At 42.7% G+C, this 72,089-nt stretch overlaps 1 protein-coding gene across 1 annotated transcript; it reads right to left on the minus strand.

Moving 5' to 3' along the window:
* Window positions 1–32,972: 32,972 nt before the first annotated feature.
* Window positions 32,973–53,080, minus strand: LOC147434667 (protein transport protein SEC16B homolog). The gene is made up of 13 exons (XM_086491116.1): window positions 50,582–53,080; window positions 50,149–50,463; window positions 49,942–50,070; window positions 49,679–49,801; window positions 49,413–49,586; window positions 35,744–35,869; window positions 35,529–35,663; window positions 35,325–35,452; window positions 35,092–35,200; window positions 34,720–35,013; window positions 34,500–34,646; window positions 34,144–34,418; window positions 32,973–34,046 (listed from the first exon to the last, which is right to left on the minus strand). Exons 1-13 carry the CDS (start codon window positions 52,805–52,807, stop codon window positions 33,395–33,397), a joined length of 4,833 nt encoding a protein of 1,610 aa, XP_086347242.1. The 5' UTR covers window positions 52,808–53,080; the 3' UTR covers window positions 32,973–33,394.
* Between the last annotated feature and the right edge of the window lie 19,009 nt (window positions 53,081–72,089).

Genomic DNA, 72,089 nt, shown 5'->3' on the forward strand with positions numbered 1-72,089 from the left:
CGCTTGTCCTCAAGCACTTCACGAATGAAGTGACACTTCACATCCACATGCTTTGTCTTTGCATGAAACACTGGATTCTTTGCCAATTGTATAGCACTTTGGCTATCACAATGTAACACAGGCATCTCAACATTGATTCCCAAGTCTCCCACCAGCCGGCCAAACCATATAGCTTCCTTGCAAGATTCTGAAGCTGCAACATATTCAACCTCTGTAGTAGACAAGGTAACACAATCTTGCAAACGAGATGGACATGAAACTGCACCTCCAGTGAATTCAAAAACATAGCCTGAAGTAGACCTTCTCTTGTCCAAGTCTCCTGCATAATCTGCATCTGTGTAACCAATTACACATGCTTTCTTTCTTCCAAAGCAAATGCACATGTCTTTTGTACCATTCAAATATCGCATAGCCCCTTTCACTGCCTCCCAATGTTTCTTGCCTGGATTTGACATATATCTGCTAACATCTCCCACTGCAAAAGCAATATCAGGACGTGTAGCAATCATAGCATACATCAGACTCCTAACTGCAGATGAATAAGGCACTTGTGCCATTTCAGCCTTTTCCTCTTCAGACTTAGGGCAATCATTTTTAGAAAGTTTCACATATGGAGGGAAATGGAGTACTTGATGCCTTCCCCTTCTCCATATTGAAACGCTTGAGCACTTTAGCAATGTACTCAGATTGAGACAAATAGACCAATTTATTGCATCTATCTTGCTTAATGCGCATGCCAAGGATATGGCTTGCTTCACCCATGTCTTTCATATCAAAGTTTGCATGTAACTCTGACTTCAAGGCTGAAATCTCATCCCTGCATTTTCGGGCAATGAACATATCATCCACATAAAGGACCAAAATCAGAAAACTACCATCATTAGCTCGCTTAGTGTACAGGCAATGGTCCATATTGCTACGTTTGTAGCCTTGAGAGAGCATGAACGAGTACAATTTACGATACCACTCCCTTGATATTGTTTTAGACCATAAAGAGTCTTTTCTAACTGACACACCAAGTCTTCATTGCCCTTCTCAACAAAACCTTATGGCTGCTGCATATAAACTTCTTCTTGAAGATCACCATGCAAGAACGTCGTCTTGACATCCATCTGGTCAAGTTCCATGTCGTCGTTAGCAACCAACGCAAGTACACAGTACAGAGTAGTCATCTTGACAACCGGAGAAAAGATCTCATCAAAGTCAATATCCTGTTGCTGCTTAAATCCTTTAGCAACAAGTCGTGCCTTGTACTCGGGTTTATTATCATGAGGTGTATTTTTTTGCTTGTACACCCATTCGCATGGTAATGCCTTTTTACCTTTAGGCACCCGAACCAATTTCCAAGTTTCATTCTTATGCAACGAGTCCATTTTTTATTGCATAGCCTTCTCCCACTGTTGTGGCGGTTACGCCGCTAGCGGATGTTGTAATAGCGAGAAATCAACCAACAAACAAGAATGTCAGACGAGGACGGAGCTTGACCCGCAGGCGTATGGAAACAAATAGGTGGGTGTCAAATCACCTACTCGACCTTCTAATGACAATCACTACCAAGGAAATCAAACCTAAGTTCTCAAATACGCAAATGACTAAAATCCGTACTACGAACAAATGCTATTCGAAACATGATCTAAAGTCATCGAATCAGCCTCAAATTCAAAGGGGGTTCTCTACACTAGGTAAGGACAATACCCTATGAATCTACAATACAATCTCAACCTGCAACCACTCCAGGCGGTAAACGTGTATGAAGATAGGTTGAAAAATACAGGTGACCGAATCCCGACTCCAATGGTACTTATGTGTAGCCCTACTCGCTACGGTTCTATAGATATATGGCACGCTCAATTCCGACACACAGGTAGGGAGAAAACTCACATGGAATCTCGTGAGAGCTCACCTCGCGTAGAAGCCGAATGTGCGCACACTTGGTATCAGTGCGTAGCTCTCGCCGTTGCTAACACAATGGCAGTGTCGCTTCTCCAATGGTGTCTCCATAGCTCGCATAGCAAGAGGATAAGACTCTCTCTCACACACACACTCTCTCAGACACAGTCACGGTGCTCAAAAACTCAACTTTTGATTAATGATAAGTCCCCCTTAAGTTTACAAAAATTGGCTCTTATACCTCAGCCTTGGAGATGTGAAAACATCTCTAATCTAATTACATAAGCAGGTGAAACTACTTGGGGAATACAAACTGGAAACTCAATTGAGTCCCGCTAATTACAATGAATAGGCTCCGTGAAGAAAATGAAATGTCAGAAAGATATTTATTACAATAAGTGTTTACAACAATATGAGTGTGAGCAAAAAATGTATAGGTGTGGTCCTCCCCCCCCCCCCCCCCCCCCCCCCCCCCCCCCCCCCCCCCCCCCCCCCCCCCCCCGCGTTCATGTCGTCCCTGACATGACATCCTTGCTTTGTCTTTAGTGGAGTCCCGTCAATTTCAGCATCTGAAGATGTGACTCGTATCTCAGGTTTCCAATGGTCAATGTAGGGCCGAGTATCTTACTTTCATGAGTAAAGAAACAAGTGTAGAATGCCTCCTCAAAGGCCTGCATGTGGAAACTAGGCATAAACATGATTCTCTGGTAAAATAGGTGTAATACTTTTGGTGATGGCTGCAAGGCTAAATCATACATCATATATGTGACTGTGTCGGCCGTTGACAACAATGTTGAGCTGGTAGCTTTATGCGGCACGAACACTTCAATGCAAGCCAATAATGTTCTGTAAATCTTTTTGAGCATTTGGCACGAAAGGTCAGGAGAGCCAGTAAAGAGCTTAAGGTGCCCGTTAGGGTTTTCAGCATGTAGGCCTTACTTATTCTCTCTCCCACCTTCAATCCTGGCTGTTGAGATGTCGAGCTCTACACCTTGAGCTGGCATCCACTACAGGTCTTGGCCGCTTACGGCATTTACTCACTGGCGCGTTAGGTGACCGACACGGAGGATCTCTGCCAGTGATTCTACAGCTGGACTACACTTATAGTGCTAGCTTAGTACGCTTCTAGCGAGTTCACACTTAGTGACCGCATATACATATGTGCTACTTTTCATCTTTAGCACTTAGTCATTTTGTACTCTCTTTTCTGTGAAGAAGAAGAAGAAGAAGCTTTCCATCTCTGTGTGCTTTGTGCTTGTCTTGTGTATCTCTCTTGCATCCTCATTCTTTACATGGTATCAGAGCCTGGTGCAGGCAAGAGAGGCTAAGAGAGCAAGAGCATCACAATCCCTTCGTTCGCACAAGTTTCTGAACGGGTCTCCGAAGTGCAGTATACAGAGATTTACTGTACAAGTACAGTGGTTGTATGTACGCTTGATTGTGGACACTCGTTGAGTGTAGAAAGTGTTACAGGTACCACGATAGCAGGTTCAGCAGATTTGCAGGTTTTTGCAGATTGCAGCTATTTTGTCTTAGTGCTTCAAGATGTCTAACGGTTTCAGTCAAATTGTTACTGAGAAGCTTGAGAAAAATAACTACCCTGCATGGAAGTTCAAAATAACAAATTTCCTAAAAGGAAAAGGTTATTGGGACTATGTATAAGGAGACAATGAAACGGAACCAGAGATTCCCGAGGCAAATGCTACAGCAGAACAAAGGAAAGCTTTGAGGGACTAGCAACAAGGCCAGAGCAAAGTGATGTATTGGCTTTCTATGAGCATCACAGATGGCATGATGGGCTATCTACAGGATGTTGAAACCCCCGCCATTGCATGGAGAAACTTAGGCAGAGTGTTCGAGGTGAACACTAAGGCCAGGAAGCTTCAACTAAAGTCGGAGCTAAATCAGGTTAAGAGGAACAACCTCTCAATCAATGATTATGCCTTGAAGATCAAGAGTATCATTGAGGCTCTTGGATCTATTAAAGTCTCAGTGGAAGACGATGACATTGTCCGTGCATGCTTGGATGGTTTAGGAGATGAGTATGTACATTTTAGGTCTTCCATGAATACAAGAGACGACATCCCCGTGTTCCAAGATTTGATTTCTATGCTTATTCTTGAGGAGAAGAACCTTGACACATCTTCTTCTCATGGCAGAAATAATTTTGAACAGGCCTTCTATTCTAACTCCAATAGAGGTAGAGGTAGAGGTCGTGGTCGAGGCCCAAGGGGTTGCAGGGGCCAATTTCTGGAAGGTCAATCAAATCAAAACAATACAGGTGGCAGGAGAAACCAGTCTCAAGGCAGGGGGAGTCAAAGAGGTCGTGGTGCAGGATCAAGCAGGCAGCAACATACTCCAGATAGCAGAGAATGTTGGACTTGTGGTGAAACAGGTCACATGTCACGTGACTGTCCAAAGGGAAAAGCAAGTGGAAAGAGAGAACAGGGCAACTATGCATCTACTAGCAGAGATGCAGATGACAGCAAAAATGAGTGCATGTTTGTTATGCAGCATGTAATGAATACAATGACTGCAGAGAATTCCACCCAAGATGATGTTTGGTATGTGGATTCAGGTGCCTCTAATCACATGACGTCTCGTGGAGAGTGGTTTAGAGATATGCGCAAACCAAATGTGTCAGGCTATGTGCAGACAGGAGATGACATAGCTCACCCCATTTCTCATGTAGGGGACATACCCCTAAATACGGAGAGTGGGAAATCAAAGTACTCAGCAGATGTACTTCATGTCCCAAACATTACAAAGAATCTTGTTTCTATTGGACAAATGGTTGAGCAAGGTTTGCAGGTTCGCTTCAATCCAAATGGCTGTTATGTAGAAGATTTCCAGAATGTCTATAAGCTGATCATAGAGGGCAAATGTGTGGGCAGAATGTTTACGCTGAATGTAGACATGCCTGAGGTAAAAGCTGCATTATTTGCACAGGGCACAGGTGTTGTGGCTGATGTTGACATTTGGCACAAACGCATTGGCCATGTCAATGAGCAGAGATTGCGCAGCATGCAATCAAAACAGATTGTAAAAGGTTTGCCCAAATTCAAGGTGGATGGTATGCATAAAGTGTGTGCAGCCTGCCAGTTTGGAAAACAGTCAAAGGGCTCATTTCCACATGAGCGCAATGTATGTAAAAAGCCACTTGAGGTGGTACACATAGATGTTTGGGGTCCAACCAATACTGCAAGTATACATGGTTGCAGGTATTATATCTCTTTCATTGATGACCATACAAGGAAAGTATGGGTCTACTTCATGCGTAACAAAAGTGAAGTGTTTGGTCACTTTCAAGACTTCAAAGTCATGATTGAGAAGGAGACAGATATGCAAATCAAGACATTGAGGTCAGATGGAGGGGGAGAGTACTTCTCCAATGATTTTTCATATTTTCTTCGAATGCATGGTATACGCAGGCAGTTTACATGCAGATATACTCCACAACAGAATGGGGTCGCAGAAAGGAAAAACAAGCACATTGCAGAGGTTGCACGTGCATTGATGAATGAGAAGAACATGCCTCATCATTTCTGGGCTGAAGCTGTAAATACAGCTGTGTACATTATGAACAGGACACCTACAGTTGCGGTGCATGATGTAACACCTGAGGAAAAGTTTACAGGTACAAAGCCTGATTTGGCCCACTTGAAAGTGTTTGGCTGCATAGCTTACGTGCATGTACCAGATGAGTTGCGTAGGAAATTGGATCCTAAAGCAGAGAAATGTATTCTTGTGGGATATTCCCTTGAACAAAAGGGGTACAGGTGCTACAATCCTACTACACGAGAATTACGAGTGAGCAGAGATGTAGTCTTTGATGAGATGAGCAGCTGGTACAGTAATGCACATGGCACTATTGGGGCTGATGTAAAAGATGATGTGGTTGTACAAAATGTGAGGCCACAGTCACAGGTTTTGAGTGGACCACAAGGGTCCTCTTCTCGTGGCTCTGTTGAGAAACCATGGAATGGTAGACTACGTACGCAGGTTACTCCACCAACAGGTACAGGGAATGTATCACGAAAAGAAAAGAAAAAGGTTGATGAACCTCCCTTTATGGCTGATGCATCATCGGGGTTTTCACATGTAGACATGGATTCAGATGGTTCTGAACAAAGTCTTGATGAGGAATTTGGAATTCCAGCTGTCAGGACACCTGGTGTAAGGAAAGTACAAGAAGATGCTACAGGGCAAAGGAGTGACCCAGGACCGCGCAGATCTAATAGAGTCAGAAATCCATATCAAAAATTGACTTATGATGGGTATCTAGCGCATCACCAAGCCTACATGGCTAAGGTGATACAGGATGTGGAGCCCACATGTTTTGAGGATGCAGTTGGAAATGTGCATTGGGATGATGCAATGAATGAAGAGATGGCTGCATTGGAAGCAAATGACACATGGGAGTTGGTGTCATTGCCAAGCGGCAAGAAAGCTATTGGCTGTAAATGGGTGTATAAAACCAAGCATAAGGCTGATGGTAACATTGAGAGTCACAAGGCAAGGCTGGTCGCAAAGGGTTATGCACAGACGTATGGCATAAACTATGAGGAGACCTTTGCTCCAGTGGCAAAGATGACGACTGTGAGAGCTATCATAGCAGTGGCTGCATCTAGAGGATGGATTATGCATCAAATGGATGTAAAGAATGCCTTCTTGAATGGTGAGTTGCAAGAGGAAGTGTATATGGATCATCCACCTGGTTATGTCAATCCAGGTTACCTAGATTATGTATGCAGACTTCTCAAAGCTTTGTATGGTTTGCAGCAGGGCTCTAGAGCATGGTATGATAGGATTGCCAAGTATCTTGTCAGTATTGGTTTTAGGAGAGCTCATGCTCATCATTCACTATATGTACGTGAGAGTGATGTGGGGATTGTGGTCATTACCATATATGTAGATGACCTTATTATTGTTGGTGACAATGCTACGGAGATTGACCATGTGAAGGGTCTTCTCAAACAGGAGTTTGAAATGAAAGATTTAGGCGAGTTGCGCTACTTTCTTGGCATTGAGGTGATTAGGACTCCAAAGGGTGTATGTCTATCACAGAGACAGTATGCTTTGGCCATGTTGTCAAAGTATGGTATGGCTGATTGTAAGCCAATTTCTATTCCCTTGGATGTGAATGCAAAGCTGAGTGCAGAGAAGGGTGATGTTGTTGAGGATGTCAATATGTACAGGAAGATGGTGGGTAGTCTAATCTACTTGACTATCACGAGGCCAGACTTGAGCTACATAGTAGGCTTGGAGAGTCAGTTCATGCAGCTTCCGAGGAAGCCACATTTGGATGGAGTACGACGCACACTTAGGTATGTGCAAGGGACTCTTGACTATGCATTGTTCTATGCAGCAGATGCACCATTAGCATTGTATGGGTATACAGATGCAGATTGGGCAGGTAGCATTGTTGATAGGAGATCTACGAGTGGCTTCATGTTCTCTTTTGGGAGTGCTGCTGTTACTTGGAGCAGCAAAAAGCAGCCTACGGTTGCTTTATCGAGCACAGAGGCCGAGTACAGAGGTGCAGCAGTTGCGGCGTGCGAGGTAGCTTGGCTACGCACATTACTTGAGGACTTGGGAGTGCAGGTGGACCAGCAGATTTTCATTCATTGTGACAACCTCACCAGCATGCAGTTGGCTAGAAACCCAGTTTTCCATGCCAGGACCAAACACATAGAGGTCCATTACCACTACGTTCGAGAGCGAGTGTTGGCGGGCGACATCGACTTGGTCTACGTCAGCACAAAGGAGCAGATAGCGGATATCTTTACCAAGGCCCTCGGAGTTGAGAAGCTTTGACGTTTTCGGACTATGCTTGGACTCTGCGACATGCAAAGCTCGAGGGGGAGTGTTGAGATGTCGAGCTCTACACCTTGAGCTGGCATCCACTACGGGTCTTGGCCGCTTACGGCATTTACTCACTGGTGCGTTAGGTGACCGACACGGAGGATCTCTGCCAGTGATTCTACAGCTGGACTACACTTATAGTGCCAGCCTAGTACGCTTCTAGCGAGTTCACACTTAGTGACCGCATGTACATATGTGCTACTTTTCAGCTTTAGCACTTAGTCATTTTGTACTCTCTTTTCTGTGAAGAAGAAGAAGAAGAAGCTTTCCATCTCTGTGTGCTTTGTGCTTGTCTTGTGTATCTCTCTTGCATCCTCATTCTTTACACTGGCATCTTGGGGTAATTAAGCCAATTCGGCTTCTTTGCTATGATTCTATCATGTTCTTGCCAGCTCCTGACTCGTGGCACTGGATAGAATGTTGCATCTTCTCTAACTTCCTTGGGTGCCTCCACCAAATAGAGTAGGTAGGTGGGGTACTTTGTCGACCACCCTTTCCTCCATCTTGGCTGGGAGTCTACTATCTTCTTTGATTCCTCCTCTTTTGTGATGTCGCCTTCGTATAGCGCAACATACTGCTCTTCTTCTATCCTTTTCTTTGTTTTAAGCACTTCAAACTTCAGTAGAGGAAGGGGCAATGTAGGTTGCATCCACTGTTCTTGCAGCACCTTAGTATCTAACCCTTGAAGTCCAATGGAGAACAGGAGTCTTCTTTCCCACTCCATGGCCACCTTTGCACTCTCCTCTGTTGCCTTCTCTATCTACTCGTGCAATCATTTTTCCTCCTCCTCGGTAAGTCTTGATGTTGTGGCCTCTTCTTGTGCTGGGGCTGGATCTTCACTAGTTGTGGCTTCCCCAATCTCAGGAAGCTCCACGGCTTCCCCGCCTGTTTCTTCTTGTTGATCTTCTATATCTTTTATCACTTTGTCTTGCAGATCTTGGAGTTGCTTTCGGAGGGCCTCATTCTCCTCTCTCAGTGCTTGGGTCTCTGATGTAAGTCGTTCTTCTGCAGCCAATGAGCCCTCCGTAATGTGCAATCTCTGCACTTGCTCTAGCCGCAATTCTCTTTGCAAACTCCGGATTTGATCTTCCAGACCGGGACTATTGATCCTTTTGGATCTACTCCTGCTCTACTAGCTCTTGGTGTGGATCTAAGCCTTAGGATTGTTCTCTCCTGCAACTCCATCCCTTCTCGTAGCTCAATGAGCTCGTCCTTTGTAGCTTCCAATTCATCATTAATTGTTTCTTTGGCTTGTGCACTGGCCACCTCTCTTGAAGCATCAGCAAGTTGGAGGATTAGTCCATCTATTTCATTTTTTGCTTCCACGAGAGATTCCTTGAGGTACTCTGATTCTTTTAGTGCACTCTCATATTTTGTTTCTAGCTCATCTTCTCTCTTTTCAACTTCTTCTTTGCTGTCCCTTATTGTCTTTGATCGGGCTTTGATCTGCTGCAATAGTTGATGCACTTTCTAGATATCTCTTTCATCCTCATCTTCAAGCTCATCCTCCTCTTCAAGCTCATCCTCCGCCTCCTCAGGTACCAACCTCCGCTCTCTGTCGAATCGATTCTTGGTCCTCCTCTTTGTTCTTCCTGTGTTAAGGCAATGCCATACACAACTTTGAGGGCCTCTTCTTGAGTATATCCTGTGTTTATTAGAGCATCATATTGCTCTTTCTTCTCTTGAATTGGATCCGTTGCCTTCTCCTCTTGCTGTATTTCGGGCTTTTCTAGCACATCCACCTCAACTTTAGGAGTCGTTTCCTCCACTATCTTTTCCTCTCCTTCAGGACTAGGCTCTTCTACCTTGCCCTTGCCCTTGTCACCTCCTTTTAATTCAGCTTTAAGGTGTTGAACTTCTGCGTCGGTGTATGGCTCTATTGGTTTCTGCTCCAATATAGCTTCTGATTCTTCATAAGCCTTGATATATTGATCGTATTGATCAATATTTGGTCTTGTTGAGCTGGGTCTGGCACCTACTTTTCCTCAAAATCTCCTTTTAAATCTCGCTCAGCTCTAAACTGTTCAATCAGCCTCTCCATTCTGGCGGCTTTCTGGCTCTTAGTTTGCTTGGGAGCGGGTTTCTTCTTGGTCTTCTTCTTGAGGGGCTCGTCTTCTTCTTCTTCTGGCTCGAAAACAATCTCTAGCTTCCGCCTTTCCCTTGTTGACACTCTCTTGGTGACCTCTGGTTGGTCTTCATCTTCATCTATCTCTTTTAGCCATTGGTTTTTCAAGGGAGCCTTTGGCCACTGGTCCCTTGCTCCGATAGCTTCATAAGCTATCTTAGTCAACACTTCGGCTCCCCCAATGTACTTTGGCTTCTCGTTCTGCAAAGCAATTACTTGATCATGAATGTGATGAGCATAATTGACTTCCTTCGGGATGTTGCTCTTTATTGCCCAAGTGATGGTTGTGGCAATGGCATCTGGTGGTGTGGTATACTTATGTGGTCTTTTGCTGCATATGTTAAAAAATTGGTTGTAGAGCCGGCAAAGCTTTGCCGCTTTCGGATCTACCAGGTCTTCATAGGTGGGATTTTGCTTCTTTGGCCCATACACTTCTATGGCTTCTCTTCTTTCTCTGACTGAGCATCCTTTGTTGTGCAGCTTCAGAGCATCTGCAATGAGCTGAGGAGTGATAACCACTTCAACCTTTTCCCCCTCCCAGGATGTGAGTGTAGCCATTCCGTCTTTCTGTATGGTGGTTACCAACTCATACACTCTTTGAGCGTCTACTCCTGATGGTCTGGAAGCAAACAATCTGTGGAGATCTGCCCTTTCCAGGTATCTGCTTATCTCCTCTGTTCTGCTGTAGTCCACCAGTTCTTGGGGAATCATTGGGATATCCACTGTTTGTCCCTGTGGGTCTCTGAAAGTACCTTGGTATATCTTTATCCCCTGTTCTTCTAACACTGCTTCTTCTATCCAAGTCTTTGTGGGCTTGAGAGTCTCTAGGGGAATAGAAAATGGCTCGGCTTCTGCTATTGGTTCCCTGAGTGTCGGTCTCTTTCTCTTTGCTGACGACTTCCCCGAAGCCATGGATCCTGTAACTCCAATTTCATAAGTTAGCGTCTTTTTCAGTACTGAAAGCTGAAATTAAGCTTTTAACTATCCAAATGACTTAAAAATTGAAACATAAGCTATTCAGGGCCTAAGGATGCAATGCATGTAGAAAAATATGAAATTTGGGTGCAAAATCATGCTGGAGACATCATACGCCTATGATGTCTTTTGTGTCAAAATGGCTTGATATTGGTTGTGCTTGTAGCTGATAGTGCATACATCCATTCTATATGCCTGGATTTGAATTTGGGTCCCATTTGGTCAAGTTATGATTATTTTATTCCTCGTCAAGCTCTTTGCAAGATATTGAGGGGGAATTGGATTTTGTGATCCAAATTGGATGAAACTAAGTGGTTTGCTCTCAATTGGCATGTAGATCACTTCTATGTGGTGGTTGCAACTCTGAAATGTAAAATTCAAGTAGGGAGACATCATACGCGTATGATGTATTTTTGGGTAAAATTGAACCATTTTGCATTGTAAGCTTGGATTTGGCTTTATATAGGCTTAGACAATGATTTTATGAAATTTGGGTATAGTTTGGACTAAAATTGGCTCTGGAGACATCATACGTATATGATGTCTTTTGTGTCATTTTTGCATGAGATTGGTTATGTGGGCTCCTCATATGATAGTAAAGGACTGTGTGTACCCAAATCTTGACTTGAAGTTGAGTATGATGTATTTTGGCAAGATTAAGCTCTAAATAGAGGATTTTTTGCTAATTGGACTAATGGAGTGATCCCCTTGACCAAATGGTACCAAACTTCATATGTGGCATATATTTGATATATATAATGGATATATGATGAGAAATGATCAATTTTGGCTCTGTATGTGCAAAGTGACATCATACACGTATGATGTCTTTTTGGCCAAAATGGTACCTTTTGGTTCCAGATAGCTTGTGCATGTGTTGAACAGCATTCCTACAAAGTTTCATTGAGTTTGGAGCTATTTTGGCAAATTTAGGGCCATAAGTCGGTTTTATGCCCTACTTTGAGTCTCTTTTGTTTCCAAGTGGTTTTTCAACTCCAAATCTCATGATACTTTGTACATTGGATGTTGTTAGCATATAGAAAGAGACTATGCATTCATGTGTTCAAGATGATGTGAAAATCATGCTGTGAGACATCATACGCGTATGATGTCTATTCTTGAGAAAAAAGTATTTTCTGTGCAAAGCATGGTTTATGCTAGTGCCCTAAGCCCTGCTAACTAGTTTTCAACCTTAAAAATCATCAGTTTAGTTAAAAGCCCCCTTTGTAGTCATTTCAGTCTCCGAAGTCGTCTTTTGGTGTTGGAGTTGATTTTCCTTGATCTTTCTCCTCAAGAGTTGCATCCCGAGCTCATTTGAGGTGTTGGGAAGTCGTCTATGTGGTTGGACTCGACTTTGGTTCCTTCTTTTCCACCTTTGGCCATTTGGTTGCCCGAAAGCGTCTTTTTTCCCATCGGTAAGTGAAACAGCTTTCTTTTGGGTTTTGCTTGTACACATGTGTCATTGATGGCTATTTGAAGCTGCTTGTGAAGTTTCATAGAAATTGGTCGTCAATTTTGGTCGTTATGCCAAAATGACGCTTTGTGTGTCTGCCGCCAAATCGGTTGTTTTGACCCACTTTTGGTGGTCCAAACGTGGAGATACTCCATAGTTGCATTGTCCTCGATGTTGTCAAGCTTCTTGTGAAGTTTTATGTCATTTCGACAACTTTTTATTGTTTGCCGCTTGCAGGCTCTATTGACCTAGGGTTTTTTCAGTTGGTCTTTCTCGTACGTTGAGAGTTAGGAACTCATCTTCTACACTAGGGTAATCCACCTATTGGTTCTTGCATGGTTTGGTTACGCGGTTGTGCCTCTACCTAGCGTTCTACCCATTTCCCGTCTGCTCTTGTTTCTTTGTTTTGGTTAGTTTTCGCGACAAAAGTTAGTGGTAAGCATCAAAAGCTTATGGAAACGAGTCTACCTCTCATATCTGGAGTCCTCTGAGCTCTCATAGCAGTCGTAGAAGGCTGTAGAAGGTCGGATGCTCTTGTGTGCTCTTTGCTCTCTCCAAGTGGGTAATAGTGCAAATGAGCTTGTAAGTGAAGTCAAAAATACTTAACTCTGGACTTCCGGGCTCACTTGTTACCAAATTTGACATGTGCTTCTATCTCGTCGTGAAATGCACTTTAGGATTTGAAATTTCTCAATTTGGACTCCTTTTGACCTGTTTCTGAGAAATCTGACCACTTTGCCAAAATTCTGTCATTTCGGGCTTTCCGCAACTTTTCCCGAATTGTGCCCAATTTTTACCATGGGTTACCCTTGTCATTAGAATCATCTCCATCTATTCTTTTCTTTTTTCTGATCTCGTTTCACCTGTTTTTTATTTTTCTTTTACTTTTATTCAGAAAATCCTAAAAAATAAAGGAAAATTGTAAATTGAAACCAAAAAATTCCAAAAATACACAATAATTAGCTGGTAATCCCATGTATATGTATATACACTTATTTGTGGTTTCTCGGCTTGGATTACCACTTTTTCCACTTTTTGACTCCAAAAACACGTATATTTAGTCGTATTTACAAACTTAGAGACTCAAATTCATCATTGGATCTCTTATTATTGCAAAACAAAGTATATAAGGACATAAATATTATCAATATCCGCAATCAAACATAAAAAATTCGAAATCATGTAAGACACTGCCCTCGTAATATCATTTTCTTTGTCCTTATTGCTTGTGGTTCCTGTATACCTGTATACCTCCCCCCCTTCTAGTCTGAGTCCTCCCGGACGACTATGAAGTGTCTGAGGGTGAAGCATTGTAGTTGTTGTGGTCATGCCTGGTGAATTCAATTGTAGAGCGATGAAAGAGAAATATTTGCAATAATGCCGCTCTTTGTTTGATTGTCAAGTTTTTGGGCAATATTTGGGTTGTCTGTAGCACTTGTGTTGTAGAATCAGTACCTGGGTTCTTGTTTACATTTGTGTCCTTTTTTATAATCCAAATCTGCGTCCGATTTGCCTGTGCTTGCCACAAACTCTTTGCTACCCAAATCTGCTTGACTTTAGGTTGTGATGTCTTTGTCCTTGAATACTGAGGATTCTCTGTTGATTGTACTGAAGGGAGTTCTTGTTTACAAATCTTTGGAATCCAAATTTCCTTGCTATGGCTTTGTGCTGTCATCAACTTCTTTGGAATCCAAATCAGTTTCACTAAATTTGACTGTCTGAAATCACTCTATTGTCTGGTGTTGAAGACTTTGTTTTCCACCTTTGTTCTCTTTGGCACAACCTTCTTTGGCCTCCATACCAACTTTGAGTCTGTCTTTATTCAAGGTTGAGCTGTGCGTGTATTTTCTGTCGTCTCTACCCATGTTTGAGATTTCTTCTTTGAGGAACATTCCGGTTGTGTAGAAGTGGCTTTTGGTTGCCATCGCTCCTTCTTCACCTCTTTAGGTCGTTTACCCTTGTCATTGTATTCTTCAGCAAGCACCTGTACGGTTGCTTTGGAGAACAGAATTGATTGACTTTCCTCCTCATATTTGATGTTAACTGAATTTGAGCTCCAATTAATCATCGCATTCTACTGCTTTTGCCATGGTTGTCCTAGTAACAACGGATGTTGCGTAGCTTTGTCTTCAACCACATAAAACATATGTGGATACACATATTGTTTTATCTGTACGTGCAGTACTATGCATCCGATTGCTTTAATTGAGTGTTCTGAATAACTCTTCAACTCCTGTTTGGCAGTTTGCAACTTAGTGTCATGTTTCAATTGTTTGTACAAACTGTGACTGAAAGCAGGTTAGCTTGTGCTCCTGAATCCAATAGTGCTCTGGCTTTAATCTGGTTTGGCCCCACTTTGACCTCGATGATGAGCTCTACTTTGTCTTCACCCATTTCTGATACACTGACTGCATTTATTCGTAAGGCTCCTTCATTGCGTTGTCGCTGACGCAGTAGTCTTCTTTTCTCCATTCTTTCTTTTGCTTCCACTTGCGCTTCCTCAACAATCTTTTTCTTTTTCTGAAGTCGCAGTTTATCTTGATGTATTTTGAGAAGCATGTCCTGGGTTAGTGGCAAATGATACTTCTTCAATCTGCATCCACTAATCCAGTTTGGAATTTCTTCTCCGTCTAATGTAGCAAGCTTGACGGCCCCGCTTGGTGATAGATCTTTAATCACAAGAGGTCCCATCCCTCGCTTTTTAAGCTTTTTCGCATGCTGTTTTAGAGTGTATACTAGGACAAAGTCCCCAATCTTAAACTCTTTAGTTCCATGCTTATCAAAGAACTCTTTTTTTCATCTTTCTGAGCGTAGATTGAAGCCACGGCTTTTAAGCAAATCTCATCTAACTTTTCAAGGTCGTTTATTCTATCTAAAAGCTCATGTCCTGTCCACTCTAATTCCTTAGCTACTCTCAGTGTTGGAGTTAAAAATTATATCGGTAAAATAGCATTCAAACCAAAAATCATGTTGTACGGGGTCGTTCCTATCGATGTTTTATATGCTACCCTATATGCCCATAGTGTTGAATGCAATTTCTGGTCCCAATCAATTCGCGACTCTGATACAATCTTTGTAAGGACCGTGCATATGGTTTTGTTCGTCGCGTTCAGCTTTTCCATTGGCTTGTGGATGATATGGAGCTGATTTGTGATGTAGTACCATGAATTCGTCTAGAAGGATCTCTATCACTTCATTTATGAAGTGTGTGCCTCGATCACTCACAATTTCTATTGGTAATCCATATCGTACAAAGACATATTCATACAGAAATTTTGTTGTGGTCCTGGCATCTGCTTTTTGAGTTTCTTTTGCCTCAACCCACTTTGTTAGATAGTCGGTCGCCACAATGATGTATTGTGCATGAGTCCTATATGTAGGAGGTGAGATAGGTCCAACATAATCAATCCCCCATTTTGCAAAGGCTCTTGCTCCCATCATTGGTCTAAGCGGCATATCATCTCTTTTCAGTGGTACTTTTGTCCGCTGACATTCATCACATCATTTTACGTATTCCTCAGCGTCCATGTGTAATGTCGGCCACCATATTCCTACAACTAAGACAATTTTTGTTGTCTTATCACCTGAGAAATGGCCTCCACCTACTCCTCCATGAGCCTGCTCTAGGATTATCACATACTCTGAGTCTGATGCGCATATCCTAAGCTGGTTTTCTTTTCCTCTCTTATAGAGTTGATTTCCTATTAAAGTGTAATTTCGCGCTTCTGTCTGTACAGCTCTCTGAGGCACTTTTGAGGTTCCCTCTAGAAAAGTTCTATTTGTAAAATATTCAACAATATAATGACTCCATTCAAGAGCGATCATTATCTGATACAATGTTGAATACTCAGTTGGCGGTTTTGACGAACATGTAATACATACCGTGACATATTCATGTACACTCTCTTTCATTCCTGGCCAGTAGACTCCCAGTTGTAACAGATTCCTGTACGTTTTCCTTCTTGAACAATGAAATGCACATTCGTGAACATGTGCTTCTCGCAGATATATGTTATATTCTTCAGGATTGATGCATAACCTTAAAATGTTATCGATTCCTAAGTGATACAACCTTCCTGCAATCAGCTGAAGATTTTTGGATTGCTGAATAATAACTTGTTTCTAGTTGTATTCTTTTCGATCAAACTCTCCTCCATAGGTTAATAGACTAACAACATCCTGAGACCACTTTGGTATCATTTCTATGTTAAATAAGTACGCATCTGGCATGTCGTCATCTACACCTATAGGGTCTTCTCATTCGTCAACCTTGAAAGGTGATCAGCTTTGAGATGTGTCTTCCCTTTCTTTACTACTACCGTGAAGTCGAATTCTAACAAGATGATGAACCGTCTTACTATCCGTCCCGTATTGCATGGTTTGTTCACTAGTTAGATCAAGGCTTGATGATCTGTGAAAAACACAAACTTATTGGCTAGAAGATAATGCCAAAATTTCTTCACAGCATAAATCATTCCTAATCCCTCTAGCTCTGTTGTTGTGTAATTCCTTTCAGCATTGTTGAGCTGTCGACTAGCATAGCAGATTGGAAAATCCATGTTTCCTTCTTTTGGCTGAGCCAGGATGCATCCTATTGCATATGCCGAAGCATCTGTATGCACATGGAATATCTTCTCCCAATCTGGTGATTTCAAGACTAGAGCAGTAATGAGTGCCTCTTTCAGTTTCTTGAAGGATTCCTCACACTCCTCTGTCCATTCGAAATTCACTATTAGCATGTAAAGTGGTTGGCCTATTATAGCGTACATGTAAATGAATCGTCTATAATATTCACAATGTCCCATAAAGCTTTGCACTTGTTTCGCGTTGGCTAGTCTAGGCATATCCACTATTACTTTTATCTTTTCCATATCCATGGAGATTCCGTTATGTGAGACAATATGTCCCAGAATTCTGCCTTGTCGGACCATAAACACACACTTCTCAGGATTGAGACAAATGCGATATGTTCTACATTTCTCGAATACCTTTCTTAGGTGTTCTAGATGCTCATCTCTCAGAAGAGAGTGTACACACAAATCATCCATGTATATTTCTAGAAACAACCTCAAATACTCTTTGAAAGCATGCGTCATCAGCCTCTGGAATCTTTCGGGAGCATTAGTTAAACCAAACGACATAACCCGATACGCATAGATTCCCCACTCCGTTGCAAAAGCTGTTTTGTGTTGATCCTCTGGCGCAATGGAAAGTTGATTATATCATAAAAATCCATCTAGAAAGGAATATGCTCTTTTCTCCGATACACGTTCTAGAACATGATCAGTTATCGGCAAGGGATAATTGTCCTTGATTGTCACGGCATTTACTTTCTTCAAATTGATACACACTCGGAGTTTCCCGTTTTTCTTAGGCACTACCACAATCGGAGATACCCAATCCGTGTGTTCAATCTCATATATGAATTCAGCTTCCATTAGCTTGTCTATTTCCTCTTTGATTCGCTTAGCAAATGTGTCATTATACGTGTACGGTCTCTGTCTGCTAGACTTAGCATCTTGTTTCAAAGGAATTGTATGTTGGCATATTGATGGATCGACTCCTTTCAAGTCCTTGTACGACCATGCAAACACATCCCTGTATTCTCTAAGAAGACTCAAAAGTCTCTCTTCTTCTTCCGGAGACAAATTTTTATCTATGTATACCGGTTTCGGTTCCTCTCCTAGAGCTGCTATATCAACCTTTTTAGTGTCCTCCGGTTTATCATAGGATTCGTTCTCCTTTCTTTCTCGAATAGGCTGGGTTAATATCACCTTTCTATCCTCTATCGTAAATTTCCAGTAGTGAGAGGGAACATCCATGTTTCCCTTGACATTGGCATTTTCGTCCTCACCACTCTCGATTTTAGTCGTCCAAACTTCTTTCAGAGTTTTCTTTAACTCTCTGTACTTGTTTCGGCGCTCTAATTTGGACTCTTTTTTTTCCTTGTTTCTAATATTCTCGCTGGGTTGAACTCGATTTCTTGAGCTTCGTTTGTCTTTCCGTGAGCTTGTTTCCACATTTCCTCTCATTCTTCCAGAAAATCTTGTCCTTGACACAATCTTCCGCCTTTACTAGCATTAGGAATTGGTTTTTCCCTCTTATCCTAGGCATCGGAGTGTTTCTAACCCCTTTCGTTTTTTCTTTTCTCTGTAGCGTTACTGGAGTTTTTCAGTCTGATTTGGGAAGTCGTAGAATCTAACATCCTTTATGGTTTCCACGTTCTCGCTTGAGTTGTCTGTGGACTCGCTGTCAGCTTCATTTTCTCATTCTGGAGATCGGGAATGTCGTGAAACATCTCCCTTGTCTGGCATATCAATCTTTTCAGTCTCCTTTTTTAGTACGGCTCGCATCATGAAGTACGGAACCACATCATATCCATCTTTATCACAGAACTTCGTTGTGGGGCCATCTTGAATTGCACAAACATCTAGGGTTGCTAGAATGTGTGTCCATTCTAATGGTTCAAGTGCATCCTTTGGAAAGGGCTCACCTATATAATTTCCGTCTTCAATTTCCCTTTCTAAAACACATTCTTCGCGCTTCAGACTTCCACAGTTCGAAGCTCCACACATCCATAACTCTTTGGGTTTGCCTAACCAAGCTGGAAACTCTGATCCTGCGAAAGTAGTTGAATCAAACTCTTCAACTGGTGTTCGGTTCACATCCTTGTAGCTATGGTCTTTTAGGTTCACGCGAGTAATGGTTTCCATATGTCTCAAGTATATGTGGTTGTAACCCCAATCCTGGACCATTTTCAATTGTCTCATGAACGGTCTTCCAAGTATAATATCATAGTTATTCTCCTTGCCAAAGTCAACAATAGAAAAAGTATGCTCATACTCAATTCCACAAGAAGTCACTACAACTTTCTCTAATAGTCCCAAAGGTCTCTCCATATGTCCGTCCGCTAGTTGGAGTTTCAACCTCATTTTTCTTATCGCCGGTTTTCCCCATTTTTTCCAGATTTCTTTCATAGGAATGGCTACCCCAGCCCCGCTGTCAAGTATTGCCATCGTGTTAACTCCCTGGAATTCAGCTGGTAAGGTTCTATTCCCCTCTTTGCCTTCGCAATACTCTCCGACCTTGTTCAAAGGTACAGGCTTAGCGTTTTTTTGTGGCGTACTCACCTCTCGTATGCCCTCTTGCAGTTTTGTAGTTGGGTCTTTTATCCCAAATTTCTCCAAGCATTTTCCTACAGTTGCCCACATGTTTGGTCGTACTCTCAAAAGCTCAGCTAGAGTGATAGTGCATGTCACTGGTGTTGACAAAATCTCTATCAATCCTTGCGAGTCTATAACTTTTTCTGAAGCGATTCCTCGTGAGGGAAGCGCTCTAATCTCATATTTTGCTTCGTATTCTCCTAAGTATGAAGGTAAGGTTTTCAACGAATGAGGTTTACTCTCTACTGTTCTAACAGAGCCTCCATCTCCCCAGTAAGAATGCAGATCTAAGTCCACTTGAGATCCTACCTCAAATTCCTCTATGGGAGGATTCCTGACGTCCTTTTCCCCATTTGTCTGATTAGCTTGACAACTCAGCTCGTTTGCAAAGTTTGCCTCTCTCACTTGTTTCCAAAACTCATTGTAATCTTCATCTCTTCCGTAAGACCTCTGTATCACAGGATGAAAACTCTCTATTTCTTGATCTGTGGTGTTCATAACTATACGTTCATCCCTGTGCATTTTTTCAGGCTTTTGTGCACTGTTAGGCTTTTCAACTACCCGTGAGAGGATAGTCTCTTAATGAATTGGGTTTTTCGTTCCACAATTCATTGGTTCTCTAGGTGGTTCTAACAAGGCTTGTGCAGTCTCGATCATTCTCTGACACATTTCGAGTCTCTACTTTTCCAATTTCGCGTTTGGATAGGTCAACCACCGTTGTTCTTGTGTTTGGTTGCTCTTTAGTCTCGCTTCGTAAACTCTCATCGGTGCATCCAATGGTTCGTGTACTTTGTTGACTAACACTGATCCCCCTGAGCCTACACTTGTTGTCTCTTTGATGCTCTTCAGTTTCAACTTTTCAGAGTCCATTTCATGTATTCCGTTTTGACTCTCAAGTTTCTCTAATCTGTCTTTTGTTTGTTTTAATTTCTCAGCTAGAATCACGTCTTGCTGTTCTTTTTTCAGTTTCATGTGTGGTTTCCTAGCTTTCCATGTGTTTCTATGGCTTCGTCGTCCTTGACTTGCCAATTCCTTCTCTGACTTTCCATTCTCTGGTTCTCTAGTGGTTTTCTTCGCTTGAGCTCTAGTCACAACTTGTGTTGGTATCATGGTTTCATTTTCAGACCCACTGCTAGTAGGAATCGACTCTAGCATGTTCAATGACGTCTTTTGCACTTTGTTGGGATTCTTTGAATAATCCTCAATGAAGTGAGTGACACCACACTCTGTGCAATATGCATTTATTCTAATGATCTCTATGTGTGGACAAACATTCATCAAATGGTCACCTCCACACTTATAACAGGGTCCCAATGCAAGTCTTGGTGTCCCTTGATTTTCTCTTTGTGTGTAGGCTGGTCTTTGGCCTGCCAACCCCCCATGAGCTATGAACATAAGTGTTATTGCGTCCAAGTTATACCTCTCTTCATCTGAGGCATGTGCGGTTGTTGGTGGTCCAACATTTCCTATCATGCTCCAAGGTTCTGGTTGTTTTGTTTCTTCAGGTGGGTAATACACAGTAGGAGCCATGGGTGCACCGGAATCTTCGTAATAAGTCTGAACAGGCACTAAAGCTCGTTCTTCCTGATTCTCTAGGGTGGGTGCATTTTTTGCCCCAATACCGGCTGTGATCTTTCTATCCCCATAGGTCCTGGTACGTTTTCCGTTGGGTATCTAGGTACTGGATGTACCTGAGGAGGTTCTATTTGAGCTGGAGGGGCGTACTGACGCTCCTTCACATAACCCTTGTTGTAATAGCACTCTTCTGTTGAATGATTCGTCCATTTTTGTTTGATCGCACACCATTTCGTTAGTTTTGGCATTGGTTTAGGGTATGGTGCTAATCTCCTTATAGCATCCTCTATCATTTGTTCCATGTTCGGCATTGTTGTTGTTTGGACACTCTTCTTAGTGGTGGTCTCGCTAGCTATGGATGATGAGCTATTGGATGCGACATCCGTATCCGTTGTCACCTCTCCATAAACAGCACAGTTATCCACTAAGTACAATGCTTCTCTGGTCACTTGCTCAAAACTTGTACAAGCTTTCAGGTGCAAGTCTTTCTTGAGAGTGTCATTTCTCAGCCCTTCTATAAAGAGGACAGATAGTCTATCATCTTGCAGTCGTTCCTGTACTGGACATCTCTCTATGGATTGTTTGAAGCAAAGCGAAGATTCCTTCACCTTTTCTGCTCCTTCTGTTTGAAAGCATACATTTGGGATACCGTGTTGTGTTTGATCCCTCTTTTTGAAAATTCCTCGGCAAACTCTCGCAGCAAGTGGTCAATGTCTTGGAAACCTCCGCCATTCAATGGTTGAAACCATGTCAATGCTGTCCCTTCTAAAGTAAGACCAAATCCTTCGTATTGTGTGTGGAAATCTGTTATCTGCTCAGCTCTTAAGACTTGCTTAAAAAGTGAGACATATGCATACGGATCTCCTAAGCCACTATACTTCTTCGGCATACACTTGGCCACTTGAGATGGTCTCATGCGTCTATTGTCTGCCACCAAACTCATTGCTCCTGTATCCCGACTAAAACTTTCTCTTGTGTCATGGACTTCATGGGCTGCTCTAGTTGTCTCCCTTGCCACGAATCTACTACTAGGAGGCAAATGTGATGGTGTTGCTGCAAACATCAAACCTACCGTAGTATGTGTAGAGGATGGAACTACACTACCTTGATTCGTAGCCATTGACTCTCTAGAATGTAATGTTTCCATTGGGCTTGGCATAGAATAATGAGGTCGACTGAAAGATTCAGTTACATGAGTCCTCTCTCTCCCTGTTGCCAACGGTTCTGGCATGACAGTTGTAGGTGTTGGTCTCAGTGGGCTTGGAGTGACATAATAATGGTGGAGTGGTCCCCCAAAGTACGTGTATCCTTCCAACTCCTTTTTATCGATTGCTGCATATCGTCTTCCATACTTGTCGTATGCGACAATCTTCGTTTCTGATCCCTCTGTGTAGGTAAAGACATAAAGTCTTTTCCGCTCTGTCAACTCATCGACGTAGGGTTCCTCGCATCTATAATAGAGATCTTCCTCTCCATTATTATACTTGTATAACCCCACCACATAGACGTTGTCTGTGTTGATTCTCAAAGTTTTGTTTTCTCGTCTTAATCTAGCATTAGGGAAGCTCATTGTTGGTGCTTTCTCTTCAGGATCTTCATCTACTTTGGCTTTTGTGCCCATCAATCCCCACTTGTCCACAATGCCAGGATTCAGGACTACCAAGTACATGATACCTTCATCATCTAGGTATATAGCTCACAGGCACTAAGTCCTTGAACTCACTTGGTCTATCTTCTATTTTCACACAGTAGCGGTCCATACTATCTTTGTAGATCTTGGCACCTTGCTTGTTGTCATATCGATACTTGATGAACAATAGCTTCATTGTGGCTGAAGGGTTTGATGGTCATGCTGCCATGTTTTCTCTTTCGTTTAAGTTCAAGTATCCTATGTGTTCATTGAAAATCTCGTAAGATCTCTCTGAAGACGTATCGAAAATACTTCCTTCAAGGATCGGCTCTAATGGTCGCACTACACTTTGGTTTACACTCTCCTCGGTTGATATAACACTCACTTGTTCTCTTTGTCTCGGTTGGTTATTCTGGAGATATCTAGCGGATCTCAAATTCATCAATCCCCTTAAAGGAATCTAACTTTTCAGTCTCGGCAGTTTGTTTATCCCCCGTTTCTGTGATCAAAAGTGATCCAAACTGAATGATACTGGTCAAATGGTTTGTTTTGTCAATTGGAAGATTTCTGTTATCTCAAGTGAAAATTTTGTATCAGATTTGCTCAAAAAGACATTATACGCATATGATGTCTTTTTTCACAGATTTTGGATATTTTTACTTTGCTCACTCCTAGTAGCACCCTTATGCTCTGTCCACTCACAAAATTCAATTTGAACTCTGGTTGTGCAAGTTATGGCCAGATTAGGCTTTTCTGGGCAATTTCCCGATTTTTGACTTACTTGGGGTCAAATGTGATCCAAATGACATGAAACTTGAAATACAAGCTCTAGACAACTAGTACAAAGGATCTATGATAGCAAAATGTCAAAATTTGCCCATAATTAGGTTGGAGACATCATACGCGTATGATGTCTTTTTGTCCAATTTTGGTCCAAACTTGATATTTCAGCTATTCACTATATTTGCAACAAGGTTGTCAAGTCAAAATTCAAAAATCACATCAGCAAGTGCAAAAAGACATTATACGCGTATGATGTCTTTTTTCACAGATTTGCCCAATTTTCAATTTTAAGCTTCTCCAAGTGTTTATCTTTGAGTTTCAATTGTTATTATCAAGTTTGAATGCAAAATTGAGCTCTGAATCAATTTTCCCTATTCTTTGCGTTTTTTTTTTGCACTCTAACTTGGTCTTTTGAGTTTCTAGGGTTGTTGAAGCCCTTGTTTTAAGTTGATCTTAGGGTATAACCCCCCTTCTAAACACTCTGGTAATGTCAAATTTTCTGTTTTGGTCTTTGTTTAGCCCCTAAGACATCATACGCATATGAAGTATAAAGTTGCAAATTCTCAGTTTTTTGGCACAGAACTCTTCCAAGAGCTCTCTTAAGTGCTCAGCAATACTCAGTTTCACATAAAATTTCTCTGAACTTTGTTTTATGCAAGTTTCACTACCAAATCAACGGTTTAGTGATCTAACATGCAAACAAACACATCAAGCAAATAATCACTGCTTAATAGCTCTAGATCAGGATCAAATCCAGTTCTACCTAAGCTACTTCTAATTAAAATGGGTTTTCACAATTGTGAGTATAAAGAGATTCACTGTCACACACGGACTAGCAAATACCTCAATCTCAACAACCACTCAACACCAACAAAAATCAATCTAATCTAAACTAAAAAAAAATTGTCAAACACGACAGACCCAGGAATCTACAAGTTTCCTAGTACCTCTCAAAGATCCTCGGAGTCCACCACTCCTAGACCTTTCTAACTAAAATATACAAAGTAAATGAAACAATTCATCTCGTACAATTAGTCTAAGGTCACCTACTTAGGGCTCTCGTCCCCGGCAGCGACGCCAAATGTTGTGGCGGTTACGCCGCTAGCGGATGCTATAATAGCCAGAACTCAACCAACAAACAAGAATGTCATACGAGGAAAGAGCTTGACCCGCAGGCGCATGGAAACAAATAGGTGGGTGTCAAATCACCTACTCGACCTTCTAATGACAATCACTACCAAGGAAATCAAACCTAAGTTCTCAAATACGCAAATGACTAAAATCCATACTACGAACAAATGCTATCAGAAACATGATCTAAAGTCATCGAATCAGCCTCAAATTCAAAGGGGGTTCTCTACACTAGGTAAGGAAAATACCCTATGAATCTACAATACAATCTCAACCTGCAACCACTCCAGGCGGTTAACGCGTATGAAGACAGGCCGAAAAATACAGGTGATCGAATCCCGACTCCGATGGTACTAATGTGTAGCTCTACTTGCTGCGGTTCCATAGATATATGGCACGCTCAATTCTGACACACAGGTAGGGAGAAAGCTCACATAGAAGCCGAATGCGCGCACACTTGGTATCAGTGCGTAGCTCTCGCCGTTGCTAACACAATGGCAGTGTCGCTTCTCCAATGGTGGCTCCGTAGCTCGCGTAGCAAGAGGATAAGACTCTCTCTCTCTCTCTCTCTCACTCACTCTCTCTCAGACACAGTCACGGCGCTCAAAAACTCAACTTTTGATTAATGATAAGTCCCCCTTAGGTTTACAAAAATTCGCTCTTATACCTCAGCCTTGGAGGTGTGAAAACATCTCTAATCTAATTACATAACCAGGTGAAACTACTTGGGGAATACAAACTGGAAACTCAATTGAGTCCCGCTAATTACAATGAATAGGCTCCGTAAAGAAAATGAAATGTCGGAAAGACATTTATTACAATAAGTGTTTACAACAATATGAGCGTGAGCAAAAAATGTATAGGTGTGGTCCTCCGCTCAACACCCACTTTGCCTTGTCATCCATTGACATGCAACCTTATAGCAGGAAGGCTCTCCGCAATCTGTCAACATAATGTAGTCCAATGAGGGAGTAAATCTATCAGGAGGCCTTGAAACTCTTGTAGACCTTCTAATAACTGCTTGAGCCGGTTGTCCCTCAGCAACATCTTGTACTGCAAGAGGATTCTGTACTTGTTGTCTGACATTAGGCACTTCAGCCCTATTGTGAACAATTCCATATTCTTGGAAGATAACTCTCCTGACCTCCACTGTATGCACAGGCTTCTTATGCATCTTTTCTTCATTGAAGTATACGTCATTACTGCGAACTATCTTTTTAGCTTCAGGATCCCATAACCAAAATCCCATCTCGCTAGGATTGCCATAGCCAAGAAATATGCATTTCTTTGACTTAGGAGCCAACTTGCTTTGAAACTCCTTTGGAACATGGAAATACGCTTCACAGTCAAAGAATCTAAGATGCTTGTAAGAAGGTGGCTTCCCAGACCAAAGCTCTTTAGGTACCTTCTCATCTAAAGCCTTGTTAGGAGATCTATTAAAAACATGGACAGCAGTTGCTAACGCTTTCGCCCAAAGTCCATTAGGCAACTTTGCATTAGACAACATGCTACGTAACTTCTCTTGTATGGTACGGTTCATCCTCTTGGTACGGTTCATCCTCTTAGCAACACCAATTTGTGGAGGTTTATATGGAGCATTCAACTCTCTTTTGATGCCTTTGAAATCACAAAAATTTTGAAAGGCTTTAGTGACATACTCACCACCATTGTCTGACCTCAAGCACTTTACTTTCTTGCCAGACTGATTCTCCACTAATGCCACAAAATTCTAAAATTTTGAAAGAACTTCATCCTTCTTCCTGAGAGGATACACCCACACTTTCCTTGAGAAGTCATCAATGAATGTAACAAAGTACAATGAACCTCCCATGTATACGTTAGGCATAGGTCCACAGACATCACTATGCACTAACTCTAATGGCTCACTTTTTCGAGTGCTTCCCCTTTTCTGTGGTGATTGTGTTTGTTTACCATAAAGACAATGCTCACAAACTGAAAAGTCTGAGAAATTGAAGTCGGGAACATAACCAAAACGAGATAAGATTTTCATTCCCTTTTGAGACATATGTTCTAACCGGCGATGCCACAAAGAAACACTTGGCTACTCGCTTACACAAATTACATGGTTTTTAACATTGGATACATGTAGCATGTACAAAGTCCCAGACTTTGAACCATGTGCTACCACTAAAGAACCTTTGGTGATCTTCCACGAACTATCACCAAATGTACAGGAATATCCTGCGTCATCCAATTATCCTGTACTAATCAAGCTTTTGGTAAGCTTCGGCACATGTCTCACATTCTTGAGCATGAATGAAGAACCATTCTGAAATTTCAGTTGCACATCGCCGACACCAACTATGTCGCAAGAAAAATCATTGCCAAGACGAACACGACCTTTACGGGCTGCATCATATGTACTAAACCACTCTCTGTGAGGAGTCACATGAAACGATGCACCTAAGTCAATAACCCAATCCTGTAAAGCATAGTCATTAGTGGCAACTAAAAATGTTGAATCCATGGTAGATGTGAGATAAATATCTCCATTAGAATCTTCAACAAAAACATTGTTGATCTCTTCAATCTTTATACTGCTTTCCTTAGTCTTGCCTTCTTCCGACTTCTTGTCTTTACCTTTCTCTTGTTTTCACTTTCGACAGTCTTTCTTCATATGACCCTTTTTGTGACAATGATAGCACTCAATATCTTTTTGGCCACGTGATTTGCTATGAGATTTTCCTCTCTGATTCTGCTTGCCCTTTTCTTGTTATTGATCACGAACAACGAGAGCATTGCTAGTACCACGAGAAGTATCAAGATTCTTCATGCTAACCTCTTCAATAAGCAAATTGCCTCAACATCAGCACATGTTAAACCATCAGGAGGTGCTGAGTTACTTATGGTTGTGCAAAAAGTATCCTAACTTTCTGGCAGCGTAACTAGCAAGAACACTGCTTTGACCGAATTGTCAAAATTGTCTCCCTGTGCAGAAAGCTGACTGAAAATTGTGTTGAACTCGTTGAGATGGTTGCAGATGGGTGTGCCCTCATCCATCTTCAAATCAACTAACCTTTTTAGCCAATAAACCTGTGATGCTGCACTTTGCTTCTCATACAGATCACATAACTTCTTCCACATCTCATAACTAGTATTTTCCATGTTCACATTGAAGTACACATTCTTTGACAAAGTCGGCATGATGGTGGACCTGGCAAGCTCATCCAACTTCTGCCAATCATACCCATCCATATCCTCAAGCTATATCCCTTTCATCTTTATCGGTCGGATCTGCTTCTTTTGTACTAAGACATTGTAAATCTGTTCCTTCAAAATGGGAAGTTAGTGTCATCTAACTTCTCAATGTTGAACAAATAATTCTCCGATGATGAAGCCATCACTCGACAAGGAACAAAAGTGATGGATCCGCTCCACTAAGGAAGATGATAGAAAACCTGAAAATTTTTGACAGTCTCCCCTGCAAAACTGACTTCTGAACCCAAAACAAATGTGTACAATGACTGAAATACTGATCAAAGTGGTAAACCGGCAAGCTAAAATCTCAAAGAACTGTCACTGTCAATGTCTCCAACTCTAGAAGAGTGTCTCTGACCAACTGAACACTGTCAAAGGCATACGCATAAAGATGACAGCAATGCCAACAATGGCGGGTCAGCAGATGCACATTAATACTGCACTAACCGCATAAACATACATCCTATGTCGATGCCGACACTATGGGGATGTCGGGGGCTCACTCCAAAACTTGTATCACCGAAAGGATCTCCACATTTGATAATCTCCCAGCTCAATAAAACCTTACCATGACCCTCAACAATAGGCTTTGCATACCGCATAAGATCTTACATCAACCACAGAAACCCTTTTCTATAACCGCTGTGGCGGTTTGTCTGATATAACAGACCCTCAAGACCTTACATCAAATATGCATGCGATAGACATTGCAGAAAGAGTCTACAACGAAAATCTAGACATAGAAGAACCGACGAGCGTAGACCACCCTGCTATCTGAACTAAATATCTCTCAAACTGTGCAAAATTTGCAGAAACTTCCTTCTGCAAAGTTGTAGACCATGCAAAAACGGTTGGGACTAGTAGGAATGGACTTGAAATAAGCTGTTTTTACAGATCAAAACAGATCTGTAAAATTCTGCAGCTTCTACTTCACAACCTATAGGCAGTCTGACGTATCTCAAAATTGGTGAAGATTTTGAGAAAACTTTCTTCTGCAAAGTTGAAGAGGACGAAAAACCGGTAGGAAATACGAGAATTGGCTTAAATGAAGACATTTTGGTAGGAAAAAATAGATCTGCAAAAACGTGTTGCAGTTTTTGCTGCTTCTCCGCTTGCCTCCCCGCTGAGCTCCAATGGTGCTCCGAATCCCTGAGCTCTGATACCAGTTGAAGAGCGCGTGCGAGAGCGTGTGTGTGTGTGTGTGTGTGTATGCAACAATGGAGAAGAGAGGAGACACATGTTTGAATAGACTCCAAACACAATAGTGTTAGGGTTATAAGTCCTTATTCTTTTATGTAGAATGAATGGTCAGTGTTAGTTCTCGGTAGTCTCCGGCCACCCAACACTTAGGCGCGGCACATTGGGCTTCACCACCCCAACAGTAATGAGGCCTTGGTCCTAATCATCCGAAAAACCATAGACACCAAGGGCCTCTCCATACTTCTCCATCCTTCAGTACTGCCACCTCTACTATGATGATTTCAATGCTAGGACTGCCCATTACTAGACAGTATTCTATGATACCTCGGAGGAGTTGATGTGGGAGCTTGGTATTACAGAAATGGGCATGTCTAGATTATCAGAGGATGCTAGATTATCAGAGGATGAGGAGCACATTGAGTATGGTAAATACTTGATTGATATGGGGATTGCACATAGATTGGCCACTTTGAATGGCCTACAGAGATTCCCTGCAACGAGTGGTTTTACATGTTTTCCACATCGGCATGAGGTCTTCACACATACATTCACGAGGGAGACGGATCCCATGTACACTGATGAGATATGCAGGCAACTATGTACTCAGGAGCTAGGGCGGCCACTAGATGAGCTCACCCAGATTCTAACAGAGACCCTCAATGATGCAGCATCAGAGGCATATCCCCACAGCCAGCCTACATGCAGACGCTCTGGGAGCATGCCTCAAAATGGTTGGTATGATGAGGAGTGTAGAGAGACAAGGATCAGTTTGTAGAGAGAGGTGCTCGTGGTTACTACTACACATAGACAGTCACGGATTATGTTTTGCCACCTAGTGCAACGAAAGAAGAGGGCTTACCTATCTCCGTTAGAGCGTGATCTGTATCAGTTGTTTATGAGTTAGGACTCTAGTGAGACATGGAGGCTTCTCCATGAGCACTCTCCACCACCACCCATCACTTCCACGGAGACATGGGGGAATATGCTACATCTCTCTATACATCATCGGGGCAGCCACCTTTGCCTGACCCTCCAAAGGCATGCCCAGAGACATGTACTTTCTTTACTGTTGAGATGGTAAGGAAAGCCATTGACTGGATGAAGACAGGAAGAGCACAAGATCATGATGGTCCAGTAGCAGAGCACTTCATCCATGCCAGAGATATGCTTGCATAGCCTCTTGCTATGATGTTTAATAGAGCCATGTATGAGGGTTTTCCTGAGACTTGGTGTATATCCATGATTGTGCCTATTTTGAAGTCAGGAGATCCTATGCTTCCCGAGAATTACCGCACCATCATGGTTGGTCACACTCTGGCTAGGCTATATGCATCAATTCTTGAGCATGAGTTGAGTAGATGGGCATAGAGAGGGGACATATGGGCAACAAGACAGGTAGGGTTCAGGAGAGGTTTCTCCACTCTTGACCAGATTTTGACACTCAGAGCCATTATTGAGGAGGGTAGACACCATGGCACGAGGATTTATTGTAGCTTTGTGGTTTTTTGCAAAGCCCTTGATACAGTGCCACGAGCCAGACTTATACGCAAATTGCAGGACATGGGGGTGCCCATAGAGCTGATTTGGGGATTCTTAGCTTTATACAGGAGAGTGGTAGGGCAGGTACGCGCTACTCAGGGCATGTCCGACATGGTTCACTCCACTATTGGGGTGAAGCAAGGAAGTCCCCTATCTCCAACTCTCTTTGGATATATGTCAGAGGGTGATAGAGGTGCTCAACTTGCAAGGACATGGGTTCCGTTGCTATTATATGTTGATGATATTGTGTTGATCTCCAGAGGGGATGCAACATCATTTGGATGCATTGCATGTATTTGCACACGACAATGTATTGTCTGTGAGCCTTGGGTATTGGTGTTTAACACTACGATGCAGTGGGTAAGGAGGTCCGCCGCCACTTTTACATATGGTCGAGAAATTGTGGAGTATGCAGATGCATATACTTAAAGATTAGTAATTGTGTCCCTCAAGCAAAGACCACGAACGCATGGAAGGGGGGGGGCAAGGGAGAGAGAGAGAGAGAGAGAGAGAGAGAGAGAAGAAGAAGAAGAAGAAGAAAAGAGTTTTAATGTCGTAGGAAACTAGAGAGAGAGAGAGAGAGAGAGAGAGAGAGAGAGAGAAGAAGAAGAAGAAGAAGAAGAGAGTTTTAACGTCATAGGAAACTATCCCAAGAGACCTTAAAGGTCTAGCCGACGAGAGAGAGAGAGAGAGAGAGAGAGAGAGAGAGAGGTTTCTATTACTGAAGGGCATCTCCATAGATTCTATTGTATTACCATTTTTCAAACTCTTAGATATGTAGTACGTACCAACTCAAACACAGAAAAGTGCTAAGAATACCAACTTTTAGTTCAGATCCCCCACTTGCGAGGTAATGTGCATGTGACATACACGACGCCCTTTACATGGTATTAATGAATTCCACGGAAAAATCCCCTGATGAGCTTTATGCTAAATTGAGGATATTAAAAGCTGTAAACTGCAATGAGGTAGTAGCAGAGCGAATCCAGATGCTGAGGGTCACCAAAAGCTGGCCTCTCATGTAGCCAAGGATCACATGAAGGTGTAGGGAAAGGACTGCTAGTGTCCTTTCCCATGAATAATGGCGACCAGCTGGCGACTGGCGGGGAGCCGAGAGCCAGTGCTGGGAGCCATTATTCATGGGAAAGGATACTAGCAGTCCTTTCCCGGCCGTCAAATGTCCAGGGTGAGGGGGGCCAAGTAGCGGAGCATGAAAGCGACATGGGAGCAGATTCTGCACAACGAAAGCGATGGGGGCAAATTCCGCGCAGCGAAAGCGACGTGCAGGCAAATTCTGCGCAATGAAAGTGACGCGCCATCGCCAATCATTGGCTTAGAATAAACTTTATTCCCTCTGTTGATGTGTCAATCATCGAATAGCTGTATGCAAATATTACGTGATTTAATCGCCAGTAAATGGACGGCCCAAATTGGCGGCCCCCCTTCCCTGGACTTTGACGGTTTAAGGGAACTATTTGACACTGAATGTGGTGGAAGTATCTGTGATGCTCATGTTCACCCTTGGATATTTTTAAGCGTGTCACCAAGACAAATCATGATGAGTATGCTCCTAACAAAGAGGTCGGCAAAGATGACGACTAAGAAAGAGAGATTCTTATTGAAAACAACTTTTACATACATAGCTTTTGTATCCTAGAGTGGTTGCATGCTAACCAAGGCCTAAAATTGACAGGCATAGTAGAAATTTCTTTTGACGGGCAAATTTCCAAGCCCTCTTTCATATCCTTTGTTTAATGAGATCAACTTACATAATTTGCCATATATAACGTAAATTTAAGGGTATAAACACAAAAAATGACAGGCGATTTCGAGATTATAGCATGTCAAATTTTTGAAGCAGCTGTTTTGACAGGCAAAATAGCCCTTGACAAGAAAACAGGTGTCAGTTTTAGGCTCTGATGCTAACTCCACTTTTTGGATGGCTATATGAGCCTCATATCACTAGCAGGAGGTCTTATGCTAGTAACAATCTTACGAGCATACCCTTGCCAAGCTAATCAGAATCCGTATTTAAGTCCTCCAGTAAAACCACGCAAACCCAAAACACTTCATTAGGCGCGTGATGACAAGCAGCAAAGAAAGAAACAGAGGTTGTACATTCGCAAAGTTCAAGGGAGTTACTTCTAGGCACATACGATGCAACCTTTTTAAAAGAACCAGAATCTATAGTGACAACCAAAAAAAAACAAACAAACAAAGCTATCGAAAAATGCCACTGAGTATCAAACCTGGGTGCTTACATACATACCCGCACATCGACCTTAACCGGAGGTTACGATCCTGTTGGCTAGGCACAACTACCACAATCTTACAGTACTATCTTGCCAAGTGTCCCAGTAGCTTGTGATGACAAGGAACCACTATTGCACATTTGTGAACTCCAAGCTGTAAAACCAATCACAGTGGTTGGAACTGAAGACTAACATTCATTGGTACAGAGCACTTTGTAGTCTATATTGTAACAAGGCGAGGAAGCCCCAAATGTACTCAACATATTACATAGCCAGATTATCATCACGAGGGAAATTTGATATATCCCCAAAAGAATACCTTAGCAAGTGTGGGGGAACCTTTTATTTCACCCAATTTTCAAAATCGTGGCCCACCCAGCATTTGAGATTCTTACATACAAGACCGCTTGTCACATGCCTCACAGATAAGGAGGACTTTGCCCACCTTACCGGGTAAGAACCTGCTGCCTAGGGCTTCCAACTTTGAACCAAGGCAGGCAAAGCAGATGCATAAGGAGAACAGCCCCCGACCTCGACGGGCCTTTCCTACGCAAAAATTCTTCCATTCACACATAAACCCCTCATCAAGTCTTGCTACAGTTCCACCTCTTGCATTTCGCCAAATGCAGCCCCTTGTAAGCTCCCGGAGAGCATGCTTTCTGCAGCTACTGCCTGCATTTGGCCACTTTCATACCCTGCAAAAGATGGAGGAGGTTCAAGAATAGGGGGAGAGGGTAGTAAAGAAGAATTCATGGACGTTTTGGTCTGAGCATCTCCTATGCTACCATTCGACAAATTGCACTGATGGAATGGTGTGGGTGAATCTCCACTCCATGAGACAGCTCTTGCCATGTTTGCCAGATAAGGCGTGTCACTCTTGACTGGAGTAAGCTCGTTATCTGTAAGCAGGGCCATGTTGCCTGTACTAGAATGTTTCTGGATTACAGGTACATCCATGAAACTAGTGTTGAGGTTCTTTGGCAGTAAGGGTTCATTTTCTACTTGTGCATAGCCACCCTTTGTATGATCAGATGCTGGCTTCAGAAACTCTGGGCTGCCGTCGTTTTTGTGACCGTTAGCAAGCATGTCAGCGCTGCCGTTTGTCACTGCCGTAACTGAAACCGGCGCAAAAAATTGAGACGGACTTGAAGCTACTCCCCATCCACCAGCAGCACCAGGTACAAGTGGTGATTGTGAAGATTTAGCTGCCACTTGGACATTACCTTTATTAAACGTGTCCACATATCTGCATATGAACAGACAAAATCAAGGATCTCAAAAGGTCGTTCTTTATCAATTAACAACAGCACTCTATGATGCTCAAACAGTAGTTTGTTTTTCACCTTGATCTGACACCATGGAGGCGCCCTCGAGCAGAAAATTGATTGACGCTTGGAGGAATGGGAGGTAAGTCTGCAGATGAGCTCACACTAGCACTCCGACCTTGGGAATCTCCGCCAGATTTGGCATCTGATGGTGACCCAGAACTCGAATTGAAACTAGCCATAATAGGAGGTGGTGCAAGAACAGCTTCCTGAGTGCTCTGTTCAGCACCAGCTTCAACCCACCTTTTCAGCTTCTCGTCGTAGTAGAACTTGTTTTCATCACCTAGCTTGGCCTGCAATGAGACCATTGTTTCACATGACTAGACAACATAAAAGCGGACAACAAAATCAAGCATACCCATTGGGATCTTTACCTCCTTATTATGCCTCACAAGCCCCATTGCCTTTGCAAAAATTTGACTTCCAAACCGACCAAGATAACCACCACCACCATTGGAGCCTGCAGATTTCAGTTGGCTAGGCGTCGCTGATGATGTCTCCGAACTCGTCGCATTTGGATCCTGCTTCATGCAAGAAATAAGCATTGCTGCTTTGAAAACAAACAGGCATGAAACTCAGTTAAACTAACCATACCTGCGAAGAACTCCTGATCAGGTTTGGCTCTGACACACTTCGAGTTGGCACATCCACTTGACTATTTCCACTGAATAAATTGTTATTTGAAGCTGAAGGTATCATGGGAGCAGCCTTTGTAGACGAGCCCGCATTTTTGTCATTGGCATACCAGTCCTGAGAATTCCCAAAGGCAGGACTGGGCTGCTGAGGCAAAGAAGGGGGGCCACCAATTATTTTATGTATTGTACTATCAATGGTCCCCATAACTTTGCCCACAAGCTTTCCTGTAGAAAAGTTCAGGCTGTATCCACCCTACTCACAACAAAGGTAATGTTACAATGACAGTCAACTTCCTCCCCTGAAATATCACCAAAAAGACTCCACACAAACCTGAGAATGTAGCCGTAATCGCTCCTCCAATCCAATTGCAGATTGTTTGCAAAATTCAATCTCAGAACCACGACCACTCTTTAGATTTTTTATAACCATCTGGCAATACCTGTTTCAAAGAGAGGCAAATGTAAATGACCCACTTTATTGGCTAAGAGCTCCATCAGACAGATGTCTGAGGGGGCCAAGAAACACCATACTAGTAGGCATGCACACACTCTTATGATAACTACCTGCTAGCCTCCGTAATTCTTCCAGCCTCTGCCAACATATGAGCATACAGTAACTTGAAAGGCTGAAAAGGAAACAACACGTATTGCGGGTTGCCAAGCGTCTTTGCATACTCATACAGCTCTGTCCGCTATTAATAGAATAAAAGACAATCGTCAGACTATGCCAACAGGAAACGGCCATACTAGACTTATCCTAATCTGTACCTGTATCGCTTGAGGTGTAGCAAAAGTTCTCTGAAATTTGAAATGATCTGCACCCACAAGACATAGCCTAGCCTCTTTTGAGAATGACTCAAAAGTGGTATCAGCAACAAGATAACACGTATGTGCCCCTGCAACCTGCAGTAAGCAACATTTAAGCCTCCAACAAAAGATATGGGCAAAGACAAAAACATACAGGAGGACATTGGTCATCAAACCTCGCCTTGGTCTTTCCATAAAGAATCTCCCAAGTGTGTGATAACTTGTTCATCACCTTTAGTTGGATTTGCTGCTATAATTGATAAGTTTCCAAGCCAGTCCCTGAGCATACCGCCAGCACTGTCCTGCCATGACACATTCAACAAGGAACAATGTAAGTTGTGACATGAGTTACTAATCAAACTATACAAATCTTAAGCATGCTGATCCAGCTATGTTATCGTATAGCACTCCAATAGAATGAAATTGCAACAAATGTTGACCCTTCAAGAAAGAAGCTTCCACCAGCACGCTAGTTTAACCTAAGGTCTCAAAATCAAACTCATAAATGCTCGTGCACACGTGCATGGACACAACACCCCTTCCATTGTGTATAGCTAGATGTCAGAAATGCCCAGAGTCAGCTATAGCAAAGTGCACCTAATAGATTAGTGGTAGTCATCCACAAGACAATGTAACCATGCATAGTAGTGACTAAACCATAAAGGGGCAATCTATTCTTACAGCTCAAAACATGAGATATGCAAAGAGAGAATACACTTGTCGCAAAAATACCACTACTTACATGCAAGGAGCTGATGGTCACTTACTACCAGCACACACGATCGAATGCTTTTCTTTGCAAACTCAACACATAACCCATTTAGCTGTAGTCATTTCACACTGGCCATGCAATGTCCATTTGCACCTTTTCAAGGGTTCCGGGGGGCAACAAGCAAAAATAAAATAAATAAAAAATATGTAATTTAAAGAAGGCAACAAGAAAAACACACCTCCTAGTGACATGCCCCCCCTTGACATACTGCAAGGGACTTCGGTTGCATGCCAATAATACATGCTGACATCACTTGATATCACATATACTCTATGATGGGAATCTAACATATACGTGCTTCCGGAAATGTAGTATTGGATGATTAAAAATCCCACCAACCTAGCTACCACATGTGTCACAAACGGGAGCGCATAACAATATAAAATACATTCGGATAAATAGGATTTATCACTTATTACTGAAGCCAGAGGATATAGAGAGAAATAAATAGAGAGAGAGATAGAGAGTGAGAAGATCGACACAGTATTGGGGACCAGAAGATGGGCTGGTCCCCCCCCGTAATAATATCTTTATTACTGAGGAGAAGTCTATACAAGCACTTGAACCGAACGTATTACCACGTTCGTTCTAGAATAAGACTTGATGGTTCCCGGAAGCCTCAGCTTCCGATTCCTAGGGCAAAACCCTATTCCAAGGAACTTTCGTTCCTTATTCCAATTCCTCGAGAATCAAGGTTCTCGCCTCTGGATCTCACCTTCCAGACTCAGGGCATGGCATCCCTGCAACTCTCTTTCCAGAGTCCTCTTCCCGCAGAAGAGCTCTGCTTTCCCGGACACGAAGTCCTTACTTGGGAATCCCAACTTCCGGATCGCAACTTGAGAGACTACCTCTCTCCGATCCGTGGATCTTCTTCCCAAACTCGGGTACGAAACCCTTGGGCTAATCTGGCTCTAGTTCCTCAAAGCGCTTTTCTCCTGCAGAGGCTCATGCCTTCCTCTGCTCCTACTCCCTCACGAAGAGGAAGTACACCTGCAATCAAATACTCAAAGATCATAACATGAAAAACGTTACCTTCAAAGTCTCGACGCTCGAAGCGCAACTCCGTTCTCGAAAATCAATTCCCCGGCAGAGATCTTTACATAGAAAAATCCTCTCTTCCAATCCTACACACAAAAGAGGTGTGTTCTCGGGTTCCTTCTCGTAAATCAGCCCCGTCTACGACGTTTATGGGCTGAAAACAGAGAAAAACAGCAACTTGTCGCGATGGAAACACGCTTCGTAGGCACTTCTTCGCGAGGGAACTCGCGCACTGGGTCTTGGCAACATCTGGTACACTTGGGGCAGCCATGGGCATCACTGGCAACGTCTTCTTTATGGCTGAAATCTGCAGTAGCATCTCCTCCTTGCAAAGATTCGTCCTCCTCTCTGAGTGAGGGCATGTGATGCTTTTATAGCTCCTAGCCACGGGCACGAATAGCTGCTCGCGTAGAGATCGCGCCGTTTTTTTTTTTTTTTTCAAAAAAAAATTTTTTTCCTTTTTCTTTTCTGTTCTGCCAAAAAAAGAGAGAGAGAAAACGCTGGATGATTTGTTGCCTTATTTATCAGATGGCTGCCCACTTATTAAGTGGACGGCCGGCGTATTTTAAAAATAATCTGAACCTGCCCAAAAACTCAATAAAACCTTATAAGTTAAAAACAATGCTTTCACAGCACTTCCCAGGCGTTCTTGGATGCAATCACATGCACAGTTGCAATGTAGACATAGACTTCCTCGCGGGAAAGCATCTGCTTTCCCGAAAAGCAATCCCGCTTTCTCAGAAAGCATCTGTTTTTCCTCAAAGTTTCCTCTGAACCCATCTTCATTCAAGTGCTTGCTTTTCCTTGTGCACAATTCTAACACAGTTCGGAATTTCCTCCCGACTATGGATATTCCCTTTCCGATGCACCTGTCACCTACCTTGTGATGCATCAAGAATACCCATCACCTAGTCCTTTCCTACCGAACTTACGGTACAATCTCCTTCACGATGCTCTATGTCACCCATCCTTTGACGCATCAGAGATGTCCGTTCCCGGATGGTCGGATACTTCTTTCCGATGCTCCCTGTCACCCATCCGATGTGACGCATCAGAAGTACCCGTTCCTGGTGGCCTTACAGATATTCCCGTTCTCAGTGTTCCCGTCATTACTTTAAATGACGCACTAGGAATACTCTGTACTCGGATGTCTCCAGTGAGAAAAACCCTCTCACTTAAAATTCCAATAATTCATTTAGAATTATTTTTTCCTTGGTGTTCCAAGCGAGAAAACCCTCTCACTTATAAATCCAATAATTCATTTAGAATTATTTTTCTGTAAGATAAAGCCAATTTAGCAACAACATGTCTATCAAACATAGAAGTCTTCTAGTGTACTCTCAAGAACAAACTTCTGCACTCAAATTCTGTATGGAATTTTAGATAACAATTGCTTATCTACTCCTTTGAGCATCATGAACCATGCTCTCACATTGCTCCATTGAGCTACATCAAGCAAGTCACTATGGGTTCAAATTGGAAAGCTTCAAGGTACACTTGCGGTAACTGAGCCTCTTCCGTCCATTTTGTATCCATTCATAAGTAGTTCTTGCACTTCACCAAGTAACATCTTGCAACTCTCCCTCTGACTTTCCTTTCTTTATGTGCCATTGTCTATTCAAGAACAAAAATTTCATCTAATTCTTCGACTTTGGGCTGTTCCTCTCAACCATATTCTCTCGCACATCACCAACAAAGGGCCTTAGAAGGCTCACATGAAAAGCATTAGGTATTTTCGAGCCTTCTAGTAGCTTCAATCTATAATCCACATTGTTGATCTCTATAATCCACATTGCTGATCTTTTTTGAAATCTGAAAAGGACCATAATATCACATACCCAACTTAGAAAACAAATGTTCCTTGCCTTTCATTTTTCGTAACCTAGCCTTTTCAAAGCGTAGAGGTACCCAATCGTCAAGGAAAAATACAAGTTCACGACCATGACGATCAGTAGTTTACTTAGCTTGAGTCATCTTCTTGTATGCTTCAACCATAGCTTGCACATGCCACATACTAGTCTGCCTCAAATATGTTGTCCATAGTCTGCAAAATGGGTGGGACTTTCTTTCCTCCTTCCACTATCTCAAATGGCGCCTTGCATGTCGACATATGCACAGTGTTATTGTAAGCATATTCAACCAATAGTAGATAGTGTTCCCACATTGCCTTGTGCTATGACACATAGCATTTGAGCAAAAAATCCAAGACAGTAAAATTTGCCTCCTCTGACGATTCATCTGTCCGTAGATGAAGCGAAGATGAGAATTTTAGTGTAGTGCCCATGTTCTCAAACAATGCCTTCCAAAAAAGGCTCGTCATACGTGGATCCCTATCAATGACAATTGACTGAGGTATCTCATGGTACTTGAAAATATTATGCGTAAATGTCTTGACGATGTGTTGTGACTTTATCTCTTCCTAACAACAATAAAATGGGCTTCCTTGTTGAACCTTAGTTCAAATCCCATCATTTCCTGTTGGAAGATCAAAAATAAAGTAGATCGCTATGCTTTCCCTTGCCTTTGAAGGAATCAGTAATGGCTGTAACAATCCCGGTGCTTTCTGCCTATCAAACTCTAGCATACTAAGCATTATGTAACGGGAGGGCACCACGTGCCAACAAAAATGTAGATATTTTCATAAATTCATTCCGCAAAATACAATCATTATCACCAAGAGGTGTATTTTTCCTGTTGTCTTCTTTAAATAAAAATTACATATTTTTATTTATTTTAGTTTTGCTTGTTTTCCCTTGGTACTAGTGAATAGGTGCAAGTGGACATTGCATGGCCAGTGTGGAACAGCTGCAACGAAACTGGTTTCTCACATCAAAAATCTAGGTCAGTCAATCGGTGTTTGGTTGGGCCAGTTAGCACTGAATTCTGATGAGAATCCAAGTGTGTGCACGCTAAAATGGAATTTGAGCCACACGGCAAGTCACTGACAACTTTATAAGTTGGGAGGGATTAGGGAACTGGACCAGATAGGGCAACGTGGATGCATGGCTAAAGGAGGTTCACTTTCCTACTTAGTCAGCATCTCCAAGCAGAGGGCCAACTCAGTGGGTGCCCAAAAGAGAGAGAGGGTTGATTTTGTCCGGTGAATGGCTCTCGTGCATCTCTCTCCCCCTTACACATATGGTAATGCCCCACTAGCTCGGCTTCTTAGATGACTATGTACAGTCTTGTCGGTTTTAAGCGCGTTTGCCAAGCCTTCTAAACAGGAACCGGATTGGCTAATTGCTAACCCCCCACAGGTACGCACAGTTCCATCGCGACAGATTGCAAAACAGGAGAGTTTTCTCGCATGAAAACTCGTCCAAATCAAATGGGAAATGTCCCATTGCGTGCGGGAGCTTGTGAGACACTCATCGACGTGTTTGCACCGCTCACAACGATCCAAAACAGGCTTGCTGCGTGTATTTGCAGGTTTAGGGTTTCGCACCAAAACTACAAGATAACACTCGGGAAGCCTCAAAGAAGCCTTGGGGTGGTATACAAGAGTTTGGGCATGTATCAGTGACCAAAACAGGAAATTACAGCATGCTGAAATTGACTAGCAGCTCACTGAAAAGCTTTTAAAATGCAAGGGAAATCCATCCTAGACTTGTACTTTTGACATGCATAGCTTTTGGTGCCATTATGTTGGCGAAATTGGGTCACAAACCTGCAATTTCAGCCCCTTGACAGGTTTGGACAGTTTGGTGGGAGTTTTGTCTAAGCGCCTAAATCCTTTGTTGCCAATTGAATAAAGCAATACCACAAGGGGTGCCAGTCTTTGGGACCTACACAATGTCAGTCTTCGTGTGCACAGTGACAATCTAGTTGCTAGACGCATTTGTGTCCTCTTTCTTATCAGTCCTTTGTGTATAATTAACAGGTAATTGAAATTGTACCGCCCTATACTATACCGAGACCCTTGATAGAAATGTGATTGATCAATGGCTGATGTCTTTGTGCAAGTACCAGATGTGTGCAGCCTAGTGCATTAGTACATAGAGCCAATGTCTATTGAAGAAAGTTTTGGCCTTTGTCTACTTTGCAAGCGTAATCGATGGCGATTACAATTCTTTCAAGAGAGGGATATGTCACAAGTTTGTGACGTGGCATGCCCAACTTAAGGGACTGGCCAAAAGGACAAGGGGCTAGAGTTTCTTAGAAGAACTGCAGAAGATGGGCCCAAAGGGGTTAGGGCTTTAAAAAACCTAACCCTGCAAGCTTAAAGAGCACCAGCCGAGGGGCCCTAACCCTAAAAATCTGAAATTGTGCATCGCCTGCTGACGTGGCACCTCTACGGAAAATTCCGGATTTTGCGTTGACATGCTGACCTGGCAGGCTGTATGGATTTCCACGTTTTGCTGTGGCTGCAAGGCAGATTAGTGTGAAGCTTTTGAGAGTAGGTGCTTTTGGTGCCAAGTGCTATTGGATGAGAGCTTTTGGGGGCTCTCCTTTTGGGCATCCCTTGTATTGTTTTTAAGTGTCCTGAGGGCCAGACTCTAGAGAGCATCTGGACGCAAACTCTTGAAGAGAGATGGAACCTCAGGAAGTTGTACACTTTGTGAAGGCCTCCGTACCTCACGCGATCATTCGAGCAGAGCTAGCTGCCCCCCCCATGGAGATTGAGGCGCTTACCAGATCAGTGTCCTTTGTGCACAGCCTATGGGATACTACTAGAGACAGATATGCTAGACTGGCCCTTGAGTCTTCCAGACAGTTAGCTCTACAGGGGGACACTTCATGCTGGTATGCACAGATGACTTCATGGTTTCAGACACATGGCTTCACCATGGACAGGTTGCCCCCTTTCCAGTATTCTCTTCGGGCACCCTCGCTGTCTCTTACACGGGTGGAGATCACTAGACTCATTCGTCAGGACCTGATCCAGCTCGACACCAGGAGGACATGGATAGAGCCGCCTCAGGAGTTGAGCACGAAGATGGCTTTCTATAGAGAGCATCTTCTCCACCTCACAGGAGATGGGTTTGTGATTCGACCCAGCTACATGGACACACATATGTCTCATGGTTTGCGTTGTGACATTGGTCAGATACGCACATCCTCACATCAGCTTGAGATTGAGACTGGTAGATTCAGAGGGATACCAGCAGACAGCAGGATATGCCGATTATGCCAGAGAGAGCCAGAGACAGAGTTGCACTACATATGTCATTGCACAGTGTTCTATGAGATACGGGGGCGTTTCCACTGCTTATTCAGAGAGGGTTTTGGTCCTCTATCTAGGGTCATGAGTTATGAGGATCAGAGATGTCTTGGACTATATCTACTTGAGTTACACAGGTATAGAGACACTTTACTGGGGAGAGCTAGAGAGAGGCAGTCCCAGAGACACATTACAGATTTCTTTTCACTAGATATGGGACAGCCAGAGGAGCAGCCACCACTGCAGAGCTCGTCCCACACTCATTCGACCACTACTGGCACTCTCATCGACCGAGCATTGGAGCTACAGAGATACAGACGACCGCGACTGAGGAGAGGAGCTACACAGCATCGACGGAGACTACAACAGAAGATTCGAGCCATACTCTCTCGACATCCAGAGTGCAGATGAGGATGGATCCTAACCATTTCTTCCATCTTTGTTTCACACACTGTTACATCCAGTTTACCGGGTACCTATTGTATCAGCTGCTACACCCACGTAGTTTTAGATTGTAGTAGTAGTAGTAGTATTTTGTTCCACTTCTAGTTCTTTTCTAGTTCTTTTGTACGCAGACATGGTATTAGATTCACTATTTTGTAACTGATTGGTCTCATAGGTCATTTTGGCCTTTTGAAGACGTTAATATAACATTTCATTTCTCTCTCTCTCTCTCTCTCTCTCTCTCTCTCTCTCTCTCTCTCTCTCTCTCTCTCTCTGTGTGACCCTGCACCACCGCCCACTGCTCCCCAGCACCCGCCCCCCCCCCCTCTGCTCGCGAGCTGTCCCTACACCCTCGCCCCCTGCTCCCGTCCTCTGCTCACCCGCACTGCCCCCTGCACCACCGCCCCCTGCTCACCCGCGCTGTCCCCTGCTCCCGTCCTCTGCTCACCCGCACTCCCCCGCTCCCCCGCGTATGGCGTCCCCTGCCCCCCACCCCCCCCCCCCCCCCTTCTTCTACGCGTAGAGCGTCCCCCCCCCCCCTTCTTCTACGCGTAGGGCTCCTCCCCCCCCCCCCCTTTTTTACACGTAGGATGTCCCCCTCTCTTCTTCTACACGTAGGAAGTCTTAAAAATTTTTTTAATTTTTTTATTTTATTTTTTTAAAAAAAAACCGCCCCCACCACTATGTAACTTTCGGGCCTCATAGGTCATTATGGCCTTTTGAAGACTTTAATATAACATTTCATTTCATTTCTACCATACTTTACCCCCCCCCCCCCTCCCCCTCCACTTTTGTTTTCGAGAGACACACAAACACACACAGCTGAGCATATTGAGGGCACCTGGCCACACCGCCTCGCGCTCCACCACTCGTCGCAATCGCTGCCAGTGTGGGTGCACACGTACATCCACTGACTCCCAGCCGCCGCGCCCGCTGCTAGGGTGGGTGCACACGTACACCTAACTCACTTGCGGACGGCGATCAAGCATGAGGAAGATGAACGATAAAGCCGACCCCCTAGAGGATGCCATTCAAAAATGCAAAGAGGAGATGACGGAGATCATGACCAAGATGAACCGCAACCTCTGGGGCACAATAAACATGCTCGAAGGACGCGTGCTGATCCAAGAGAGCAAGATAAGCACGCTGGAAGACCGAGTGACGACCCAAGAGGAAGAGATCATGTCACTCAAGAAAGAGCTCACCGAAGCACGATCAAGAAACACACTGGAAGAGGGCGAACTGCAACCCTCAGTAATCGAAGAAATCAACACGATCAAGGAGCAAGTACGGGCCATCAAAGAAGGAGAAGAGCAGCATAAAGAAATGACGACCTCTTGGGTGGATGTTCTTACCAAAACTCAACAGAAGGCGGACGAAGCCGAGAAATGGATCAAGGTGGCCAAGAAAGGAAAAGGCAAGGAGATAACGCCCACGCCCACGCCCACACCCAACAACATCATTAATCAGACACTAGAGGAGGAGCAGAGGAGAAGGGTGTGCGCTTTACATGTGAGAATTTGCAGTCTTAAAGACAAAGGCAATGTGGACGAAGAAGTAAAAGAACTCACAGCCTTGATGGGGATTCATGAGCCGACGCACACAAGGGCATGGAGAGTGGGCAACATAAAGAAAAATGGAAGCAATGGAGAAACCTCAAAAGAAAGAGCACTCATCCTCCGTTTTCCCTCCATGGAAGCAGAGAAGTCATTCTTGAAGAAAAGACCAACTCTTAAAGAGACTGGCATCTTTCTCGGGGATGATCTCACCCTCTCGCAGATCGCTCATATGCAGGAAGTAATGCCGGAGATTAGAGCGGCAAGGGAAAAAGGCAAGATGGCTTTTTACCGAGATGGAGAAGTGGTAATACTAGAACGACGCTCCACATGACGGTGTGAGACTTATGGGACCACACTCAAAGTAGCTGCCTGGAACTGCAATGGATCTATGCGTCTTGATGTGGGTGCCTTTGAGGATAGCTTTACTGGAAGAGACATCATCCTTTACTCTGAGACACACCAGGCCCCAGGGCAATCCATGCCTCACATCAGTGGATACAGGTGGGAGACAGCCTACAGACAGGAGACACGCTCAGAGCACAGAGGGCGGGGCTCGGGGGGAGTGGCAGTGTTATTTAGAGAGGATCTGCAGCCACTGATACATATAGCCCGCAGGGATGAGCAGGCTAGGTACATGTGGGTGAGACTGAAAGCAGAGACAGGCATATACCTCTATCTAGCTATTTGCTACTTTCCCCCGAGTACATCAGTTTATGCATCACCCAGAGGACAGTCCCCTTTCTCTATTTTGAATGATGACATATGGGAGTTCTCTAGGGACGGTGACATTATCATCCTAGGGGACTTCAATGCCAGGACTGCCCATCACCAGGCAGTGTTTTATGATACTTCAGAGGAGATGCTAAGAGAGCTAGATGTTGTAGAGACGGGCCTTTCCAAACTATCACACAATGTGGAATGTACTGAGTATGGGCGACACCTGATAGACATGGGCACTGCACATGGATTGGCCATCTTGAACGGCCTACAAAGATTTCCTGCTTCGGGAGGTTTTACATGCTTCCCACACAGACATGGAGCCAGCACAGTAGACTATGTCATGGCAAAGCCAAATCTCATCTCTAGTATCCAGGATCTCACAATTGAGCCCAGAACGATCGGGGTGGCAGTGGATCATGCTCTGGTGTCAATGACCATCTCCTACCAGTTCAGTGTAGCACACAGGCCACAAGTAGCAGCCCCTACTCGCTACACATTCACACGGGAGACGGATTCTGTATACATGGACGGAATCTACAGACACCTATGCACTGACCCGGGGCGACCTCTGGAAGAGCTAACTACTATACTGACACAGACATTACATGAGGCAGCAGCAGAAGCATACCCACACACCCAGCCTGAGCATAGCCGCTGATCAGGGAGCATGCCTCAGAACAACTGGTACGATGAGGAATGCCGCTAGACTAGAGCCAAACTTCAGAGGGAGGTGCTGTTGGGGGACATCACTCACAGACAGTCACAGATTGACTTCCGACGCCTGGTGCGGCGGAAGAAGAGGGCTTTTTTGGCTCGACTCGAGCAGGATCTATATCAGCTATTCTTGAGTCAGGACTCGCGTGAGGCGTGGCGGCTCTTTCATGAGCAGTCCCCCCCCCCCCCCCCCCCCCCCTGCTATTTCCTCCACAGAGACCTGGGGGCAATACGCATCATCTTTGTACACAATACCTGGACAGCCGGCCCTCCCCAACCCCCCCGATCCATGCCCACACGCATGTGTCTTTTTCACCGCTGAGATGGTGAAGAAAGCTATTGACAGGATGAAGACTGGGAGAGCATATGATCATGATGGCCTAGTCGCTGAGCATTTCATGCATGCCAAAGACCTACTAGCAGAGCTTCTAGCAGTTATGTTTAATCGGGCCATGTGTGAGGGCCTACCAGACTCTTGGAGCCTATCTACGATCGTACCTATCTTCAAGTCAGAAGACCCCATGGAGCCTAGGAATTATCGCACTATTATGATTGGGCACACACTGGCACGGTTGTATGCATCCATTCTGGAGCAAAGGCTAAGTAGATGGGCAGAGAGGGAAGGGATACGTGCAACTCGGCAGGCAAGATTCAGGAGAGGCTTCTCTACTCTTGACCATATCCTAACACTCGGGGCCATCATCGAAGAAGGCAGATCTCATGGGAGACGGATCTATTGTAGCTTTGTGGACTTCCGCAAAGCTTTCGACACGGTACCCAGAGCTAGACTGATGCGCAGACTACAGGAAATGGGAGTACCCACAGAACTCATTTGGGGGATCATGGCATTGTACAGATCAGTAGTAGTGCATGTACGCACCCCGGAGAGACTGTCTACACCGGTTCACTCCACTATTGGGGTGAAGCAGGGCTGCCCGCTCTCTCCTACTCTTTTCGGTATGTATGTGGATGAGGTTTCTGACTACATTGACAGCGATGGGGATAAAGGTGCTGAGTTGGCAGGGACATGGATTCCACTTTTGTTATATGCTGATGATATAGTGTTGATCTCCGAATCCCCAGAAGGAATGCAACGTCAATTGGATGCTTTGCATACGTTTGCCCACGAAAGTGGTTTGTCTGTCAACCTAGGTAAAACCAAGGTTATGGTGTTTAATACCACCCCACAATGGATCAGGAGGTCAGCACCTACATTCACATGCGGCCAGGAGACTGTGGAGTACACAGACGCTTACACTTACCTTGGAGTGGTTTTTAGCGGACCTGCATTCACTCAGAAGAGCAGCAAAGACTAGACTTACTAGAGCCCACGCAGCATTGGGTAGATTGGAGAGGATGTGTTCGCAGGTTCAGTTTCAGGAGCCCCGGACGAAGCTCTGGCTCTTTGACACCTTGGTGGCTTCAGCATTGCTATATGGGGACCTTCACTGGATCACCACGGGAGGCCGGGTCGCTCAGATGGATGGGGGAACATGGAGAAACCTCTCGTCTCTATGATCTCGCGGCTCATTAGAGCCAAGGAATTAGTACCACGGGCCATTATCCGAGCAGAGCTAGCGGCCCCCCCACTAGTGGTAGAGGCGCTCACCAGATCGGTCTCCTTCATAAACCACACAAGGGAACTTCCCAGAGACAGATATGCTCGCATAGCACTTGAGTCCTCTCGACAGTTAGCCATACAAGGAGATACAACATGCTGGTATAGGGAGATGACATCATGGTTTCAGGCGCATGGGTTCAGAATGACGGGTTGCCACCATTCCAGTACTCATTGGATGCACCATCTCTCATTCTTACACAATCGGAGATCACCAAGCTCATCCGCCAAGACCTGACCCAGCTAGACACCAGGAGGACATGAATACAACCAGCACAAGAACTGGGCACGAAGATGGCTTTCTACACGGACCACCTTCTCCAGCTTACGGAAGATGGTTTTGTGATGAGACCCAAATACATGGATACCCACCTGTCTCATGGGATACGGTGTGCTATTGGCCAGTTACGCACATCGTCTCACCAGCTGCGGATTGAAACTGGGAGATACAGCGGAGTACCAGCAGAGGCCAGGACATGCCCCTTGTGTGACATGGAACCTGAGACAGAGCTGCATTATACATGCCGCTACCCCGTCTACTACGAGATACGAGGCCGCTTCCATTGCTTGTTCAGAGAGGGTTTTGGACCACTCTCAAGAGTAATGGGATACGAAGATCAAAGATGCCTGGGTTTGTTCTTGCTCGAGCTGCGCAGACACAGAGAGAGCCTGATGAATGGCGAGGCTAACCAGTCTCAAAGACGGATTACAGACTTCTTCAGAGCAGACACGGGACATCCGCAAGAGCCACTCCCACAGCAGAGCTCCCCCCTGTCTCACACCAGAGGCACACTGATTGACCGAGCGATTGAACTAGGGAAATCCAGGCGCCCACGACTGCGCACGACTACACAGCATCGACGGAGGCTACGTCAAAAGATTCAGAGCACGCTGGCCAGGCATGCACGACGCCCGGTCAGACTACTAACCATGGAGGAAATTGACGAGGTTCGCCAACGACCGATGCTAGATCTTTTGTGATTCAGCTATCCCAACTAGCCACCCTTTTTTGCTTAGTTTTCGGCTTAGCTCACATCGACCAATCTAGAATCCCATAATATATATCTTTGTTTTGTATTGTTGTTAGGTTATTTTGTTACTCTGACTTTGTATCAGATCCACCACCTTGTAACTTTCTGGTCTCATAGGTCATTGTGGCCTTTTGAAGACGTTAATATAACATTTCAATTCATTTCACCTCTCTCTCTCTCTCTCTCTCTCTCTCTCTCTCTCTCTCTCTCTCTCTCTCTCTCTCTCTCTCTCTCTCTCTCTCTCTCTATGTATATGTATATGTATATGTATATATCTATCTATCTATATGTGTATGTATATGTATATGTATATGTATATATATATATATATATATATATATATATATATATATATATATATATATATATATATATATATATATATATATATATATATATATATATATATATATATATGTGTATATATATATACATATATATGTATATGTATATATTTGCAGTTTCTGTTCGTGTGTTGCTATTGATTTCTCGCTTGGAGTGTCCCAAGCCTAAAACAGTGTCCCCATATAATCTATATTCGATCACTACAATCCAAAAGCTAAGTCGGTAACTTCAAACTGACCATCTCTCTCTCACCGCAGGAATCGCGCTTACAATTAATACAACTTACAAGCATGTCGTAGTAGCTGGAACATGTGACAGGAACCACGTCCGTCGGCTAAGTGGTAGACCAATCGATTTAAAAATACATATAGAACTTGTAGTACAACCTTCCCAAGTACACACTTCCAGAAAGATGAAAAAAAACTTTAAAAGGTGACCTTCACCTGAGCATTTGATGCAGCTGAAAATATGGGTCCATAAGTTCCCACTGATAAAGGGAGGCTTTGGGCCTTGAAAAGTTCTGATGCCTGACCAGCAAACAGCAGAAGCAAAGTCCGCATCGGAGAACCAGGTGAAAACTGCTGTTGAGCCATTTGTAATACTGTATCTGCATATACCTATTTCACAAGCAGAAGTCACTATATTAAAGCTCCCAGCAGTAACCCTTTTAGAAACATCCAGCAAACAACAATTATAATGGGCCACAAACCTTCTCACCAAGCTGCCATGCAAGGACCAATGCAAGGCCCCACAACTGCCCCTGCTGTGCAAATTGAAGGGCTTCTTTCATTTTCCCGTCCATCAACATACTCCTTACTTCATTTACAGCTGCCTACAAAAAACAAACCACTTTCAATATGCTGCAATGCAAGTCTTTGCAACAATCAGCAGGATACTGACTTGCAGCTGCTTAAAAAGTATCCCAATTTTGTCTTACTGCTTAAAAAATTGGTACACACTGACTATATATACCTGTAGCTGGTGTCCTGTAGGAACTGAATGCAACAGATCTGTAGATGTTGCCAGCCCCTGATTCCAATGGCTGTGGCTCTTAGCAGCTGCCAACAACCGCCCTAATGCAACCTCTGGTCCCTCTTCCGTCTGGAATTAGAAAACAAATATAAAAACTTCAAGCTTCAAACATTACTCTAAATGCTTCAAGTGTTTTAGTGGTCAAACCTGTGACTTGATGCCCGCAGATCCAGCCACAGACCGTAACTTGCCATAATTCTGACAAGCAATTTTTAAAACCCCCCACAGCAAATGAACACTTTCAGAGCTCATCCCTTGACAATCTTCCTTTCCACAATTCTCAATTCGTTCATCAACCCACTTCAGCACATCTTTACTTGTAGCCCCATGTAATGGACCACTCAATCCGTGACGATTGAGGGAAGAAAAATATGTAGACACATCACTCGGATGTTCTGTGCTTGATACTAAGCGGTTGAGATCATGGAGGATGAGAGGCTCTGCAGTTCTGAACTGTGGAGCCTGCATCCACATCAGCAAGCAAAATTTAAGTGTCTCTCTTACTTTGAAAGGTACGTCACAAGCATCAAAAAGGCAAAGACTCCGACCGCATTCAAGTCCAGCAATGTACAAACCCCACCTTCATTGTCACAAGCTTTCCGCCAAATCCAAAGGCTACAAGTGCATGTGAGGGACGTCCTGCAGATGAGCGTTCCCCTCCTACACCAGCTGTAGAATCAGGATAAGACTGAAACAAAACCTGTGAGTTACCAAAGAAAGAAGGTTTATCTGCCTGAGTAAAATCTTGGTAAGATTGGTTGATAGGATCAGGAACTGCTTGATAAGTATGATTCGGAACAGTCCTATCAGCACCCTGAAACCCTGTCCATGAATTGACACTGCCAGCCTCCTGAGTAATGTCCATATGCTGCTGAGTATTGTCCATACCCTGCTGGCCATATAGAGAACCCCCCGTTGGAGGTTCAGCCCAAGAGTTGAATGACATGCCTCGAGTTAAGGTCCTCGTATCAGCACCTCCACCACTGCCATACAAGCTATGGCTCGTCTCTAATGTATAAATACTCTGATTGACTTCGCTCTGGTACTGAGGCTGGACCTGCTGATCTATCCACCCTCCCCTTGAAGATTGTGCGTTTTGAACCAACCCCTCGCCTTGAGATGCATCAACCTTAGGGTGCTGACTGGACGCCCAAGATTGACTGTCTGCAATTTGATACCACTGCTGACTTTGGGGGTCATAATACCAACCAGGATACTGCTGTTCCCAGTTTGCTTGCTGTTCATGCGAGGGATTGCCTGCTGCAAATTGCTGATCATAACTGGTAGCAGGCGGAAAGCTCTCATCAGATGCCAAGGTTTGCCGATGCTCCTGTTCCGCATTCTGCCAAAATGAGCTTAATGGCATGCTAACCAACCCAGTACTCGGAGATGGTTGTGAGAAAGAGACGTCTTCTTCTTCCCTTACCAGATGCTGCTCTTGTACTGTGCTCCAACCTTCTATAAGTTTCCACTCATTTGCTACATAATCAAAACGCCAACCAGGATACATATTCTCCCAACTCTGGTGTGCCTCTTGCTGTGGCTGAGCCTCAGCCATGGCGGCACTGATGCCAGACTGCTTTGACTCAAGTGTGTAAGGCACCTCATTAAAACAAGGCACATTGGCAGAGCTAGAATTGTCATGCTCACTGATCCCATAATCAAAAACTCCTGGCTGATTCCAAAATGCTTTTTCATCAACATGCTCTGCAGTTGCGTTAGCTGGAAAATGAATCCTTTCACTGTCTGCACTCAGATCGATCGACGGCTCAACTGGATAGCCACCTATCTGATCCGTTATCTCCTGACTAGAATCTTCCAAGGTGTCACCATCAAGTCCTGAAAAGAAATCTGAATAAGAGCCAAAAGAATCTGGTATATACGAGTTACCAAAACTGCTCCATTGCAATTCTTTGACACTGGGGGACCCTGTGGAACCTACAACATCTGAACTCGGCAAAGACTCTTCATTACCAGGCTCTACGGATGTACAAACAGGCGATGCCTCTAATGGGTTAACTGTTGAAGCTTCAAACTGCAGATGATCATTTGCAACATAAGAGACCTCCTCACAAAAAGAACCAGAACCGTTCATCCCCCGTATTAAAGGTGGACCTTCTTTGCTTTCATTATTTCCAACAGGAGTAGAATCAAGCTCAGCAGTAAGAATACAAGACGGAAAATCGAAACTGAGTTCCGCAGTGCCACTTTCAGATGGGCATACATCCTTCCATCCGGAAGGCTCTAACCTGTGCTCTACAGTCTCTGCAGGGGCCCCCACAACAGTAGGGTTCTCAATTAAGCTGGGACTTTGAGACTCCACGATCAAAGACTCAGTTTCAATTCTATCATTGTGCTCTGCATGTAGATAAATAGAGCTATGAATTCCATCAGCCGCTGCTAAAGGTGCATCCACCTCTGATGATTCAACTAGTGGATGAGAAGTTGTGCCTAACACGGCTTCTGCAAGATTGCTTGATTCACTCTTCACAGCAGTCTCTTCAATATCGTTCTCTTTCAGCCAGAAATCGTGCCCATCTGAGTTGTTATCATCTATATCCTCGGCAACTGAAGCAGAAACTAGGGCATGGGTAGATGTAGCAGTTAAAGGGGCAGGGGTACAATCCTCTTCACCTAAAATCAGCTTGGAGAAAGAGTCATCAATCCTCTCTTTCTCCTCTTGCTGGAGCCCGCTCTGCAAACGCACTAGATCTCCATCCCCAAACTCATTCGCAAGCTGATCAAAGAAGTCACTGTCTTCCTGATCGTTGTCTGTGTGCAAGGCAAGGGACCCTACCATAGCCATTCCTCACATTTGACGGGAATGGGTAGACTTCGTGCGGATCAAATTGGCAGAGAGAATCAATTCTGCACCTGCGATCCAACGAAGTTCGTTCTTTCTGCAACCCTACAATTCGACACCCGAATTCAAGGATTCGATATTCCGCAGCAGAGAAGTAGACAGTTGCTGATGATCAATGTTACAGAAGAGTTGCCAACGCCGATGCAGACTGCGGACGGAAGTATGGTAATAAAGAGGACGTCGCCATAGCCAAACTGGCGTTGGCTTTTATCTATTACTAATACTAATACTAATACTAACTCGGCAAATTGTCCTACCGACCAACAATTTGTCAAAACTTGTCCATGCTCTGCCAGACTCATTCTTTACCCGACCAGTTTCGAACTCAAGACGCACTAGACGAGAGAGAGAGAGAGAGAGAGAGAGAGGAGATTCGAGAATTGCGCAAGAGTGGTCCAACCAAGAGGTCGCGACTCGCCATCCATTCAAAGGGGCATTGGATAATGCACTTGGCCAACAGAGTAGGCCATACAACATTCACGCAACACACTTCTTTGTAGTCGACAAACTGGCAGAACAAACACCTTCTTCACACTTTAACTGATTTGTGGTGGGGTTGACACTTTACCTTATTTGCTTGTGTTGTAATTTCCCAATTATAAACATTTTTTTTTTTTTGGGGGAGTCCTTAGACTTCCAACTTGTTAACGAGTCTTCTCTTTAGCCTTGGAACATTCAATTTTCCCAATCCCTAGGTATAAAAGTAAATTGTAGCTCATTATTTAAAGGTTGACAACTAAGTTGAGCAACATGATGTACTGGGATCTACTATCAAAAATTCAAGATTTCTTGAATCCAATGTACTTCTCAATTCCAATTGCATAGTGGTAATTTATTATGCTTGCTCTTCAGTTTAACATTGTGTGGTTTATGTTGGTTGATGGTATAAGCGAAGTGTTTTTCACAAAAAATTTATCGAGAAGGGTTAGAGAGGTACGAAGTTGTTAGAGAGCTCCTTTGTTGATATTGAGCACCTTAAAAATGAAGGGTCCTAATTTATTGCAACTTAGATTGATGATTTATCAAGCCCAAAAGGTGATCCATTTTGGAGATCCAAGTTAGTAACATTCCCCTTTTGTTTTGTTTCATAGCTTGTTTGTTCATCAAGATGCCCAATCTAGCTAGTAGGCAAGGTAGTCGAGATTGTCAGTTGGCTAGGCTTGATTTGTTGTTTATGTTTGTTAGCTCATTAGACATTGGGGATGAGCCAATTTCGTAGTGTTGAACAAATTGGCATAGTCTTTGTGCCCCAACCAAGTTATCTCTATATGTATTGACATTTTTATGTTAATGCAGATAACTATGCTACATCATACATCATGAAAACCGGCTAACATTGATGTTGTTTCCAGAGAGTGACTCTAGATTGCTAGAGTGACCTATTCTTAGCTAAGAGACACTCTAGGTCGGCTAGAGTTCCATTATTGCTTTATGTTAATGCAGATAACTATGCTACATCATACATCATGAAAACCCGCTAACATTGATGTTGTTTCCAGAGAGTGACTCTAGATTGCTAGAGTGGCCTATTCTTAGCTAAGAGACACTCTAGGTCGGCTAGAGTTCCATTATTGCTTTATGCATATGGTGAGTAGCAAAACTTATGTTTTGGCACTTGAGAGAAGCTAGAAGCAAGGGGTGTTTTGGCACTTTTGTGTGTGTTGTTAGTGGTTTTGGGTAGAGAAATCCATGTCCATTGAACTGTCATTCATGTGCTTCAAAATTGCCATTACTACTACTTCATATCCACTTGAGTTTTTACTTTGTTTTTATCTTTTCAAGCTCTTTCTCTTTTCTATCATTAGGAGTAGGGTAGGTACGCTCATATTCAACGCCTGTTAGCTCCAAACTGGCATCCATATACATTGGTTAACTATACCTTTGCAAATAAGACCATAACTTTGAAATAGTGCAAGATGTGTAAAATAGTGTGTTTTGGGGAGTTTGAAAAGCTACAAATCATGAAAATGTCCTTGTGAGACCAAAAGGAAGCAATTTGATAAGTCTAGACGATAATTGACCCTTCGCATGGATCGTGATCTATGGGTAGACACGATCTGACCTGATATTGATACCACAACTTTAGGCATCCTGCACATCCTAGAGTATCAAGCAATTTGGACATGATTGGGGTAGTCAAAAGACCAGAGACGCCAGAAAATCGACAAAGCATTGCAAAAGTGGGATTTGGGCTTTAAGTGGAATTGAAACTTTCAAATTGACTTTCAAAGAGCTCAGTGATATTTCACGTTTTACATGACTCCAACTTTGCATTTGAGTTGAAAAGATAATCAAAATTTGGGTCAAGAGCACACTTACAAAAATCAAACTTTCCTTTCAAAATCAAGGTTCGATAGTGATACCATCACACTCAAGGAAGCTAAGGAGACAAGGGTGTGAAGTTTTACTAAATTCTTAGGTCGCACATGGATTGCAATAGATCGACCTGAGTAGATGGCAAAGCCCTTTGAACCTCAATGTCAAGAGCTCAATCATACGAGCAAATTACATTGTACAACCTTTGCTTTACAAATCAATTGAAGAGAGGTCTAAAAAACACGCAAAAATATAAATAAGACTTGTAAAGTCAATTTTGGAAGGTAAATTTACATCCAATCCTTTGGAACTTTAGGAACCCACTATACTAGGCCAGGGCTCTTAAGAGGCTAGTATGGTCAAAATAAAACCGGGTGAATGTGCATGGATCGCGGTCCATCAATTTACAAAGAATGATTTGAGACTGATACCTCACACTCATCTAGTTTATTGCAAGTGTCAAGTGAAGTATCTCTCAAAACTACCTCAAAAAGCTTGTCAATTTGCATGGTTTCTTCATGAAGATAACTGCACCTAAACTTTGGATAGCAACTAAAGATCAAAGATTGCTATTGAGTTTTCCCTTTTGCCTCTAGAAAGGAGAAGAAAATTATGGAGCTATTAGAGGAATGGCAAAAATTCCAATAGGGACTTTAAATTCTATTTTGGTCAAAGGTAAACCTCAAGGGTTGAAGCAACTAAAAAATAAGAGTTAACCATAGCAACTAGGTTATTGATTAAATGCATTCTAGTGACTCACATTGATGAACCTTACATCTAGTAGAGTTTTGGGACAATGGCTTGCTAGTAGAGACTCTAAGAGTAGGGCTTCAACTTAAGAGAGTTCTATCCCCAAAGAGGTATTTGATACCTTCTCCAACTCTAGTTTTGAAATGGCCTTAATATCTTCTCAATCCCAACACGGAGGGAGACTAGCATGAAATTCAATCTCATCCTCAACAACATTATGCAGAATGAGCATGGAGCTCAGATCTACATAGATCCTTTTAAGAAGTATGTTATCAAAATTGATGACCATGAGAGAGTGTTTGTTGAATATATTCAGGCAAACATGCAAGTGGAGTGATACATGGACTCACTCCAGGAGAGTACGATTGTTTACATATTCATTCCAAAGGAAATACCCATCCTACCATTGTATATACCTCAGGATAAATTCAATAACAACTTTATTATGATGTCAATGGAAGACGTGGAGCAAACAAAATATAAAGGTTTTCACTGAAACATTGGATGCTTAACAAGAACACGGAAACAAGCAAGCTCAACAATCGTTTGGAAGTATGAAGAATAAAAAGGGGTCTCCCAAAACTCAAAAAAAAGTGGATGAAAGCGGGGATTCTATCCCATAATATTGGAGAACGGTGGGAACAACCACTCAAATAAGGATAGATAGGGTGACCATAAGAGCAACAAAGGACCAAATGGACCATTTTTTAACACAATTTGTTTTGGAAATTTGGGATCAAGAAAGCCAAATACACGAAGTATTATGTCCAAACATGCAAGGAAAGTTAGAATATTTGAATTTAACAAAAAATAGTGAAGAAATATAATGGATATGGAGATTATGATCGAGTGGAAAGCTTCCATCAGGTGCTAAGGTTTAAAAGAGTCTATTACTTCTATACATAATATGAGGGATTTGGTATGACATTAGAAGGGAAGACTTTGACATGTTTTAAAACTCTAGGATCAAAGAGTATCCAAGACTTTTAGACTTTAGGCAAAAGATTTTTAGTCTCCTTCTCTAGAATAGGAACTAAACACAACAATGTGATAGTGCAAATTCATAACTTCAAACAAAAATACGGCAAAAAGTTGACATATTGTGTGGATCAAAATAGAGAACATGCAGCAAAGTGTCCTAAAACAGGAGTTTTGAACAAAAGAGACTTGTCTTGCTTTTTCTGGGAGGGATTTTAAACAAGAAGCTTCATATAGCAGGAAGCACACTACTTTAGAGGCCTACATACTGGATGACTTCAAGGACAACCTATAAATTTATGAAGAGGAAGATATAAGGAGCGATAGGAAGGTAGTCGCTTATCTACGTAAGTGGGTACATTGATAAACTCGTCCTCTTGTAAATTTTGAAGAAATGTGCAAAAAATAAATCAAATGATAGTGAATCTTCAAAGACAAATGATGTTGCGAGTGCCTGGACAAGGGCCTCCTCAACAACATTCAATGGTTTAGCAAAAAATAGCCAAGTGGTGTGCCATTGAAGGCAAGTGGATCAATCATGAAATACATGAGTTTTACTATATGCCTAAGTATGTTGGGAATGTGAAATATGTACCCATGATGCCACAAGGGCTATTTATCTCCTTGCTTCTACGATGGCATTGGTCATCATTCCTCCCCTCATTACTGTCAACAAGGCCGAACCCTCTTGAGAAAGGTATGGCAATATGCTTTATACTCAAAGCTCCTTCTCTTTTCTTTTCCTCATCAAACTATTCTAACTCCTTGATAAAAATATGTTGCGGGGCCCTATCCTCTATTGAGGAGCCGATGCCTAACCTCTATTGTCTTGTGGGCGATTACCATGAGCTTGCACTTTTCAAATCTGGTGGGGTTCTCCCCCTATATTGGGTAGGAAGATGCTAAATATGGGACATTTTTTGGTCTATGTCTCTCTCCAATAATGGGGTCCCTTCCCTGTAGACCATGTGACGAGCCACAATTTGTACTCTCTTTTGCACCCTCTACCTTCTGACTCAACTTCGCATCTTTTCCACTTACGGATGTTTCCCCTCCCTCCTAATTCATCGACACGCTCAACCCTCTATTGAAAGTACCTACTGGATTTCTTTATTGCTTGCTTTGGTTTTTGAGTTTGGCATTCGTTCCGGTATGTCTTTGAGAACTTGGTTGCTTTCTATATCATACTTGCTGCACTTGTTCTCATCAATTCTTAACAATGTAAGGTTAACCTTCCTTTTTACAGTTTTTAACTTGTTGGATTAATATGCTCCCACCATGGTACTCTAGATCGTGCACTTAGCTTGCAATGAGGACTGCTCGCACTTAGAGATGGCATGGTCCACTAGCACTCCTCCACCAATTGGAATCTCCATGCTCTGATAGTATTGATAGCCGTTTTTCGGCTATTCAAAATTGTCATAGTGAGCTACCTCACCCTACCAAATTCACCCAAACACTATGGCTATCCCTACCATTTCACTGTATATAGGCGTGTGTGAGTTAGGGGACTTTTCTCATATTTTCTTAAAAACCCTCAATTAGCTAGTCACTGGGCTAGTTGAGCCAAAAAAATAAAAAAAATAATTAAAAAAGGCATATTATGGCCTCTTTGTGTGTAAATATTTCATTATATATATGGCCTAAATATAGGGATTTTTATAATTATTTTGATATTTTATTAAATATTTATATCTAGGTGTGTGTTTTATTAAACTTATGTATGCCTTCTTTCATCCTATTGCACCATAAGTGTATTTTTTGCCATACTCTAACCTCATATTTTTCTTTTATACAAATCACCCCCACATTTTCACCCTCATCCTCGTGAAAACAAAAAAAAATGATTTCTACTTTCTTAGTCATGTTTATTATATTATTTTCATCTACTTGCATACCTTTTCCTCTTTCACCCAAAATAATACAAAGAGGGATCATATCATATGATTCCAATATCTTTCCATATCCATAATTTCTCCACATTTTTTTAATTTTATTTTTTTCTCATTATTCTAACACCATGTGCTCATTGAGCTAAAATCCATGAATAGTCCATACACTATTCCCACCATGTATATATTGCTTTATTCACCAATAATCCTCCTCCATGCATGTGTAAAGGGCAACTTGGATGCTTTGTATTATGATATGACAAAGGAGGGGCTCACTCTTGGATGCATTGTACAAATTTAACAAAGGAGGGGGCAACTAAAAAACTTTTGCAGGCATTAAAAACAGGCTTTTTGGTGAGATTTTTGGCACCCATCTCCACTCCGAATTTGGAGCGGTGGTCAAAAGAGAAAATGTGGAACAAAAGCTGAATAATCACCTCAAAACTTTTGGTGATTTTTGGAGCAACCACCGGTGAGCTATGATTTTTTGAGTGGACCCCAGTCTGCCCACTTTTCTCACAAAGTAACCCATAGTCTTCTCTCACCTTCTTTCCCACTTCCACACACATACACTCATTCCTCTCCATCTCTTACTCAAACCTGCAACTTTCATGGCTTACTTCATCTTCTTCACCATTTCCATCTCTCCTTACTCCATAGCTCAAAAGATTATCATCTCTACACACATATAGCTCAATTTCTCTCTCTAGAATCAAATTCATATTACCATAACCTCTTCATCCTTTCATAAAAGAGGAAAAAATCAACAAATAACCAATCTCAAGCCCTACAAAAGGAGGACTTTGATCATCATGGAGAATTCAACTTCCCCATGGTCACAAGAACTGCACCGACAAAGTTCTACAACCGCTTCATTCACTGGAGGAGAAGGTGAAAAATTTCATTTACATCTTGTGGTTTCCACCAAATTGTGTATATTCTCATCCTTCTCTTACTTTTTATCATTGTAGAAATCATATAATGCACCTTGAGTGCATATGCCATGTAATTTTACCCCATCCTACTAACTTCAAACTACTAACTCTAACTGCTAACCCTTTTTTTGTAAATTGCACCCATTCTACTCTACCGTGGAGTAGGCAACCTCACACAAAAAATCACTCACCTCTCTAGAATCTTCTCAATTTCACCTCAATAATTCTCTCCTCTTGAGCCCACATCCATGTGACTCAAGAGACAAAAGAGCCCCACTCTCATAAGAACATATAAAAAATTTCATAAACATGGTTTTCTATGAAAATGTTGATTAGGTACAATCCTAATTAGGGCTCTCCTCACCTATAAATGGAGCCCTTCTCCCTTTGTAAATGGCAAGATCCCTACACTATTGCTCACTACTTTGAGCGTGCCATTCACCATCTTAGTTTTAGGGAGTGAGAGTGAGCTCTCTATGCACCATTACATGTGGTGTATAGGAAGGCTTCTTTGAGCTAGTTGTAACATTGTAAGGGAGTGAGTGATTCATAACTTCCAATCAAAGTTGTTCCTACTCTTGTGCATCAATTTAATCAATAAGTTGGCTGCAAATTGCGGGTTAAAACTCTCTTGAGTCTCTCCAATTCACGCTTGGCAACCTCATGTCGTTTGGTTTAAGGTGACGCTTTTTCATTTTGAGATTCTTTTGTAGTATCTGCTTGTATGTGACTCAAGAGCTCTTGTGTTTGTTTTTGTTGCTTCGGAAAACATTATAAGAGGGTTGTATGGTGAGAGGTATCCCATAACCCTAAGATAATGTGTAGTTTGCAACATCATCAAACTTAATCGTGTCTCTTGACTCTCCTCCAAGCTGTTCATACACCCACGTCAATCATTAAAATTGAAGCTAAATTCTTGCACAAAGATCTCTTTTTTTTTTTTTTGCGTATGTGTATGTGTGTGTGTTTGGTGTGTGTATTTGTAGCATTTAAATTAGTGATAGTGTACCCTTCCTTCTCGCTTGTATTGCTAAGGGATTCTCCTCTTTTGAATCCTAGTTTGCTCTCTAACTAGGTGGTGCCCCTATCTTGTTTGGGTTTGGCTGTGGGTTGGTTGTTGTGTTGTGCTTGTGGTTGCCCCCAACCCCAATTGAGCAGCACGGGAGCCTTGAGGGGTGTTTAGAGGTCGCCTCTCTTGTTGCCCTCCTCAGACCGCCTCAATTTTGGTGCCCCCACTGAGGATGAGCGGTTGTGTTAGCATACACAAGGTAAGTCTTCAAAAACTAGTTGTGTTTACATGAACAATCCACCACCTCCTAATCCTGCTCATGCAATTCAATTTCATCAGTTTCATTGGGTGCAAGGGATTATGATAAATGTTTGCATTGATAGAAAAATATTTTTTCAACAACGTATTGTATTCCTCTTTGGTGCTGAAGCATTAAGAGATATTCTACAATCTCCAAATCCTATTATACTCCCACTTGTAGACTATAATGTCTCTTTTGATGTACATGTGTTTATCTTGTTTTAGCTAGGTTAATGAATCAAGAGGACTTGTATCGTACATTCATTCCTTTGGCTAGACAAGACGTGCATGTAATAGTTGGCACAAAGTTACAATTTCAACGTGTTTTCTGTCGTATGTTTGAACTTAGGCAAGTAGCGGTTATCAATGCCTCAGTCAGTCCGTTCATTTTGCCATTGATTCGCTATGATCTAAGCTTTGATGTTTACATTTTCATTCTACTTTGAAATTTGATTTTGCAAAACAAAAAATAAAAAAAGAAAAAGAAATTTTTGAGTAAAACCAGCAACATGGATACAACTAGGCAAATGAGTGGCTACCCCTTGTTCTTTGGAGAGCCTGGGGAGGATGAAGAATTATTCTTAGAAAATTTCAAAACGTCTTGCCGTATCAAAAGGATAGTAACTGATCAAGAACATGTAGAAATGTTTGAGGTAGTCCTTAGGAAAGATGCTAGCACTTGGTTTGACTCTTTGCCTGAGGAAGTTAAGGGGGATTACACGGAAGTGTTGAATCCTTTCAAGAAATACTTCTTTGATCCCCAAAACACTCAGAAATTATGGCAAGACATTGTTTCTCATAAGCAAAAAGACTTAGATGACTACTACTTGTACAAGCAAGAGTTTCTACGTCTTTGGGCTCTATGGATACGAAATGTTGCTAACCCTGGTGATGGTGCAGAATTTCTAAAGAAGGAGAGGTTCATAGCCGGACTCTTTCCTGACCTTAAGGTAAAAGTTGAGGCGGGTGCACCTGCTACCTTTGATGCAGCTGAAACTAGGGCTGCTGAGAAATATAGGAAACTCAAGTGCTTAAAGGGGGAGGTTCCAATAGAAGGTCTTAGGCCCAAAGGTAAGTCACAAGCATCAACATCTAAGGAGCTTCCTGAGGTAACGGCGGAAGTGATTGAGAAGTTAAATGAATCTTTAAGCAGCCTGTCAATTCACCTTGCACAAGCTGTAGGTCCAAAGGGACAAGCAAACAAGCCTGAAGAGCGAGATCCACGACCTAGGAGAGTCTTGCAATGTTGGAATTGCGGTGAGTCTGGACATGGGATGTATAATTGTCCTTGGCCCCGTGGGGAGCCAGGGAGACCTAACTTGAATTACCCAGTGATGAATGTAGGTGAAGGAACTAGTCAGCAACCACGACTTCTACAAAGGCCAAATGGAGCAAGACCACCTCCATAAGGAGTAGAAGGAGTTCCACCTTTGCCAGACCCAAATGTGTATGTGGTAGAGGTGAAAAATTCAAGAGAGGTTGACATGGAAGCAAATGGCATTAAGCGTGGCCGAGGAAAAGGTAAGGAGAAAGAAGGGGTTACATCACAAAGTGACCATGGACGAGAAAAGAAGGCAAAGGAGACCAAGGAAGCTAAGAGGACTCGACGTCGTATCAACCTCCAAGACTTTCCTCTTGGACATGGTATGGCTCCATACAACCTATTGGAAGACATGAGAGGTAAGGGTCCTAATATCTCATGGCCTCAGTTTTTTGCATTATGCCCACAAGTTAGGAGGGATTTAACGAAGGCAGTTAGCACTAGGAGAAAGATAAAAGAGAGTGTTCCTGTTGTAAAAATTTCACATGCTAAAATGAATGAGGATATTACACCTGTGTTAGATTGTTACATCAAAGGAAGATTGGTTAGGAAATGTCTAGTGGATGGGGGTGCACAAATTTGCATCATGACAGAGGGACTCATGCAAAGACTAGGCATGCACATCCATGAGACACCTGAAATTAAAGTCAAGATGGCAAACAATAGCAAGGCTAGGTGCGTAGGCATTTGTAAAAATGTTTTTGTGGAGGCCTTTGGCATTAAGAAGGCAGTGGATTTCTATGTCATGTCTACCAAAGGAAATGGTTACCCATTTATCCTAGGAAGACCATGGCTAATGAAAATGCGAGCTTTGCAGGATTGGGAGAGTGGAAAGCTAATTTGCAGGAATGACAATCATAAGAAGGTTGTCTTTGACATGAAGGAGCAACGCCAAGAGGTACTCCATGAAGAATCATCTCAAAGTGAGACGGAGGAAGGTTGGACTGATAGCACTTCAGAAGGAGAAAGTAGCGGCAGCATTACTGAAGAGGAGTCTTCCATTGAAGTCATGGGGGTAAGGTTAAGCCAAACAACCAAGAGACCTCTTGCCCAGGTTTGGAAGAGGTAGGTTCCCAAGAGAACCAAAAAGTGGAAGATGAAAGAATGCTAGAAGGTATGTTATCTACAACACTTACAAAGGATGAAAGAGATGAGCTCAAAGGTGTGTTAAGGAAATTTCCTAGGCTTTTTGCTAAAGACTACACCGATGTGCGTGGAGTAGATGCTGTTCAACACAAAATGGAGTTGAAGCCAGAGGCCATACCTAAGGATCAGAAGCTACGAAGGCTAGGAGTCATCAAGGAGTAGGCTTTACTCAAGGAGGTAAGAAAGCTTCTAGCAGCAGGTTTCATTTATCCAGTGGAGAATTCAGAGTGGGTCTCTCCCGTTGTTGTCACTCCTAAGTAAAACGGCAAGTGGAGGGTGTGTGTGGATTACCGTCCACTCAATGAGGCAACAAAAAGAGATCACTTTCCCCTCCCATTTCAGGATGAGATACTGAATGAGGTAGCTGGTCATGAGAAGTACACTGTGTGTGATGGCTACTCAGGTTACTTTCAAATAGGGATTGCATTGGAGGACCAATTGAAAACAACCTTGATTACTCCTTGGGGTTTTTATGCTTTTAGAGTCATGCCATTTGGCCTGACAAATGCTCCTGCAACTTTCCAACGCTTCATGAACATGGTGTTTCAAGCATTCTTTGGAAAGTCCATTAGGGTTATTATTGATGATTTTTGCATTTATAGCTCAAAATCATTGCATCTACAAAGGGTAGAAAAAGGTTTAAAGAAGATCTACGACATGGGAGGTCAACTCAACCCCGACAAGTGTCACATAGGTGAGGATGAAGTGATCTTGCTTGGTCACAAGGTTTCCTATAAAGGCATTGAGGTGGATCCTTCAAAGGCAAAGGCTCTTATTGGGCTCCCATCACCCAAGAATCTCAAAGAGGTCATCTCATTCATTCAAAAGGTGAAGTATATGTCACGCTTTATTCACTTAGCTTCGGAGTTGCTTCATCCTTTGCAAAAGTTGACACAACAAGTAGAATTTGCATGGTCTGATGAGCTTGAAGAGTACTTTTGTAACATTAAAGTCATTTTGTCAGAGCTACCAACACTCATGCCTCCTTGTTGGGAGTACACATTCTTTGTTAGCTCTAGTGTTGGAAGGGAAACAATTGGTGATGTGTTGCTACAACAAGATCCCCACAGTACCAGGATGCGACCATCTACTTTGCTAGTAGGGTCATGAATGCTTTGGAGAGAGGCTACACAGAAGCAAAACTCATGATGCTTTCTCTCATGTTTGCGGTGAGAAAGTTTAGATCCTACCTGCTACCAAAACCTTTTGTAATTCTCACTGCAGAAAATTTGTTCCCTTGGGTGTCATCTCAAATGAATCTTAGTACTAGGATCTCAAAGTGGATTATGAAGTTGCAAGAGTTCCAATACTCTTTCAAGGTAGAAGATAGTGTGCGTGCACAATTGGCAGGGATTCTCACTTATAGGGTACATGAGAAGGAAATTAAGGTGCCTCAAGTAAAGACCCTACCATTGCCACCACCAAAAAGTATTCCTAATGCTTTTACTTTGTTCTTTGATGGAGCTTTTCGATGAGCCATAGGGAAAGCAGGGGGAGGGCTAGTGTTGCTCAACCCAAGAGGAGAGGTGGTCATGAAAGAGAAGGTCAATCTACCAGGTTCAACTAGCAACAATGAAGTAGAATACGACACACTACTTCATGGTTTGAAGATGTGCATTGGCCAAGGTATACGACGTCTCATGGTAAAAGGAGATGCACTTCTCATTGTTAAACAGATTTTAGGCATTTGGGCATGCAAGAATGAAAGCTTAAGGACAAAATTTCATGCCATTCGTAGGATGTTTAATCAGTTTGAAGAAGTGCAACTATATCATATTCCTAGGAAACAAAATGAAGATGCCGATTTACTTGCACAACAAGCAGTTACATGTGTTGAGAAAGAAGTGCAGGTCATCATGGTGGCAGCAGTTGTCAAGCAACCGAGATACCAGGGATTGGAGTCATCGGCTCCCATTATTGGCTACATTTTGGAGGGAGAGTTTCCACAAGACTTCACTAAAGCTCAGAAGAGGAGACTCATGAAGAAGGCAAGTTTCTATCTCTTCCTAGAAGGCTCCCTCTATCAAAGAGGGAAGGATCAAGTGTGCAGAAGAGTACCAACTATCGAGGAAATTCCAGCCATTCTAAAAGGTTTGCATGAAGAGGCATGTGGTGGTCATTGTGCCCAAGAATTAACTGTGAAGAAGATTTTGCTTGCGGGGTATGTTTGGCCAAGCTTGCATGTGGATGTTCAACATTGGTGTAAAAGCTGTCACGATTGTCAGATAAATGGAAATAGAAGGTTGGTGCATGGCCCGAGGCAAATAGTGCTTGCAAATGGACCCTTTGAAAAATGGGGCATTGATGCTATGGGTCCTCTGCCTAGAACAAATAATGGTAAACTCTACATTCTAGTGGCTGTGGACTACATGACTAGGTGGGTAGAGGCTCAAAGTGTGGCAAGGGTAAATGGGAAAACAGTGAGCAGGTTTGTCTACACTAATATTTGTTGTAGATTTGGCACACCTCTAGAGATTGTTTCAGATAATGGTCCGGGGTTCAGGAAGGGTTTACTCACAGAAGTTTGTGAAGAGCTTCAGATTCTACATCATCATAGCACACCATACTACCCACAGTCAAATGGTTTTGGTGGAGAAGGCTAACGGTGTCATTGCAGGCATCATTAGAAAGATGGTGAAAAACAAGACAAAGTTGTGGGATGACTTCTTGGATGGTGCCTTGTGGGCGTATCGAACCACATATAGGGAAGCCACGGAGTTTACACCATTTCACCTGGTCTATGGTCAAGAGGCTTTACAACCAATTGAGCTCAACATTCCAACAATGCGACTTCATGGCAAAGCAGCACAAGATGATCAAGAAGCATGGATGGATCGACTTCTTACCTTAGCCGAGCTTGAGTGGAAAAGAGAAGCAACATACGAGTGCTACAAGAGGAAAGCTACGCAGGCGAAGGAGAAGCTTGACAAGAAACTAAAGGACAAAGGCATCAATGAAGGAGATCTTGTGCTAAGGTATGGCGATCGACTCGATAATCGTTTTGATGCCAAATTTGAAACTAAATGGCAGGGGCCATACATAGTTAAGAAGACTTTCAATTCAAGTTACTATCAACTTATGGACATGAATGGGAAAGAGCACTCTAGGAAGGTAAATGGTTATCGCTTGAAGCCCTATTTGAGTCGCCTTCTACCAAAGGATCTACCAAAGAACTGTCAAAGGGCAGCTGTCTCATGTAAGTATTGTTACATGAAGCACCAATGTAACTCCAGTCAAAATGCCGAGGGGCCAAACAATGAAGATCTTGTCAAGGACTCTGAAGTACTCTCTTTGGAAAAGATAACTCCAGTCAAAATGCCGAGGGGCCAAACAATGAAGATCTTGTCAAGGACTCTCAAGTACTCTCTTTATGATGGTACATGAATATACCATCATCCTGGCGGAGGGCTAATGATAGCCATTTTTCGGCTATTCAAAATTGTCATAGTGAGCTACCTCACCCTACCAAATTCACCCAAACACTATGGCTATCCCTACCATTTCACTATATAGGCGTGTGTGAATTAGGGGACTTTTCCCATATTTTCTTAAAAACCCTCAATTAGCTAGTCACTGGGCTAGTTGAGCCAAAAAAATAAACAAATAATTAAAAAAAGGTATATTATGGCCTCTTTGTGTGTAAATATTTCATTATATATATGGCCTAAATATAGGGATTTTTATAATTATTTTGATATTTTATTTAAATATTTATACCTAGGTGTGTGTTTTATTAAACTCATGTATGCCTTCTTTCATCCTATTGCACCATAAGTGTATTTTTTGCCATACTCTAACCTCATATTTTTCTTTTATACAAATCACCCCCACATTTTCACCTTCACCCTCGTGAAAATTAAAAAAACGATTTCTACTTTCTTCGTCATGTTTATTATATTATTTTCATCTACTTGCATACCTTTTCCTCTTTCACCCAAAATAATACAAAGAGGGACCATATAATATGATTCCAATATCTTTCCATATCCATAATTTCTTCACATTTTTTTAATTTTATTTTTTTCTCATTATTCTAACACCATGTGCTCATTGAGCTAAAATCCATGAATAGTCCATACACTAATCCCAACATGTATATATTTCTTTATTCACCAATAATCCTCCTCCATGCATGTGTAAAGGGCAACTTGGATGCTTTGTATTATGATATGACAAAGGAGGGGCTCACTCTTGGATGCATTGTACGAATTCAACAAAGGAGGGGGCAACTAAAAGACTTTTGCAGGTATAAAAAACAGGCTTTTTGGTGAGATTTTTGGCACCCATCTCCACTCCGAATTTGGAGCGGTGGTCAAAAGAGAAAATGTGGAACAAAAGCTGAATAATCACCTCAAAACTTTTGGTGATTTTTGGAGCAACCACCGGTGAGCTATGATTTTTTGAGTGGACCCCAGTCTGCCCACTTTTCTCACAAAGTAACCCATAGTCTTCTCTCACCTCCTTTCCCACTTCCACACACATACACTCATTCCTCTCCATCCCTTACTCAAACCTGCAACTTTCATGGCTTACTTCATCTTCTTCACCATTTCCATCTCTCCTTACTCCATAGCTCAAAAGATTATCATCTCTACACACATATAGCTCAATTTCTCTCTCTAGAATCAAAGTCATATTACCATAACCTCTTCATCCTTTCATAAAAGAGGAAAAAATCAGCAAATAACCAATCTCAAGCCCTGCAAAAGGAGGACTTTGATCATGGAGAATTCAACTTCCCCATGTTCACAAGAACTGCACCGACAAAGTTCTACAACCGCTTCATTCACTGGAGGAGAAGGTGAAAAATTTCATTTACATCTTGTGGTTTCCACCAAATTGTGTATATTCTCATCCTTCTCTTACTTTTTATCATTGTATAAATCATATAATGCACCTTGAGTGCATATGCCATGTAATTTTACCCCATCCTACTAACTTCAAACTACTAACACTAACTGCTAACCCTTTTTTTATAAATTGCACCCACTCTACTCTACCGTGGAGTAGGCAACCTCACACAGAAAATCACTCACCTCTCTAGAATCTTCTCAATTTCACCTCAATAATTCTCTCCTCTTGAGCCCACATCCGTGTGACTCAAGAGACAAGAGAGCCCCACTCTCATAAGAACATATAAAAAATTTCATAAACATGGTTTTCTATGAAAATGTTGATTAGGTATAATCCTAATTAGGGCTCTCTTCACCTATAAATAGAGCCCTTCTCCCTTTGTAAATGGCAGGATCCCTACACTATTGCTCACTACTTTGAGCGTGCCATTCACCATCTTAGTTCTAGGGAGTGAGAGTGAGCTCTCTATGCACCATTACATGTGGTGTATAGGAAAGCTTCTTTGAGCTAGTTGTAACATTGCAAGGGAGTGAGTGATTCATAACTTCCAATCAAAGTTGTACCTACTCTTGTGCATCAATTTAATCAATAAGTTGGGTTCAAATCGCGGGTCAAAACTCTTTTGAGTCTCTCCAATTCACGCTTGGCAACCTCATCTCGTTTGGTTTAAGGTGACGTGTTTTCATTTTGAGATTCTTTTGTAGTATCTGCTTGTATGTGACTCAAGAGCTCTTGTGTTTGTTTTTGTTGCTTCGGAAAACATTATAAGAGGGTTGTATGGTGAGAGGTCTCCCATAACCCTAAGATAATGTGTAGTTTGCAAAATCATCAAACTTAATAGTGTCTCTTGACTCTCCTCTAAGCTGTTCATACACCCACGTCAATCATTAAAATTGAAGCTAAATTCTTGCACAAAGATCTCTTTTTTTTTTTTTTTGCGTATGTGTATGTGTGTGTGTTTGGTGTGTGTATTTGTAGCATTTAAATTAGTGATGGTGTACCCTTCCTTCTCGCTTGTATTGCTAAGGGATTCTCCTCCTTTGCGTCCTAGTTCGCTCTCTAACTAGGTGGTGCCCCTATCTTGTTTGGGTTTGGCCGTGGGTTGGTTGTTGTGTTGTGTTTGTGGTTGCCCCCAGCCCCAATTGAGCAGCACGGGAGCCTTGAGGGGTGTTTAGAGGTCGCCTCTCTTGTTGCCCGCCCCGGACCGCCTCAATATGAGACAATGGCCGCTAGTAGATTCTACCTCCCATGCTCTTTATATTAAGGTGAGGGATTACTATCCCTCACTTTGTCTTGGTTTTCCTTAAACTTGTGTTTGCAAAGAAATAGAATGTGGTAGGAATTTGTCTGTTTATGGGTTTTTTTATGCTTTCTCTTGAGTGTGGAGTTGGAGAAGACCGTGTGGGTGCAGGTGCATGCAGGAAGGGGAAGGAGAAGATGGAGAGGAGAGGCAAGCCTTTGGGGGAAACACACAATCAAGGATCCAATGTGTGTATCCTTTATTAATTTATGTATATGGAAAGAAATCAAGGGTTAGTGAGTTAGTGAGGGTAGGGCAGCCCAACAGGGCCTTTAGCCCAACAATCTCCCACCTAAAAGCCAATGTGGTCGTATGTGGCGACTAAAGCTAGTATGTACAACCGTAAAGCATGAAAGCTTCACCCTTGTACAAACCTGCTCACCCTACACCCATTAACTTGACGCAATGTGTAAACCACTCCGTAGCTAGGATCTTCGTAAGAGCATTTGTTGGGTTGTCATCAATGTGGACCTTGACAAGATCTAAGCGCTTATCCGTCAATGCATCTAGAATGTGATGATACCTCCTAAATGTGTTTCGACTTGGAGTGCCAAAGCAATGGCACTCTGACTATCACAATGAAAAATTGGGACCTATTGAATGTCTAGATCTCCCACTAAACGTGCCAACCATATAGCTTCCTTGCTAGCATCTGATGTTGCAACATAGTCAGCCTCTACAATGGAAGAAGATGTACAATCTTGGAGAGATGATCTCCAAGAAATGGCTCCTCCTACAAATAAAAAAATGTAGCCAGACGGAGATCTCTTATTGTCTCTACAACCTGCATAATCTGCATTTGTGTAACCAACAATAGATGCATCGTTGTGATCAAAGCGTGACCACTTGCTTGATATACCCTTCAAGTATTTGAGGATGTGTTTCATTGCTATCCAATGCTACTTGCTAGGATTAGCCATATACTGACTAACCACTCCCACTAGAAATTTAATGTCTGGCCTCATGGCTACCATAGCATACATAAGACTACCTACAGTTGAAGAATATGGCACACTTGCCTTTCTGCTCTCTCAGCATTTGAGTTGGGAAAATCCTCCTTGCTAAGTTTCAAATATGATGGTAGTGGGTTACTCAATGCCTTCCCCCAACATATTGAGACGTTGCAAGACCTTGTGGATATAAGATTCCTGATATAACTCAAGAATGCCCCTTTTCCAATCTCTCTTGATATCTATACCAAGAAAATGATTTGCTTCGCCCAAATCCTTCATAGCAAGCTTTTGTTCAACATTTTCTTTAATTTAACAATCTCCAAAGTGGACTTTCCTGCAATGAGTATGTATCTACATATCAAATGAGAAGGACTAAAGAACCATCACCGAGTTTCTTTGTATAAAAGTAGTGATCCTCTTGACTCCTTCTAAAACCTTGGGAATGCATAAAAGCGTCAGACTTTTGATACCATTGCCTTGAACCTTGCTTTAAGCCATAAAGTGATTTCTTGAGTTTGCATACAAGATCCTCTAGGCTAGGATGTTCAAAACCTTCAGGTTACTTCATGTAAACATCCTCTTTGAGATGCTCGCGAAGAAAAGCTATCTTCACATCATTTTGGACAAGTTTAGTGTCCTCAGTGGCTACTAGGCCAAGCAATGTACACAATGTAGTCATCTTGACCATGGGCGAGAAGATTTTGTCAAAATTGATTCCCTTCTACTACTTGAATCCCTTAGCAACCAATCGAGTCTTGTACTTAGGCTGGGAATCATCAGATGTAAACTTCTTCTTATAAACCCATTTGGAAGGTAAGGCATGCTTGCCTTCTGACAATTCAACCAAGTCCCATGTCTCATTACTGACAATCGAGTTTTACTCAAATTGCATGGCCTGGTCCCATTTGACCTTATCATCCATTTGCATGGCTTCTTTTGTAACAAGATGGCTCACCACAATCAGTCAGCATGACATAGTCCAACCCTGTTTGAAATCGCTCAGGTGGATGTGAGGATCTAGTAGATTGTCTCAAAGCTAGACTGCTGCTCCTTGCCTTGTCGGTTGGAGCACTGCTAGTGGAAGGTACATCACTAGGCTTTTGATTTTTCACAGATTCTGAGGGAATTTCCTCAAATGTGACTTTTCTATACTCAACCTCTTTGATAGGTTTCTTATGCATCTTCAATTTGTTGAAGATAACATGTGAACTGCAAATTACTTTGCAAGATTTTGGGTGCCAAAGACGATATCCCATCTCTTCATCTACACCATAACCAAGGAAAATGCACTTGTGTGACTTTGGTTCTAACCTTTTTCAAAGATCCATAGACACATGTGCACATGCCTTGCATCCAAAGATATGCAAATGATCATAAAGTGATTTCTTTTTGGACCATAGCTCCTGTAGAATCTGTTAATTCGATGGTGTGCTAGGTGATCGATTGATGATATGTATTGTTGTTAGTACTA

Source organism: Adiantum capillus-veneris, chromosome 19, assembly GCF_014529385.1.
Source record: "Adiantum capillus-veneris isolate H3 chromosome 19, ASM1452938v2, whole genome shotgun sequence".
NCBI classification, from domain to species: Eukaryota; Viridiplantae; Streptophyta; class Polypodiopsida; order Polypodiales; family Pteridaceae; genus Adiantum; species Adiantum capillus-veneris.

Coding starts and splice junctions, on each gene's coding strand:
- LOC147434667 (XM_086491116.1), bottom strand. CDS start 52,807: ATGGCTATGGTAGGGTCCCTTGCCTTGCACACAGACAACGATCAGGAA. Junction 35,453..35,528: donor CTACACCTCAAGCGATACAG/GTACAGATTAGG, acceptor TTCTATTAATAG/CGGACAGAGCTGTATGAGTA. Junction 34,419..34,499: donor TTGTGAGGCATAATAAGGAG/GTAAAGATCCCA, acceptor GTCTCATTGCAG/GCCAAGCTAGGTGATGAAAA.